At 49.9% G+C, this 70324-nt stretch overlaps 1 protein-coding gene across 6 annotated transcripts; it reads left to right on the top strand.

Annotated features, from left to right (window-relative positions):
- Window positions 1-23373: 23373 nt before the first annotated feature.
- Bcor (BCL6 corepressor) lies at window positions 23374-67905 on the top strand. 6 transcript variants are annotated; one of them, XM_090326876.1, is made up of 15 exons: window positions 23374-24155; window positions 42746-42871; window positions 44204-44282; window positions 45382-48228; window positions 48896-48949; window positions 49438-49624; window positions 55487-55750; window positions 56100-56444; window positions 56924-57249; window positions 57441-57695; window positions 62791-62957; window positions 64238-64383; window positions 65128-65205; window positions 65426-65582; window positions 66819-67905. In XM_090326876.1, exons 2-15 carry the CDS (start codon window positions 42786-42788, stop codon window positions 67108-67110), a joined length of 5283 nt encoding a protein of 1760 aa, XP_090183002.1. In that variant the 5' UTR covers window positions 23374-24155; window positions 42746-42785; the 3' UTR covers window positions 67111-67905. The 6 variants fall into 6 exon arrangements, with proteins under 6 accessions (XP_090183002.1, XP_090183004.1, XP_090183001.1 ...); XM_090326878.1 differs by lacking the exon at window positions 23374-24155 and adding an exon at window positions 24581-24972 and having other exon boundaries at window positions 56202-56444; XM_090326875.1 differs by lacking the exon at window positions 23374-24155 and adding an exon at window positions 24581-24972.
- Window positions 67906-70324: the final 2419 nt, after the last annotated feature.

Here is a 70324-nt window from a genome sequence, read left to right as displayed (position 1 = left end):
CAAGGATGTGCTACCATATCCGACTTAATTGCATGCTTTAAGTAAGTGACATGCTAAACATTGTGCTAGGTACAGCATGAATTTTTTTTTTAAGAAAATGGAGAATGTAGTTAAGAGAGTAACAGGGAGATAAGATGGGGTTTGGTCAGCTAAGTTATTAAGTGTTTGAACAGGCCACAGAAAAGAAAGTAGTGTGTATCTGAGGAGGGAGGCAGTGATCTGAAGAGTGAGACTTTTTCCTTGCTACCCAAGCCACTCCCCTGATTGGATGGGGGAATCGTTGCCTTTGGAGAAGAGACAATTCAAGTTTTCTTATCATCCAGGAAGATTTCTCTGTAAAAGAGGGAGGGGAATGAAAGGAGGAAAGGAGTGGGGAGGGAGGGAGGAAAGAAGGAAGAAAGAAGAGAAAGAAAAGAGAGAGACTAAGACACACACACACACACACACACACACACACACACACACACACACACATTTTCCCAGTTCCCAGGGGCCTGATGGATTGGCAGGGAGCTTTGAGAATTTCACAATGCAGAATAGAGAGAGGGTACAGAGCAATTGTTTAGATATGGTGTCCCTTCGCTCCCTGCAGTATGCATATGCTAGAAGCTTGGTCCTAAGTGTGGCAGTGTTAGGATGGAATCCTAGTTACTCAGGAGACTGAGATCTGACCATCATGATTCAAAATTAGCCCATGCCAGAAAGTCTGTGAGACTCTAATCTCCAGTTAACCACTAAAAGGAAAACAGGAAGTGGAGTTGTGGTTCAAGTGGCAGAGCACAAGCTTTGAGCAAAAAATGCTCAACGACAATGCCCAGGCTCAGTTCAACCACCAGGACTGCCCCCTCTCCCTCCCCCCCAAAAAATAAGAGTGTGGGGAATGGTTCAAGTGAGGCCTTGAGTTCAATCTCCAGTGTTAGCCACACCCCCAAAGAGGCAGGGCCTCATGAGAAGTGACTGTAGTGTCAGTTCTTATGAAGGAATTCATGTAAATCTCACCAGAATCGCTTACTTCTTATAAGATTGGGTTAGTATAAAGCCACTACTGAATTGTCTTGGCCCTTTCTGAATATGGCTGGTTCTCTCTTCACTTCTCTGCCATGTTGTGATGTAGCTAGAGGGCTCTGACCAAGATGCCAGCGTACTCTTGGGTCTTCTTGCCACCATCACAGTTATGACCTAGACAAACCTCTTTAATATTATAAAATGCCCAGTCTCAGCTACTTTGTTATAGCAGTACAAAAACAGAGTTACCAAGAGACTTGCTCAAGATCATACAACATAAGAAACCAAATCTTGCAGGGTACCGGTGGCTCATGCCTTTAATCCTTGCTACTCAGAAGGCTGAGATCTGAGGATCTTGTTTTGAAGCTAGCCGAGTGAAGAAAGTCCACCAGACTGTTATCTCCAATGAACTGCTCAGAAAAAGCCAGAAATGGTGCTGTGACTCAAGTGGTAGAATGCTAGCCTTGAATACAAAGAAGCTCAGGGATAGCTCTCAGGCCCTGAGTTCAAGCCCCAGGATAGGCAAGCAAGCAAGAAAGAAATAAAAGGGAAAAGAAACTGAATCTCTTGTCCCCTCTGGGCTTTTTCCCATTACTATGTTCCAACCTCTCACTTTACAAAGAGGCTAGTGTTGCCACCAAAACAGCTGAATTACCTCATTTCCAAAAGGCGCTATGAATTCGGTTATATTATGTAGCATGGGGCGAAGATGTTGAGAGCAGGCGTAACATTGTAATTCATGTCCCACTTATATATTTATCTTTGCTGGGGTTTGTAAATCTTTGGAAACAGTCTTAAATCATTATTGGAATGAAGTAGGGAGGGAAAAATAATCATAATACTATATAATTACAAGTGAGGAATAGACCTATGATCCTATTAATTGCCTTCCCTGCAATCTTTATTTTTAGTATTTTGAGACTAATTAAAGGATTAGCCCTCCATTGGTGGAGGAGGTGGGTTTGCCTTGAACGCTCAACTAACAGCACCTATTCCAGGAGTGGCCCGGTGTCAGCTGCCATCTGGGATGCTTCGAGAGAGGCACACGAGTGCTCGGTGGTTACTCTCTTCTGACAAGAAACTCTGGCAATGGCTGGAAAATAAACCCCCAGCAAGGAAGAAGTGGAGAGGAGAGGAGAGGCATTAATCATCCTCTGCAGACTTAGAGCAGAGGACAATGGCTGGTTGGAGGAAGACAGAACCTAAATTATCTTGGAGATTGATCTTCTCTCCTCCCCATTCCCTCTGCCAGCAGGCAGGCTAGAAAGGTCCCAGTGCAACAGCCACTAGCATTGAACCCACGAGGGTATCCGCTGGCTGCCAATGTGCTTTGTCAAAGAGCAGGGCAGGGCTTTCTGGTTTTCTTTCCGTGGATCATCTCGGTTGCCCACCCTTGATCGGTTCTGTCTGACAAAGCTATTGGGGGTTCATTTTTTTAAGCCTCTCAGAGCGATCGGCAGGATAAATTTGCTGCAGGACAACGATGGCCTCATGGGGTATCATTTGCATGCCAGGATGCAGCAAGGCTGTTTGCCTTCAGATCCCAATAAAACATCCAATTATGACTGAGCCAGGGGAATTGGCAGAATAATGAAGCTGACCACAGGTGCCTAGGATGTGAGAAATTTAGTTGCCAAGTGTCTCATCATGGCAGTCTTGGGAATCAGGATATGACTGTCCAGGGCATGTGAATTGTCCTAGATGCCTCTGTTTCCACATTTCACATATGTGAAATGGAGATACTACTACTTAATATCTGTAGTGGACTCTTTTTCTATAGGGAAGGAGGTTCTCGATGTCTATAAACTGTTTAGAAAGCCAGACAGGATATCCCAGCACTTGGGAGACTGAAAAAGGCAGATGGAGAATTTGAGAATAGCCTGGGCTTCCTAGGAAGCCTCTGTCTCCAAAAGAAATCAAATAAAGCCAGGTGCCAATGGCTCACGCCTATAATCCCAGTTACTCAGAGGGCTGAGATCTTTGATCAGGATTTGAAGCTAACCCAGGTAGGAAAGTCAGATAAACTTTTTTTTTGGCCAGCCCTGGGCTTGGGCTCAGGGCCTGAGCACTATCCCTGGATTTTCTGTTTTTTTTTTGTTTTGTTTTTTTTTTTTTTTGGTTTTTTTGCCAGTCCTGGGCTTGAGCTCAGGGCCTGAGCACTGTCCTTGGACTTTCTCAAGGCTAGAGCTCTACCACTTGAGCCTCACCACCACTTCCAGCTTTTTTTCTATATATGTGGCACCCAGGAATCGAACCCGGGTCTTCGTGCATGCTAGGCAAGCACTTTAACCACTAGGCCAAACTCCCGGCCCCAAATGTCCCTGAATTTTCTCAAGGCTAGGGCTCTACCACTTGAGCCACAGCACCACTTCTGGCTTTTTTCTATGTATGTGGTACCGAGGAATCGAACCCTGGTCTTCGTGCATGCTAGGCAAGCACTCTACCACTAGGCCAAACTCCCGGCCCCCAGATAAACTTTTATCTTTGATAAACTACCCCAAATCCCAGATGTGGAGCTGTGGCTCAACGTGGTAGACTACTAGACTTGGGCAAAAAGAAGCTTAGGGACAGGACCCAGGCTCTGAGTTCTTCTAAGAGCTAAAGAAAGCTGATGACCCCCTTCACTCCAAATCACTAGTGTCAGAAGAGTTTCATGGAAAAAGGAAGAGAGAATGTCCCAACATCTCTTTCTGTATGCTCACTTTCCTTCCCATGATTTTTTTGGGGGGTGGGGGGGTAGTACCATGGATTGAACTCAAGGCCTCATGCTTACTGGGCTTTCTTGCAGTACTGGTGCTCTACTGCTTGAGCCATGCCTTCAATCCTGGATGTGGGAGCCAGGAGCCAGTGACTCATATGTATAATCCTAGCTACTCTGGAGGCTGAGACTTGAGAATTTTAGTTCAAAGCTCACCTAAATAGCCAAATCTGAGTTTCTTATCCTTAATTAACCACTAGAAAGCCAGAAGTGGAGGTGTGGTTCAAGTGGTAGAACATAAACCTTAAGCAGAGTTGCCAAGTGAGAGTGTAAGGTTCCCCTAAGGTCAAGTCCCAGTACCAGCCCCTCCAAAACAAAACCAAAAACAAATAAAAACCTATAGGTGTGGGAACGTTGCCCAGGTGATTTATAATATCATCGATGCAAGCACTGACCACAATTAAGTACTGCTAGAGGTACAAAGCTTTGTAAGCACAGCTATAGAATCTACTTGTCCAGGAAGCGATTCCTGCCTTGAACTTCTGGGCTCCAGACTTTTTCAAGGCTTACCTGGGAGGAAGGCATCTCTTCATGCAGATGATACATTCTTATGTTCCTGTGGTGAACACAACCCATCAGCCCAGACCTGCCTATCCCACAAAGAAAGAAAATCCTTTCGTGATATTGACTGCAGTTGGCAAGTGGCCAACATGACCCCAGGGGAACATGATTAAAGAAGCTATGGACCTGGCCCCCAAAATACCTCAAACTGGGGCTGGGAGTTTGGCCTAGTGGTAGAGTGCTTGCCTAGCATTCATGAAGACCTGGGTTTGATACCTCGGTACCACATACATAGAAAAAGCTGGAACTGGTGCTGTGGCTTAAGTGGTAGAGCTCTAGCCTTGAGAAAGTCCAAGGACAGTGCTCAGGTCCTGAGCTCAAGCCCAGGACTGGCAAAAAAAAAATCCTCAAAGTTTGAGGAGTAACAGTTCAAATGCATGAGGGTCAAATACTCTGGCAAAATATATAGTTTGGAGTTGGTTATACATTATATATATGGAGGGAGCAATTCTTTTGTGTGTGTGTGTGTGACTGTGTGTGTGTGTAACCACAGCTCCACTTCCACTTTTTGCTGGTTAATTGGAGATAAAAGTCTGAATGGATTTTCCTACCAGGACTGGCTTTGAACTATGATTCTCACATCTGAGCCTCCTGAGCAGCTAGGATTCTAGGCAGGAACTACTGCTGCTTGGCATTTGGGGGAGCTAGTCTAAGAGCTTGTGTTAGTTTAACCATCAAATGCAAATAGTAATGCATAACCTATAGGGTTATTTTGGGGTGTGAGATAACTTGGAAATGTATCTGATAAAGTAACAGACAAGAGCGAAGGTCCTCAATAAATAGTAGCTATTTTTATCCAGTAGAAATAATTCATCCTTAAGACAGACTGGCTTTACTATGAATTGCAGTATGAGGTCCAGCTGCTGTTATGAGGTCCACTGGAATTGGGAGACAGACCTGGAACTATTCCTCCCAAGCTCCCATGAGCCTCCACAGAAGAAAGGCTCCCTTAGCCTCATGCTTTCCGTTTCTAGTTTTTTTTTTTCTGCCTCAATCTGCACCCCATCTACAGAGTCACTGCCTAGCAGACTTGGACCCGATTTCTTCTCTGCCTGTGATATGTTATTAATATATTAAGATTTCATTAATTTATTGCTGATCAAATATACCTTTTTTAAAAAAAAATAACCCTACCCCTCCTCACTGATCCTGGGACTTGAACTCAAGGCCTGGGCACTGTCCCTGAATATTTTTGCTCAAAACTAGTGCTTTTTCACTTGAGTCAGATTTCTGCTTCTGGCATTTTGCTGGTTAACTGGAGATAAAAGTCTCACAGAGTTTCCCTGTGATTCTCAGATCTCAGTCTCCTAAAGAGCTAGGATTACAGGTATGAGCCACTAGTGCCTTGGCCAAATAGATCTTTTAGCATCTCTGTAAACAAGGTACCATGCCAGGCACTGGGACATACATCCAGCTAGCAACACTTCAGACCAGGTTATAAATGTTCATTGCTGAATTGGTGCAAACTTAGTAATGAGTGGTAATGAGTCTTGTTGGGGGGACAAGACTAACCCTGGAGGAAGTCACAGAGTCTGTTCAGATGCTGGCCAGAGCCAGGCATTGGTGGGTCACACCTGTAATCCTAGCTATTCAGGAGGCTGAGATCTGAGGATCTCAGTTGGAGAGCCAACCTGGGTAAGAAAGGCCATGAGACTCTTCAGTTAATCTCCTAAAAACCGGAGCTGTGACTCAAAACGGTAGAGGGCTAGCCTTGAACAAAAAAGCACAGAGACAGTGACTAGGCCCTGAGTTCAAGCCCTATGACCAACAGAAGAAAACAAACAAAAACAACAACAAAAAGACAACCCCCCCCACAAAAAAAGCCCATTTATGGAGCTGACAACAAAACTGTATCTCTGACCCTGTATCTCAGAGGCTAAGCCAGATAGTGGCAGTCAGCTAAGTAGTTAAAGGGGTTTTGTTATTCCCCCTTTTTTGTTTTGAGATTTGAGGTGAAGTTTCCTTATATAGCCTAGGTTGGTCTTTTTTTCCTCCCTTCCTCCCCCCTCTTTCCCTCCTTCCCTCCCCCCCTCCACTTTCTTTCTTGTGTGTAACAGTGCAAATGTATGAGGGTCAAATACTCTGGCAAAGCATATAGTTTAGAGTTGGTGGTCATACATTATATATATGGGGGGAGCAGTTCTTTTGTGTATGTGTGTGTGTGTGTGTGTGTGTGTGTGTGTGTGCCAGTACAGAGATTTGAACTCAGGGCCCAGGTACTTTCCTTTAGCTTTTTCACTCAGGGCTGGCTGGCATTCTACTACTTAAGCCATACTTCCATTTCCCTCGTTTTGGTGGTTAATGGGAGATAAACATCTCAAAGACTTTCCTTTCTCAGATGGCTTTGAACTTTAAGTCTTAGATCTCAGCCTCCTGAGTAGCTAGGATTATAAGCATGAACCACCACTAGTAGCTGGCACATCTTGAATGTCTGAGCCTCCTAACTCACCCTCCTGAGTGCTGGCACTACAGTGTACACTGCTATATCTATCTGTGGCATATTTTTTTTTGTTTCTGTATTTTCATTAGCGTCCATTAGTTGTGCAAGGAGGGGGTTCACTGTGACATTTCCACACATGTATACAACATGTCCCCACCAACCTCATTCCTTATCCTACTAATAAAACAATTTCAACGGGCTTCATTGTTCCATTCTCATACAGGCAAACAAAATACTTCAACTATATTCATCCTCATTCACCTTCTTTGTTAGCCCTCCCGAATATACCCACCCCCCAAGAGAGCCTGTCTTACTCTGTCATTCTTTTTTTTAAAGTGTGTATTAATTGCACCAAGGGGTTTCACTGTAGTATTTCAGATGTGCATATATTATGTTTTGTTCAGGATAATCTGTATTGCTTTCTCTTTCCCCACCCCCTACTTATCAACAGCTTTCATTGAGATTCTTTATGCCATCCTCATACATAGCTGCAATATATTTCAAAATTATTTATCCTTTCTTTTTCCCTTTCTCCCTTCCCCCATCCCCCTAAGTAGTTCCGTAGTTATAATCATGCTGTGTGTGTGTGTGTGTGTGTGTGTGTGAGAGAGAGAGAGAGAGAGAGAGAGAGAGAGAGAGAGAGAGAGAGAGAGAGAGAGAGAGGAGAAGAGGGGGAGAGAGAGGGGGGGGGACTTGAACCTGTAAGCCATGCTGTTGCTTAACTTTCTGAGTCACTTCTCCAGCCTGGCTTTTTTGCTGATTATTTTTGGAGATGGAGTCTCATTGAGTTTTTTTTCCACACATAGACTTCAAATCTATTGTCACACTGCAGGTTTTAGCCTCCTGAGTAGCTAGGATGACAGGCATGAGTCATTGATGGTTAAGTGTGGTTTTGGGGGAGGTTGACAAAGATTTATATTTTTACTATTTCCATAGCATGTTTTGAAGAGAACTTTTTAGCTGCCATGTAGAGGACAGATTGTTGAAGAGTAGGAATGAGGACACAGGGACCAATTGGAATAATAATCCTGGATAATAAAAAAGCCTAGCCTGACCTAATGGCCATGTAGGAGAAAGAAAAGAAGTGCGCTTACTGGATAGAATACTTGGATGTAGACTCAGCTTTGCTAGAGGGCAGTGAGCTAGGAGATGACAGGGTGGTATAGGAGACTAGTTAAGATGCACTCTAGCTGGGTGCTGAGGGCTCACACCTGTAATCCTAGCTACTCAGCAGGCTGAGATCTGAGGCTGGCCATCAGAACAGGAAAGTCCATGAAGGAGACTCTTATCTCAAATTAACCTCTGAAAGGTCAGAAGTGGAGCTGTGTCTTAAGTGGTAGAACTGCCTGCATGTATATTTCCAACACTCAGAAAACTAAGGTAGGTGGATGGCTTGAACCCAGGTGTTTGAGGCCAGCCTGGACAACATGGCTAGACATTGTGTCAAAACCAACAAAACATGGGAGGGGTGGGCATAGAAATGAGGGGATGAAAGGTGAACACATTCAGCAATAGAACTCAGTTGATACTATGTTGAAAATGAGCTATACAAATGGATGGAAATGGGAGGGAAGAAACTGGGAGGGAAGAAACTCGGAGGGAACGAAAGAAGGTGTAACATTGTCCAAAAAGAAATATACTAATTACGGTGACTTATAAATCACCAAAAGGTCAAATGTGAAGCTGTAGCTCAGGTGGTAGAGTGCTATTCTTAAGCCAGAGAAGCTCAGGGACAGAGCCTAGTGCCTGAGTTCAAGCCCCAGGCGTGCGCATGCGCGCACGCACGCACGCACGCACGCACACACACACACAACATTAAATAAAAGCAATCTGTAGGCTAAAGCAGTAAGTTTCATAGATAAACTAGATATAATCATGACTAGTGTAGATATATTATGTTCTGTTACAAAGATGTGCAGGCAGGGGTACTCACCAGAAACGCTGAGGATGTTTACAAGAAAAATGTGTTTCTATTTCTCTTTACTTGGTTTTGTTTTTGCAGAGCTGGGGGGGTCAAACTTCCACGCTTGCTAGGAATCCTACTTTACCTTCTGTGCTACACTCCCCAACCCTCTCCTTTGTTTCTACATAAACTGTAACAACTTCACTTCCATCTGTTTTTCTCCCTTCACCAGAGACCCTGGGGGTCGTTCCATATCAGTACACAGAGCAGACCTTTGCTTTTCTTTCCTTTTTAAAGAGCTACAAAAGTTCCATTGTATGCTTTTGGTGGACATCTTGATTGTTTCTAATCCTATGCTATTATATAAACAAAGCAGTATTTAGCCAATAACTAAAAAAATAACTTCAAAACTAGCTGATATTTGGGAGTGAACCCAGGCTAAGGGAATGGAAATTGCCACATGGATGTGTTTAGCTCTTTCAAGAGCAGCTGTCAGGGAAACAAGATGGGTTAAGAATGGACATTCTAGCTGGATGTCATCGGCTCATGCCTGTAATCCTAACCACTTGGAAGGGTGAGATCTGAGAACCAAAGTTCGAAGCTATCCCAGGCAGACAAATCAGAGAAACTCTTATTTTCAGTTAACCAGCAGGGTACTGGCAGTGGAGGTGTGGCTCAAGTGGCAGAGTACCTCTTGAGCAGAAAATGGTAAGGAAGAGCAAGAGACCCTGAATTCAAGCCCCAGTACCCACAATGGAAAAGTGTTGGCATTTCTAAGGATAAGCGATGCCAGGCCTTGGTGGCTCATGCTTTTAATCATAAGTATTCAGGCACCTGTGATCTGAGGATCAATGTTCAAAGCCAGCACACAAATCTGAGAGACTCCTATCCCCAATTATTCAACAACAACCATAAGAAGGAAGTAGAGACACAGTTCAAGTGGTAGAGTACCAGCCTTGAGCCAGGAAGTTGAGGGAAAGTGTGAGGCTGAGTTCAAGCCTCAGAACCAGCGCACTAATGTGTGTGCGTGTGCACACACACGCACAGTGACAAAGCTGGATGTCTGTGACTCGTGCCTGAGTTCAAAAGGCTGAGATCTGAGAACTGAGGCCCAAAGCCAGCCTGGGTAGACAATCTTGAGAAACTTTCCTCCAATGAGTCACCAAAAAGCTGGAAGTAGAGCCTGTGGCTCAACTCAGAGTGCCCGTGATCTTAAAAGCTAAGAGACAGTGTCCAGGTCCTGAGTTCAGATCTCAGTACCAGCACTAGATAGATAGATAAATACACAAACAGATGAATGCTTCAATGCTTCAAGCAAAGGGATACTACTATGTGCATTCAAGAAAGTCCCTGGAGCTGGGACCCAAGGGAGCCAAGAAGAGCCTGTTTACAGCAGGTGGAGAATGATGACTTAAAACAGTGAGAGGTCGGGTCGGGAGTTTGGCCTAGTGGTTAAAGTGCTTGCTTAACATGCATGAAGACCCAGGTTCCATTCCTCGGTACCACATACATAGAAAAAAGCCGGAAGTGGTGCTGAGGCTCAAGTGGTAGAGCTCTAGCCTTCAGAAAGTCCAAGGACAGTGCTCAGGCCCTGAGCTCAAGCCCAGGACTGGCAAAAAAAAAAGTGAGAGGTCCAGTGCTGGCTGCCGTGGGGACACCAGGGTGATTGCTTGGACACAAGCCTTCCAGAACATTCCACTCCAGCAGGGAAACCAAGCTGTGTTACAGTCAGCCGCAATATTGTTAGAAAGTGGTTGCTTCTGTCATTGAGGTACAGTCCTGAACAGCCTTCCCTCCAGGGAACTTACTGCCAGAGTTTTGTTCACTGTTGCTGAGGTTCCGTGGGTTCCTGAGAACACGTTAACTAGGAGAGTGGAGAATGACACTTTGCTTGAAATTTGCAAAAAATTCCCCCCCCCCATGGTGGATTTAAATGCCATATATGTCCTGGAAGGCTTCATAAAAATTGGAAAGAAATAGAAACCCCAAGAAGAATTTATATTCTTGATGACTTTGCTGGTGGTCTGGTAAACAGTATATTTAATCAAAGACACTCAAAATGCCTTTTTTTTAACTATTGAAGAGCCATTTAAATGTCAACATAAGTGATTCCCTCCCAAATACTGATGTTTATACACTACTTCCTCTAATAGACCATAATGACTCATAAGGAGGCATTCCGTGCTTCTAAATTGTAGGCCTATTGAAATATAAATTAAGATGATAAATAATTTGACCTTACCTGAGAATACTAAGTATTTACATGTGTCAAATACGAAATTACCCTGAATACCAGGGTCCTAAAAAAGGAAGCCTTCCTCTCCTGGTTGAATTCAATAAATAAAACGAGGTTCATAAAAAATTTCCCTTAGAGTGAGCAGGAGAAAAGGGAGAATACACAAAAGATCGGGCTCGGAGCCTCGTCCTTTCCGACCCCTCAGAGTTCCCCGGAGGCTGGGAGGGGTCGCGGAGCCCCTCCCCGAGATCGAAAGGCGGGTGCTGGCAGTCCTCTAGCGCTTCGCGCTCCCCTCTCCCCTCCTTCCGCAACACGGCTGGAGTTTGAAAACATGGAGTTTCCCCAGGAACTTCGCCAGGCCGAGCTCGCAGAACCTCCCGGGTCCCCGCAGCGGGATTCGCCGAATCGGCAGCGACGCGCGGCTTCCCTGCCCCCACCTCCCCAGGGGAGTCGCTGACCAGGCGGCCATGGGCAGCTCCAGAGAAACGCCCAACGGGCTTCACAACCCCAGAAAGCCATGGGGTTCTCCCAATCTCTGAGACACCCCACCCGATCCTCTCCAGACCTGGGTGGGTTGCAGCCCCGGCGCCCTCCTCCGGACCAGACCTGAGCCCGTCCCTTAAGGCAGTATTTGTAGCCGCCAGCGCTGTCTGGGTCAAGACTTGAGTCGCTGAGTCCTCCTGTTCCGAGGAGGAGGGGGCCTCGGTGGCGACAGAGGGGCTCAGGCCTGGTGGGGCTTAGGCTGGGCGGGCGAGGCGCTAGCGCTGGGGTTTTGTTTTGTTTTGAAGCCGGCGTTGGGGGGGGATGGGCAGCACCTTGTCAATGAGAAATTTCCTGTTCGCAAGACTCAGCTTGCAGAGTTTCTGTCCTGCCCTTGAACTGACAAGTGGATCTCGGCTGCGAGAATCCCTGAGAGTCAATCCGGCCGCGCTAGGCGCGTAAGGGGGTGGAAGTGGGGGTGGGGGCATCGGCGCCGAGGGCCCCGGGAGCCTGGCTGATCGGGGCCAACGCCTGCCCTCCCGGTTCTCGGGCGCACCCGTGAGCGCGGAGCCGAGCGGTGACTAATCTGTGGCTCCAGGCCTCTTGGCGCGCAGCCCGGGCTCGCCTCCCGCCCCCTCGCCCCTCCTCCTCCCCGCCGCCTTCACGGCCCCGGAGCGTAGAGCTCCGCGGGTCGCGCGATTGCGTCCCCGGGAGTGTGTGAAGCGGGTCGAGGCAGGAGGCTCCAAAGCCCTCACCAGTCAGCCTCCTTCGACCCGGCCCCGAAGTGCGTGTGTTTCCTTCCCCGTAGGCACTTTGATCAGCATTTCCTCCAAGCCGCTGAGCCAGAGAGAAATGGGGCTTTTTAACCCCTTGTGTGCCGGCCATACCGAAGGCAGAGTGGGAGGTTGCTGCTGGGAAACTGATCAACAAGGGCCCGAGATCAGTTTGAAATCCGTTTGGACCGGTTCGGGTTCCAGGGAGAGCCCAGCCAGATTTAAGAAGCTTGCCCAAGCGCGGTACGCTCTCCTGGGGAGAGCAGGCCGCGAAGCCCGAGGCGGCTCGTTAATGTTGAAGCCCGCCCAGGGGCTGTGTGGTAACCCGACCTGCCCCGCGAGGCGCGGTGCGGGTTTGGAAGGCCCCGCGGGGTGGAGGCATCTGAAGGGACTGGGAGGCCCTGACGGGACCTGCCTTCACGTACCCTTGTGCATCGTTTGCTGACGGGTGGACATCTTCCAACCTGGGGATAGGGGGGTTGTGATCACACTGCGGATTCGGCTGTGGCCGTCGCCCCCTCCATTGGCCCAGCCTCGCTAGGGAGTTAATGATTGATTTACTGGCTCCGCGAGGCCGGCGCCCTCCCAGCTGTTTGTCCAAACTGGGGAGTTGCTGGCGAGCAGCGCTGAGGCCGTGGGGGGGGGGGTGTCGCTTTAGAAGGAAAACTAGGCTATCGACGAGAAGGAGCAGCCACTTGATTAGCTCTCGCTGGGCAGCTCTAAGTAGTGTCCAGGGCAAACCTGCGGGAGGCCGGCCTGGGTGAAGGGAGCATTGGGAAGAGCCACATGTAAATGGATTGGCAGCTGGTGATTAGGCCGCCCGGTTTTATGAGTCATAATGGGCCGCCGCCTGGCCCTCAACCTGCTCCTTGTGGACCCATCGCGTTGGGGCTCAAGTCGTGCACCGTTCCCAGTCACTCAGATGGGGAGGGGCGGGAGGGAGAGGCTGGGAGTAGGGGGGGCTGAAACGTTGCACAGGATTTCCTCTCATTCCTCGTAGAAAGCAACACAAACACCCTAAATCAAACCACTCCGACAACCGAAGGCTCCACACAGACACATCAATAAGGATTTCGCCTCCCGCGTTCGAACGTACTGAAACACTTGTCCTATTTTTATGCAAATGACACCACACAAATAGATCTAGCTGGCCCGAGAGAGGGGCGGGAGAAGGAGGGGCGCTGTAGCCCTCAGCCAAGGCGGGGGTGGGGGGGGACAGCCCGCACTTCGGGGCCCGCGCCGGCTCAGGCACCGTGGTGCTGGCATTGGCCAGGAGGCCCGCCCCGCGTGCTGTGGCTCCTTGCCAGCGCCGCCAAGTCGGCCGCGTCCCCAGGCTGCCTGCAGAGGCGGATTAGGGAAGGAGCGAAGCGAGCCTGTGACTAATCGCGGGGCCTCGGACCGGAGCACCAAGGCCATGTGCGACTGACAGGATCGACACTAGCAGAGGACACGGCGACGCCTCGCTTAATTGCAGGCTTAAAAAATTGCCGCCTGAGCAGCTCCGGTGCGAAGAGCCACAGCGTGCCCATTGGGCTGGGTAGTACGCCAGGGTAGGAGACCCAGATCTTTTCGCCCTAACAGAAGGAGGTTTGGCATCTCCTGAATGGTGAGGTACGTGGCCGTCACGTCCCCCACTGTGCAGGGTCCTCTCATTCGGCAGGCTGAGAGTGGCTGAACCAGTAGAATGCGAAACAGCTTGCTTTCCTGTTACCGTTCACATTTCCCTCTTCGAACCCAAGATTCCTCAAGGAGGGGGTTTGCAGTGGGGGTGAGAGATTACCCCCCCCAAAAAAACCCTTAAAAATAAAAACCACACACACCACTTTCTCTTCCCTCCTCTTCCTTTTCCACCGACTGAACTATAAAACCCCGAGTGACCAAGAGGAAGCACAAGGTTGCAAGGAACAAGGTCACTAAGTGCCAAAAAGTCTGGGTTCACAGACACGCACCGCACCCTAGACTGTTCGTCCACGATCACAGCCCCTGTAGGCCAGACCTTCCTGGCGCGCTTCGGGCCTCTTGGGGTGTGTGGGGGGGGTGGTGGAGCGCCGGCTGGGCAGCTGAGCTTAGTGGGGGTGGGGTTAGGAAGGCGGGGTGATTGGGAACCCAGGAGAGAAGTTTCCACCAAGCTCGGTCTGTTGCTGCCAAAATCCCCGGGCCCCTCCCCGCCCGCTCCGCCTTCCGTTGCCACCACAAGTTTGGTTTAAACGAGAACTCGGGACAAAAGCAAACGCTTTCTATAGACCCCCGAAAACAAAGGGGGAAAAGAGACGCGCGGGGCCGCGGTGAAGCGGCTGCTAGCGTCATGGTGCCAGGCCTAAAGCAGAGCCTAAGAACTGCAAAAGCCGCGCAGGCGGGAGGAAGTGCGAGGCGGGAGGCGGGAGGCGGGAGGGAGCGCGGGGAGGGCGGGCGGGGGAGAGGCGCTGCGCCATGTTTCCGTGTCACCCGCCGAGTCGCCGGCGTTGGGCTCGGCCGCAGGCTCCTGCCTGCCTCTGTAACAGCAGAAAGCTTGCGATTAGCAGCCAGACAGGCGGGGACTCCGGGCCCGCGGGGCCGCCGCACACGCCGCCCGCGGCCCGAGCCCGCGCCCCCTCCCGTCCGCCGGGTAATCATCCTCCTCTCTGCAGCGCTGTGTGCACTCTCATTAGAGCAAGGAGGCTTTTCTCTGCGCACTCGCTCGGCTCCCGCTGGCAAAACAACGCCTTGCCTGGCCGGGCCCTGGGCCAGGAGAGTTGGGGAGGGTTGGGCGTGGGGGTGGGGTGGGGAGGTGAGACAGGGCCAGCCACGCAGGTTAGATCGGCCGCTGGATCTCCTCGGGGCACAGAGAAGATGGAAGATGGATAGGGTCCATCTTTCCTCACCCACACGGAGTGCAAAGTCAGAGATCGTTACCAGACTCTAGGTCCCTATGGGGAAACTAGGAGGCGCTCGCCTTGACCTACTCCCGTTCCCCTGCACGAAGCACGAGTGGGACCTAGGAGCAGATTGAGTGGGACGGTGGACACTGGGAAGGTTCCCAAGACAGGCTTTGCTCTTGTCTTGCGAATGAGATCTTCAGACTAGAAGCTAGACTCCAGGGACTGTGTTCCTCCGAGGGAGATCGGGTCGTCCCCCCCCCCCCCCCCGTAGGCCTCTTGGCTTTGGGCTTGGCCACCCAGAGCGAGCAGAAGACGAGAAAGGCCGAGGTTCGGCTGCTAGGGGTCCTGAGCTTCGGAGCCCGGTTTTTGCTTCCGCGATCTCTACACAGAACAGTAGGCAAGCTCTCCCAGCACCACGCGCCCAGCTGCAGGGCCCGGGAGCAGGTGTTCCTGCCCGGCCGGAGTGGCGGCTCCGCGCCCCTCCCGCCCCAGCTGCAAGGCTGGGGGAGGAAGGAGGGGACGTGTTTATGGTAGTAGCCGAGGGACCTCTCACCGGACCGCGAGGAGGGTCCTCTGGACTTCAATAGGGGGTCTCTAGGGCTCGTGTAGTCTCCTAAAGTCAGGAGACATCAGGGGCTTCTCGCGACCAGCTCTCGTCTGGAACAGCCCCGGGGGCCAGCGGAGGCCGCTCTGGGCGGCGCGAGGGCTTCCGGTCCCCGTGACTGCGGCGGCGGGGCGGTCGGGAAGTTCCCGGGGCGGCCGCGAGGAGCACCCTCCCTTCGCTGCCGCCGCCGCCGCCGCCGCCGCCGTCGCTGTGCAACGCCCGGAGCGGCGCCCCTGAGAGAACTCTGAGCGTCTGGCTACACAGCTCTCGATTTATGCTGGGATCGTGGCTGCGGGGTGGTCCCGGCTCAGCTCTCGAGTGGGGGTAGGGCTGGGGCCTGGAGACCCCCACGGGGAGTGGCCGCGCGCCTCCCAGCCCCCCTCCTTGTCGCCACCGCTGATATGGCGGGTATGAGAAGCGCAGCTCGGCGTCCCGGCGCCAGCCAGGGAGCGGCCTGCCCCGCCGGCTTAGCTTACCCGCGGGTCCAGGAACGCGGAACCGAGCCCAGTCAGGCCCTGCGGAGTCTGGTCCCCCACCCCCTAGCTCGCTGTGGCCCCGCACCCTGAGCCTTGGGGCCACGCCGGGCGGCACTCCCGAGGGGAACTCGGGTTGACTGTTGGGAGGCCTGGCTTTCAGCAGATGCCCACTCGCTAGGCGCTAATACCGCGGCCAGGCTTTTCGGGGAAAGGCTAGAGATGGGGTTTCCCCACTTGGCGGTTTCGGCTCCCCGGGGACGATCCGGCAGCGGCTGGCCCAGGGCTTTGGGTCTGGCAGCCTGGCCCGGAGGAGGAAGACTCGGGGTGTCTGGCTCCTTCGTGCCAACCTCAGGTGGAGGTTGAGGGGGATGAGAGCCGCAAATATCTGAACTGTTGGCGAACAGGCCTGGTGAGCTTGGCTTGGGGTCCCATCTTGCCTGGATGTTTGCGATCTGGGGCCAGTAGCTAGGCGAGGAAGAATTTGCAGGCAACCGCGTGGTCCTAGAGTTTGATACCAAAACCTTCTTTAACAAATACACTCCAGAAATCCCTTAGTGAGATTCCTATGCGAGGTGAGGATTTCTAAACCTCCCGGAGAGCCCAGCTAGTCTAAGAATTCTCCGGTCCTGGGACGTCCAGTATCTTTTTTCTCCATTTACAGAGGCCTGTAAAAATCAGCCGAGTTTCTTATTATTTCGAATTAACAGCCACCTCATGTTGACATTGTTATATGACCCTTCCAGATAAAACTACCTGTTTAGTTTCAACATGAGCTTGATGGTGAAACACAAACATCGACCAGTAACTAAGAAGGAAAACGCCACTGCGATCTTGGGCTGGATGCAAAATAAATCCCCATCACGCATCCGTGGTTTTATTCAGCCTAATTACACAAGTAATCCTGCCCCCCACGAGAAAGCTTGAAATCCTGCAGTAGAGGTGCGACTTTTCCTGGGTAGCCTCGCCAATAGGGAGGGGGTTGCTGGTGGAGGGGAGGTGGGTTTTAAATGTCACTTCCAAATGAAAATGCTTTCCTTCAGCCTTTTTCTTTTTTTTTTTTTTGATGCAGTTTTCGAAAGGAGCATTTTTGCGAGATAAGGAGTGACCGATCAAAATCGCTGAGGGGAGGTTGTAAGCAGCCGCTTTGCCCCAGCTTAGCCTTATCTTATCTTTCACACTTGCATGGCAGAAAAAAAAATTGGCTTATCTTTATCCCCACCCCCTTCTCGCCTTAATTGCTAAAAAACACTGGTGAGTTAAACGGGCAGGAAGGAGGTCTCAGGATTGTCTGAATAGGAAAATTGAAAAAAAAGTGGGTTCCTGAGGGAGGAAGGGTGGAAGGTTTATTTTCCCCAGGTCTTTCCAGTACAGCACAGTGGTCCCAATCTAGGTCATTAGGCCCTTGACCAGCTCTCTCTCTCTCTCTCTCTCTCTCTCTCTCTCTCTCTCTCTCTCTCTCTCTCTCTCTCTCTCTCTCTCTCTCTTTCCTTTCCTTTCCTTTCTTCTTTCTTTCCTTCCTTTTTCCCCCAGGATGGTCTTGATATGGATGGCTTCTCCAGGCCTCCGCTTCTCAGAACTGTGTTTATCAACCTCTCTCCCCTACATCTTTCAAAAACTGGCGGTAGGTCTCTGATTGAGGCCTTCATCCCTCCTCCCCTACACACATTCCCCTTTTGGGGAGGGGGGATGCAAGGCTGGGACGCGTAGCCTGCTGGAAATCATTAAAATATATGCGAGTGTCTGCAAACACACACACTTTTAAATCATGGCGTTTCCCCTCCACGCTGGTATATTTAAACTCCAGAGCGAGCTGGATCTCCTCCCTCTCAGTCGTTTGTCTGTGTCACCGACAGGCCGCTAATGGCCGGGCTTCCAGGCGCTGTGCATTATGCATTAGCCTCCTCCCTCCGCCGCACACAGAAGGTTCTGTCAGGCCTCGAAACGCAAACCACCCTGAAGCCCTCCCCCGCGTCCCGCATTCTCGGCCGGGGGCTGTGAGATTGCTAACGCGATGGCGACGCAGGGATAAGGGAGGGGGGAGATGGAGGGGAATAGAGGCAGAGCAGAGTGAAATGGGGGCGGGTAAAATGTGCCACAGATTAAGCCATTCGGAATTCCCAGCTCAGCACGAACCCTATCTTTGCTCCTAGCTCTGCGACCTTCCCAAGGCAACCACCCCGCATCACTCACCCTTGTTCTAGACTTGGGGCCCGGGAAGGGGGGTGGTATTTAGAGAGATCCAAGCCCTGTTTTATTCTGCTGAGCTCTACCTGCCTCCTTGTTGCAGTGGGTGATGGGCTGGAGAAACCTCTAAACCCCACTCAGGACCCTGGGTTATGCCTTTAGATGAGGGCTTGGTGTGGAAGTGGGAGAGCCGGGAAACTGAATACAAAATGGGGCAGGAGACAGCATGCTTGGTCTCTGGGCGACGAGTTGGCGGTTCAGGATCCCTCTCCCCTCGGTTCCTGCTCACTGCCCCCCAGCTGGGTAAAATATGCGCTGGAGGCGCCTTGCTAAGTAAGCAGTACAGACCGGGATGTGGCGTCCTGGGTTTATCTGCAGGAGCATCCGGCCAGCACAGCCTCTTCAAGGGCTCTTAAACTGGGGGCAGGCCAAGCAGAAGTCGGGCTTCCCAAAAGCCTCTTGTAAATACGATGTTGCCATTCCGTCAACATTCAACCACCCTGTGGCCCTTCAGCATAAATATGCTGGAAACCCCTTAGTTCAGAGTCCTGATGAGAAAGTCCGATAGATTGTTACTAAGAACCAAGTTGCTTCTGCACTTTGGGTCTTCTTCCTCCAAACACCCAATAATCACTGCTCCAAAGGCCGTGCAGAAAAAGCTACTTTCTTTTAACTTGGTGAACCCTAAGTTCAGCAGACTTTTTGCCCTGGAAAACAACCTTTTCGGTGTTCCCTGGTTAGTAAAATCTTTGGAATAAAGATAGGCCTCCAATTGTTCTTTCTTTTGAATTTTGGAGAGGGAATAGAGGGTATATATGTCTTTACTAGGAGGGTAAACTAAAAAGAAAACAATAGTGCCATTAGGAGCTGGGCACTGGTGGTTCAAGCCTATAATCCTAGCTCCACAGGAAGCAGAGGAGATTTGATGATCACTCAGGGTTCGAAGCCAGCCAGGACAGGAAAGTCTTGACACTCTTATCTCCAATTAGCCACCAAAAAGCCAGTTAGAAGTAATAGAGCCCTAGCTAGCCTTGAACAAAAAAAATAGAAAAAAAAAGCTCAGGAACAGTGTCCAGGTCCTGGGTTCAAGCCCTAAGACTGGTACACACAAACACAAAACGTGCTCTTGGGTAAGCCTGGGAGATTTCCCCACAAAGTGACTCAAATACTGTAAGTGTGGGTGTTTGTGTGTTTTTAAGGATAGCATCAACAAGCTACCTCTTGAGTTACCATGTATTTGACTACATTTATCTGTAACCACTCAAGTGCTACTTGTTCCAATAATTACAATAGCAAATGTCATAGGCCAGAAAACAGCCCCAGAGGCGAGCTATCCAGAGACTATAGAGCTTTAGGGTTTCCATCCTACACTGATATGTTTACAAGTAACCCGCCCTCCCAACACACACAATGTTGGGAACCCAGGATCTCCCCTAAACCTTACCACAGGATGTAGGGCCTTTCTTCTAGGCCTGGACATGACTAGAGGTACGGAAGAGGCCCTAGCAAGTCTTATTGTCAGCGTGATTTCTAAGGGCTAGGCTCGTTCAGTTGCAGAACCTGGTTGCAGCAGGAGAACGCCTTGGAGCTCGAGGTCCAGCCATATGTTATAACCACAGAACCCTTTCCCAGACTGGAAAGGGTGGGTAGAGGAGAAGCAGCGTCCCCTCCCCCCTTGCTCTGTTTCATTTCTGAACACCTTTCATTTCTGTGCCTATTTCTTTATTTTTCAGCTGGCTACAGCAGCGTTGTTTCCCTTGTGTTCACTAGCTTGCTTGCTAGCTTGCCCTCTCCACCTCCTCTGCTTTTATTGAAATCCTCCCCTTGCTGAGTGCCCAGTATAGCTGCCTGACCCCCAGGTCAGCTCCCAGGGGGGCTCATGGGAGGGCAGAGGAGGAGGAACCAGGAAGAGCCAGATCTCCTGCTAACACACTACACTGTGTCCCCAGCTCCTGGAGCAGCACCTCCCTGAGTGGGGACACACAAGATGGGATGGTTGCCCTTTCGCACCTTTTTTTTTAACCTCTTTTCCTCAGAACAACTTCAATTCATCAAGCCAATAGGTAGAATCCTGCCTTCCTCTCCATTTTAGGACACCTAGGGGAAAAAAATCCACATTTTAATTCCCAGGGAGGCATGAACTCCTCTGCACTCATGCCTCTCAGGATTCTCTTAATAAGATACATTTTAAATCCCACGGAGTTCGAAAAATGTATCCCTAGGAGATGGAAGAGAAACACTTTAATCCCACCAGCCTGCAGGAGGGTACCTTGGAGGCAAGAGACTCCCCCCCCAGGGGGGAGGGGTAAGTGCTGCAAATGACGTCAAAGGTGAATTTCCTGGCCTGTTTGTCTCCAGCATCAAATTTCTTCTTCAGTCAGCCCTCTCTGCGGCCCCTACTCCTTTACAGCACCCCCCCTATTCATTTTAACGCTAGGACTTAAAGTCAGACAAACAGGCCCTTTTGTCTGCAGCCCCGGGAGGCCAGAGGACTCCAAGAGTCAGCTTGCTCCATGCTCTGCTCAAGAATTTTCCAAAAGTTCTGGACAGTCCTCTCTATACATGACTCGGACTCTGGGGGAGGGGGGAGCAACTTATGTCTGGGAGGAGACTTGGGAAGATGAGAAGAGGGGAGGGGAGTTGGGAAGATGAGAAGAGAGGAGAGAAGGTGGCTGGGCACTGGGCCAGGGCCTCTGCCGTGGGGCCTAACTGAGCCGGAAGAGCCTGGCACAGCTCCGCACTCACCCAGGCCAGCACTCTTGCCCAGCCTACAACCACACAGTGGCCTAAGCCTGGAACCACGTTCAGCGAGTTTCCCCACAAATGTCCCACTCCAGCCTTCCTGGTTTATTTTAGGCTTGTTTTTGAAGAAAGGAGTCGCTTCAAAAAGAAACCTTACAACACACAACCAGCGGCCTTTTCTCCAGCTGTGTCTGTAACTTGCATGCATTCAGTCTAATAATTTTTAACGTCTGGCCTTAAAATGTCTTTATAAAAAATAGCTTTACAGCATAATAGTCCAGGTGTCTTTCTGCTTGTTACCGGAGATTAAAAAAATGTGTAGGTTAGCTTTTAGAGACATTCACCTCCTGAAAGTCCAGGAAGAAAAAGGCACACATTGCATCCTGCAAGTTCGGGTTCTGGAAGCTTCCAGGCCTAAGCATGGCTGGGCACTGTTCTGGAGGGGGGGGCGGGGGCACTTGCCTGCCTGTCTTACATTGGTTGTTACTAGCAGCTCTGGAGCATGAAGATTTAATTCTGCCCGAAGTTTCGGGTTTCAAACGGTAGAAATATTTCACTTCTGCTTTGAGAAGAACTGTTTTTATAACTAAAACAGAATTTTAAAAAATTGCACCTAATATTCACCCCCAGGGTCAGTAGTGAATCTCATTTTTAAATGGCTAGATATCTGCTAGCTAGAACTGGTTTTGGCCTTGACCTTGACTTATTAATCAACTTGAGATGCTTTTGATTATTTTTGGCATAGACCACTACAGGATATTTCAGAAGTTTCTGCGTGGATTTTATAAGCCACCTCCATTTCGGATTTATGTTCTCATTACGCCAGAACCATCTTGTCCTTAGGCAGAAGATACTCCAACCCCTTGCCAGTATATAAAGACCAGACCCTAGCAAGCAGCCCAATGCGATTGCCATTGGCCACGATGTCTGAGCTCCCTGTCTGGGTGCGGTTAGGATTGAGACCCCCACCCCCACCCCGGGCTTCTTTAGGCTCTCAGCTCGCCCTGGAGGCTCTGGGCTCAGGGAGGCCGGAATCTCACTTCTCGGATTCAGCCCTCCTGCCTTGACTGCCCCTGCCCGCCGCCCCCCTCCCCTCCCCCTGAGCCCAGCGCCGCGGCGGGTGCGCGTTGGAGAAGCTCAATACATGTCAATTGAATTGAACTGCTGCGGGCGCTGGCTGTATGCTGCCGCCGAGCAACGATCAGCACGACCTTACCGAGTGGAAATTTATGGGCCGACGGTGTAAGCCAAAAGTTGCTCCCTGCCAAGGAAAATAAAACGCGGGAGATAATCTCCCGAGGCCGAGGTGAGGGACCAGGGCAGACCGACCCTCCAACCACCTGAGGCGGACCATGAAATACTGGAGAACTGGTAGAAAACCAGGCGGATCCTCGCTTCCTTACTGTCCCCCCACCCCCTTGTGCCACCAAGAGTTACCTCCTCCCCCGCCTCCATACAATTCCCACATTATTGCAATGTTCAAGGAAAAAAGGGCACAGACTTGGGGGTGCAACGGCCACTGTCGCCCTGGGTGGTGTGTTCAGGTAGCTTTGGATACCGAAATGGGAAGGAACTCTTCAGTGAAGAAGAGGCGATCCGGGATCGGGGTGGGTGCGGGCGCACATTGCTAGGTTCTGCTGGACTAGGTCTCGGAGAGGACACGAGGCCGAGAGAGCGCAGCGCTGGTGGCGAAAAGCGGCAGAGGCGGCTTCCACTGGTGTTTGACAGCTTTGGCTGAGCGAAGTGCGAGGCGCTTTATGGTAATTGCAGTCCTCCACTGGCCTTCTGGGTAGCCAGGGGAGTCTCGGCGCGCGGCTGGGAAAGCTGCCCCCGCCGTCCCCCCCATCCCTTCGGCTCCGGATCTGCTGGCTGCCCTCGCCGCCGCCGCCGCCGCCCAAGTCGGTCTCCAGGACGTGCGCCCAGCTCGGCGTGGCGTGTGCAGATAACTCAGGCCCCGGAGCTGGGGAGGAAACGGCAGGGAACGAGTGTGGGGAGGAAGCACCCAGGTGGTCTGGGGTTGTTCAGACAGAGGAGAGGCTAAAACGCGTCCGGCTGGGAATAGATGACCGCCATGGAAAGTCAGGCAAACCTTTCATGAGGGAATCACTCCTCCCGAAATCCCACCGCGGAGGCGCCGCAGCGGAGGGTGATCGGAGACTAGGGGAGCTCAAACTTGCGAGAGCTGGAGGCGGCGGCGGGCGGGCGGCTGTCGCCCGAGCGCTGCGCCTGCGGGGGGAGGGGAGACGGCTGCTGGGAGGGGGGGAGGGAGGGAGGGCGGGCGGAGGGAGGGGGAGGAGGAAGAGGAGGGAACGAGGGAGGGGGACGCACTGGGATCGCGGCGTGCGGCGGCAGACGGAGCCTGGGCTCCCAGCAGCAAGGTGAGGCGGAGCTGCGCTCCTCGGTGAAGGCAGGCGGAGCTCGGCGGCTGCGGGGGAGACGGCGATCGAGAGCGGGAGCGAGGCGGACGGCGGAGGGGGAGCCCGCGAGCCGCCGGGCGGAGAGCCCAAGCCGCGCTGTCGCCGCGCAGGGACGACTTGGCCAACACACTCACACACACATTCACACACACGCACACACACACACACACACACACACACACACACACACACACACACACAGAGCCCGAGCGGGCGCTCGCGGCGAACCGTCAACATGGCGCTGGGGCTCTCGCCCGAGCGCGGGCGGCAGCGGCGGCGCGGGAGCTGCTGAGCCTGGCCGAACCCAGTCCAGCTGCGGGAACCCAGAAGATCGCTTGGAGCTGTCGCCACCTGCCCTGAGGCTCGGATCCCGCTCCGCTCCGCTCCGCCCCGCCCCACCCCCACGCGGCCCTGAGCCCACCCCTCCACTGGGCCGACCCCGAGGGCAGCCGGCTGGCTGTAGACGGCGAGGGAGGCGAGCGAGAACGGCGCCTAGAGCGAGCTGCGGGCAGCCGGGGACGGCAAACTTTGCTGCTCGCCGCGCTTCCCGGGTCCAGCTCCTTCTCTCGTTAACTTAGCCACCCCCCTCCCCGCACACCTGGTCCGATCTACCCAGCCACCCCCCCGCTCTTTTTCGCCATCTCGATTCTACTCGGAGGAAAACTTCAAAGCGTCGGATCGCAAAGCACCCAGCCTGCTCCCCGATTGGGGATTTCAGGTCAGTGTCGGGGAGCACCTTTTCCCAGGGAGGCCTCAGGCGGGCTTGGCGCGTCGAGAGCGCCTGCAATCGACCCCCTTTCCCTGTTGGCCCCCACCCGTCGCGGATTTCTTTGACTCTTCCCGTCCCCCGCAATGGATTTGCCTGCCGCTTTAGCTGCCTTGCTCGCTTTCGTTTTTATTTCATAGCTCTAAGTTATTAGGAATGCAGTCAACCTAAGCGGCCCCGCGTGGGCATGGGGGGGAGGGACGCGGCGGGGGCCTGCTGCCTCCAGGGGGGGGGCGGCTGGGAGATCGGGGAGTTCGGCGAGTGGAAGTTTGCAGCCTTGTGTGTCTGCGCGGGAGCGCGGTCGCCGCTGAGCGCTGGGAGTCAGGCGCGGGGTGGGGGGGTGGGGTGGGGGAGAACTGGGCTGGAAACTGGAAAGCTCGGCTCGGCGTTAGCTCGCTAGCAGGAAGGGGAGGGCGGCGGGTTCCCGTCTGCTTTCTTTTTCGACTCGGGAAAGAACTATAAAAAATAAAATAAAATAACCCAGCCGCCGCCGCCGCCGCCTTGTCTCGCCTCTCCGGGGGCCGGTCGTTCTTCCAAGTGGAACGACAGCGTGTGCGTGCGCGAGGGTGTGTGGCGGTCGCCTCGGGCCGAGCCGAGCTCGACCTGCTGCCGCCGCTCAACTGAAAGGGAGTCCCGGGTCCCCCCCCCCCCCCCGGGCTTGCCTCTAAGCTCGAATCACGTGGATTTGAAAAAAAAAATGAAAAAAAAAACTACTCGGAAATCGTGCGGAGCCTGAGGTTCGGACTCGGCGGGTCCGCCCGCTTGCCAGGTCAGAGGCTTTGTTTTGTAAATGTTCTTTTGAGATTGCTGAGAACTACTCTCTTCCTTCCCCGCTTCCTACACCCCTACAGTGTGGGGGTGGGCTTTAACTTCGGAACCCCACTGGGGTGGGTGTAGATTGCTGGCGAGCAAGCGGGAAGGGAGGGGGAGGTGGCAAGACCTGGGCTCTCTTCTGGGCAGCGGGGAGTCTGGTGAGAAGCCTTGATGGGCGTGTGAAAGTCTATGGCTGGAGGAAGTTGGTCCCACTCCCCAGGTCGGTCGGCGGAGAGGGTCGGGGCGAAGAGGAACTTGCGCATCGTGGCGCGATACTAGACAGAAACCGGGAGGGTGAGGCGCCGTTGCGCCGCGGGGCCCGCGCTTCGATCCGAAGGGAGGCTACGCTGCAGAGCCTCCGCTAACTCGGGGGCTCGGGGCGGCGGCGAGCGCCTGCTGTTTACGAAGGGAGCCTTGGGGTGCCGTGTACGGAGTTGGACGACTCGTGGCACATGTGGTTCGGACGGACTTCCCGCAGCCGCCACGCGCCTGGGGGTACGTACCCAGATCACGAAGACTGCCGACGCTGGGCGAGGCTTAATTTTGCTGTTAATGAATCTTTTCCAGAAAGTCCGCGATCTCCAGCTCGAGGCTGAGAGTGCCCGCGCGCGAGGGCGCGCGCGACCGGCGTCTACCGAGTGGGGGTTGGGGGGGTGGAAGAGCGAAGAAGGAAGGAGGAGGGTTATGTGTATTTAAAAACAAACCTTAAAAAGAAACTGACGCGCTTCAAATTGGTATTCGTATAGCTTCGATGCGTCTAGACTAAGACAGCCCGAGGTTTTTGCTGTGTTGTTTCCTACCCTTTCTCTAGAGGAGGCTAGGCGTGGGGTGTTGGTATTTGGTTCTAAGGGTAGCCCCTTGGAGAAAAATTCTCAAGACGGCCGACTAGTAAAAAGGAGGAGGAAACGGCCCACCCCAGAAGGTGGTGGGTGGTGAGCACAGACAGTCGGGTATTTCTAGCCATCTCACACTTCCTGTGGCACTGGAAAGGACACCAGTGGCCGAAATCTTACAAGGTGCTGCATTCGGTTTTTGCCAACAGAATTGCTTATGTGGAAGGTATTTTAATTGTTGGCCTCAAAGTCTCCTGTACGTGGACACTTGGAGAAATATGCTTGCTTCTCTACTCCCTCCCACTCCGCCTCCGACCTGTTTGTTATCTCGTCTCGGGCTTTGCAGTTTGGGTTCTCGTGTTTTATTTTGGGCACGATTTTGCCGCGTAGAGGAAGTGGGGGGAGGGAGGCGATCGTTAATATGCGATCCAGGTTTAATCCGAGGCTGGCCTTCGCCATGCTGATAGACGTACCACGCACGCCAATTGCCTCGGGGTGCTTAGGGAGGTGGCGGGGGGGGGGGGGACGCACGGGGTTTCAGGCGCCAGGCATTCGGCCGGTAGGTCGGAGCTAGGGCTCTGCTGGCCCCAGCGCTGTCCTTTGAGGCGCTGTCACCAGTAGGTGACTGAGAGTTAATTAGGAAGTGTTCTCTGGATCAATGGGCCGCACAGCTCATTAGCGATTCTCTCTAGCCCTTTGCAGGGCCGGCCTGGCCTCCGCCTCCCACACAGGCCGGGGCCCCGCGGTCCCAACTGCGGAGGGCGCCGCTGGGAAATGGGGAGGGGCAGGCAGTGAGGGACCACGGGGAGGCCAGTGTAACTTTGCGGGGCGGCGCGTTAAGTGCGGCGCCGCCAGGCCCGCGCAGCCCGCTCTTTTCTTCCAGCTCGCAGTGGCCTCCTCTGTGTCTTTAACTCGCTCCCGCTCGCGTCGCTGCCTGGCTGCTCCTCCCCGCCTCCCTCGCCTATCTCTTGTTCTCGAAGCACGACGCCTGTGCTCCCCGCCCAGTTTGGGATTAGACAAGATAAAAATAGGACTGCCCAGCGAGCAGAGCTGCGACTGTGCCCCGGCAGCCGGGCTAGTAAAGAGCGCAGAAGACCCGGGCTCTGAAAGGACCCCGCGGGGTGCTTGGGTCCCCCTCCCACCCCCAATCCGCAGGCGCCGTCACTGCTTCCCGGGCTGAGTCCGCTGTGAACCGTGCGGGTCGGGAACCTGGACCGGGTCTCCACGCTCTCTTGGGTGTTGTTGCTGTGCGGGTGATAGATCGGTCTACACAAGCAGGCAGGCTCCCTCCAGGCTGAAAGACGGCGGGGAGGGGGTGTAGTGGAATCGGCCACAGACTCGCGTGAGAAGCGAGTGAGCGAGCTTGCTTGTCCAGCGAGCGAGCTGGGTGGAAGGAAGGCTGCCTAGGGTTTCTCTTAACCCTTTAAGGGGAGATAGTGTGATAGGAAAGTGAGAGGGTGGGTCATGAGTCTAGTCTAATAGGAATGACTGAGGGCACAGTAGCCCTTAGAGCTAGGGGTAGGCAATCCAGGCCTAGGGTTTTCCTTTCTCTTCTGTGTGTGTGTGTGTGTGAACGCGCGCGCGTGTGCGCGCGCTTGTGCACACATACACACACACATACTCACACTCACACACGGGCGTGCGCATGATCACATCCTGGCTTACCAGCCTTGATTTCTTACACAAACCAAAAAGCACTCTACCCAGCCTATCTAGCTAGAGCAAGTAATTCTCAGTGGGGGAGCTATGAACACACACAATGGGCACCCTCATTCATTTAAGCAACTGAGCCTATGAGATGAAGCTGTGTAGACCTCAGTGTTCCCAGGAAGAATTTTTTTTCCTTACTTAAAGAAAGATCTGGGCAGAGCATATTGAAGCTTGTGACCCATACTGCTGCAGACTAAGGACCTGAGCCTAAAATATCAAGCTACTATGTGCAGGTATGCATTGGAGAGAGCACAGCAGTCCTTGTCTATAAATAAACCCTTAGCCCTGAACTTGTGGGGGAGTTAGAATCAGATATGTACAAGGAGACAGACTCCAACTTGGAGTTAGGTCTGGACACTGTTATGAGATCCATCATTTGTATACACATATGGGGCTAATATTGAATTGGTTTGAAAATTTAATACAACTGCAGACGTTAGTCTAGTTCTTTCCAGAGCTTGAAATTGGTGGGTGGGTTCTCCTATACATAAATAACTCATTACTACTAACATTCCAAGTCTCCTCTCACATCCTTTAAACCTTTTTGTGGTCTTAAGGGATCTTCTGTTTACATTTGAACTTCAAACCCTAACTGGTCTGGCCTGAGAATGAGCCACACAGGCAAAGCAAAGATCAGATGCCATTGGGAGGGAGGTGTGTACTTGGTTTGAAAATGTCTCAGATTAAGACATGCCTCTGAATGACATGTGCTGAGACAAATCGAGACACTTGGGCTCCGAAGTCCTAATGGAACAAGAGATACATAAGAGATAAAGAACTGGCCAAGAGAAATGTAAACATGGGCATGCAAATACAGCGACATACATTGATATTGGAAGAAAAAATCCCACTCTTAGTTGGACAAAATTTTGTTAAGTGTGTTTCAGAGGCTACAAACAAAAAAGCTCCTTTCAAGGTATGAATGAGGGTCAGTTGAAAACACAAAAGCACTCATAAGCATATATCTGTACTTAGGTATACGGGCCTGGCTAATCTTCCTCCCCAGTGAGAAGGTGGGTAGCATGTGTGGGCCACACAACCACGTCGACATGCATTCACCAAGAAATGTCTTCGGCTAGACAGAAAGGGCCAGGCATTTGTCCTAAAAGATTGAAGGATCTCTGTTACCTAGGATTGCTTTTGGTCAGTTTCTGCCCTCTGGAAGAGGGCGAGGGTGTATGGTGAGGCAGGAAAAAGTTCTGATGAGATTTGGAGTTCATAACCTTAAATAGCTTAATTGTGAGGGAGGAAAAAAAAGAGGAGCATGGTACTTTAGCTTAGAAGAATGGCTATGTATCACTGATTGGCTAAGGTGAGACAGGGCTTTGGTGATCTGGGAAAGACAACTTCTGAGAGGCATAAAGAGAAGGAAAGCACGCTTTCATTTTGATATGCTTTACTTAAAAAAAAGAAATAAAAACTTTTTTTTTCTTCTGGAGGAGACCATGCTGGGCCTGCCTACGGTGGATGGATTAGCCGGTGCCTCAGTGACCCTAGACACGCACGTAAACTCAGGCTAGGGCTTAGTTTGCCCGAGGCGTCGATTTGCTTCGGTCCCTCTTTGTCTAAGCCCAGCCGGGAATTCCAGCTTTTATTGGGAAGACCGCACTTGGGTGGAGTCCGGATCGGGTGGGGCCGGGCTGGGCTGGGCTGGAGGAAGGAGGGACTGAGAAGACCGCTGGGCCAACTCAACCTCTGGAGCACTCCTGACCACACCACCCTGGTGGTTCCTTTGAGGGTAAAGAGTCTAGTGACCAAGCATCGTACCAGGAGTGGAGGGGGGTTGGAGGAAGGCCTGGATTCACTTCAGCTCTCTCACCCCACTTTTCCCCTTCAGCTCTGGAGCTCAGAAGGCCCTTTGTTGGGCCTCGGGGTCACATTGCTACCCCTGGGGCCACTAAAGGGCAGGGGAATGTTGCTCTCCTGAGAGGCACTTCTTGCCCTGGAATCCCCTATGGCCCCTCTGGAAGGAGCCTGGTGGAGGCCTCTCCCGGACCTTGTCGGGTAGGACTCAGCAGGATACTGCCGGCCCCCTACCTCTTTGCCAGTGTTAATGGCCAACCGGATTCCAGCTTGTTTGCTGAGCCCAGCTGTGTCGCTGAGGCCTGGTGGAGCTAAGCTAGAGTGTGTTGCCTCCTCCGTAGCTGAGTGACCATTTGGCCTAGGAAGGGCATGGATCTCTAACCCTGTCGAATGGCTGCCTTTACATGCTTTCCAACGTTCTACTAAAGATTGGATGTCCGATTTTTTTTGTAAGGTAGGAGTTTATTAATGGACCTCTTCTGTGGCCCTATTTCTGTAGAAGGTGTCTTTTCTTGGCATATGCTCACCTCCACGTGTTCCCAGTTGAATCTCAGGGAGGATTTGGTTATTTATTTATTTTAGAGCTCTGTTGCCCCAGCAAGCACCCATGGTCTAGGTTTTTTATGATTAGACAAGCGGGAGAGTCCGCTCAGGGAAGATCCTGACAGCATAAAATATAATTTGTGATCTAAAAGACAGTTTCCAGTATAATCTCATTATGCACCACAGACTCTCGGTGTTATTTTGTGGAAGGCGGACAATGATCAATTTACATTGACCCGGGGCTGGGCGAGCTTTTAGATGGTAATTGCCATATTGATTTGCATGCAAAAAGGAGACCTGCTAAAATTAAAGACCGGAAGCTAAATTAAACTAAATTTATTGTCTAGGTGCAAACCCGTAGGACTGTTGGGGGAGGGTGGGGGGGTGAGTCAGGTCAGATTGCCTGGGGCAGAGCAGGTAAGAGACTTTGGAGCTTGCTTCCAGTGGTCACAATTTAGGAGCTTTTGATAATTTAAAAATATTGGGGGAGGGGCACATGTGCATGGAAAAGTTATAAAAGTTACTATCGCAATGAAAGCATTGGGGTCTTTCCCAGTAATTGTGAGGAGGTGGGGAGTTTTATAGGGTTAGGGGGTTTCCCCAGCACCATTTCCGGCCACTCTCCACCCCCTCCCCATTTCTATTGTTCTGTTGGGATGTTAATATTCCTGCCTGGGCCATGGAAAACTCATGCGTCCCAAGGGTAAAAGAGGGGGGTGGAACCTGTCCTCCCTCCTTCTCACTTCACTCCCCCCCCCCATCCCGTTCCATAGTGATTTTTGTTCCATTCCCAGCTCTTCCAAGAAAATCTTAATACCGGGACACCGTTGGGGCTGCTACGTCCCAAAGCTGAGGTTGGCTGGACAGCGACGGGCGACGCTGCTCCCAAGTTGCCAGGGAGGCCCAAAATAGAGCCAAGGGGTGGAGAAGGCGTCTTCCGGGGGCCGATCTAGCTGTTGTGGGACGGAGGTGTAGGATAGCAAAGCAGCGGATTGGGAACCCCAGTTAGAGTTGGAGAGGGGGAAGGGTTTGGAAATTCAGCTCGCTCGCAAAAGCTGGAAAGTTTAAAAAAGAAACAAGAAAGCCACTTGCGGAGGGCTGGCCCCGAGCCAGGGACAGCCGGGCCCTGGCTCCCGGACTGCAGGGGCCGTTCCGCTGAGGAGCCGGGGAAAAGCATCCGTGCAGGGCGAGTGGAGCAAGCGACTCTGGTTGGTGGTGCCCGTTGTCTCTGTCAATCTGGCCTCACTGGTCGGAAGATGGAACTTTCGACCTACATCAGGTGTGGAAGTTTATGGAGCATCCCAGAGCCTGGAGCATGCTTAGTAAATTGGAGATGAGGTGAGGAGGGGATTTCAGGCCCAGTATTTCTTGGAGGAAAGGTTAGGGAAATGATGCCATCCTCTAGCTTGCCTTTTTTTTTTGTGCTGACACTGGATTGTCCACTTGGCTTATACTCCCTCTCCCACTTGCCCTCGTTCCTTAGCGGTTCTACCTCTCCCTCTCTCCTTTTTCTTTTTGGGAGCATGTGTTGGGCTCAGAATGGTCTTGGGTGCTCATTTTTTAGCTCCCCCCCTACTTCAGCCACAGCCCCACTTCAGGCTTTTTGGTATTAATTGGAGATAAGAGTCTCTTAGACATTACTATCCTAGCTAGGTTCGAACTTTAACACTCAGATCTCAGCCTATTAACACTCAGATCTCAGCCTACTGAGTGAGTAGCTAGAATTGCATGAGTGAGCCATCATTGCCCAGCTTCCTTAGGGTTATTCATTTAAGTCGAAGGAGAGGTAGGTGTAGGAGTTCCTCATGAAGGGTTCTTGCTCTGTCTACATAATTTGATTTATTGCTTTGTGTGGCAAGCCTAGTCTTACTGTCTCTGGTCAGCACTTTTCCGGGGCCTGTGAGGGCCTGGCCCACCTACTACTTCTGGCTCTGATAGGCTAGCAGAAGGAAGTTTGGCCTTGTGTGGACCATGGCCTCACCCCAGGGTATTTCAATGCAGAGAGATTGTAGGATGGAGGGGGAAATTGTAAAAGGTTTTTGGGACTCCCGGAGGTGGGCTGAATCTGGCTTGGGGTTAACTGTAGACCCAGTTACACAGGTGTTAAGTGCCATCTTCTTTCCCCACAATGCCTAAGATGCTTTCGATACTTCTTTGACAAAGACAGTGTGTGAAAACAGGAACTTCAAATGGCACAATTAGACCAATAATTGGCTCCTCTCCGAAACTCCAGGACTGAGTTTGACCATGGCCCATTTTTAACTAGCTGTATGACCTTGGGCGGGGGGGCAAGTTATTTATGGCCTCTGAGCTATGGTAAGTTACTTCATTTGTAAGACTGGGAATAATTATCCACCTTTAGGATCAAAGACAATACTTGGCACATAGTAGGCCTGGAGGATTAATTGCTTTTAAAGAGTGCTCATGCCCATACTCCTATGAGTTATATGACCAGTTCTTTGCTGCCCCACACCTTCTGAGAGGAGCCCCCCCCAGCTGCTAAGCCTGTATCCCCAGACCAAGGATACAGGTTAAAGGTCCCCTCCCAGGGTGTTTTCCCCAGGGTAGACCTATGTAGGTTTCTCCTTTGTTACAATTCTTTACTTTCTGCCTTTTAAAAGATTCCATATGAAAGGGCTTGGATTGTCCCCCCCCCCCCAAGTAAGATCATTAGATGGTTAGGAATTGATTCCAGAACTGGTATCTAGATGCCCTTTAGCAAATCTTCCCGTCATTATTTCAGAGGAGCAGACAGGACCAGGAGGGGAAAGAGCTGACCCAGTTGGAAGAGGTGAGAGAGGTGGCCCACTGCTGGGGCCAGAGGTTATGTGGTTTGTTTGATAGGGATTAAGTGCGGATGTTATGAGGGCTCAGTGTGGTTTTCAATAAAGTCGGCCAGGGATTGCTTCTTTTATATCGATATGTATTTTTTCTAAATTACTAGCATGAGAAGAAAACCAGACCTGTATGGATCCAGGCCGGTAGTAAGCTACTGTGATCAGGTTTCCTACTCGACTCCCAGAGGGGAAGTCAGCGTTTGATTGAAGCTACACTTGGTTCTTGACTCTCAAGGGATGCCTGCTCTGAAACAGGAGCCCTCCCCACCTTTCCTTTCTCTCCTCTTCTGCCCCCCCTTCCCTTCTTTCCCTAAAAGCCTTTGTGCAGAAAGAGCTTCAGTAGGCACGAATCCCTGTTCTCTCTCGAAAGAATGCCTTACATACAGCCTTTGCTGACATTGGTTTGTGAGCGGTGGGTTTTACCAGGCCAGCAGTTTTTTCCCATTTTAGCTCACTGTTTTAGAGGTAGTGTATGGACAGGATACTCTCAACTGTGATGATTGCCACAATGTATAGACTGGCCCTGCCTGGAATCTTGAAGATGCTTTAACCTTTGCCCTTGGGGCCCACCAAGAGGTGGGGGGGCAAGTGGAGAGCTGAAGGATTGAGGACTGAGGATTGTTCTAGGGACAGGCTGTTTTCTACAGCCAGAGAAGCTGAGGGTGGAGTCAGGCAATCGAGAGTGTGTTCCAGCTTTGCGTCTGATTTAAAACTTGGTTTAATTGGAGAAAGTCCTAGGCATTTCACAGTTCTGTACAAAATGAAACTTGAAATACCTTGAGGCCTACGTCATTTAGGAAGGAATAAATGCAGTATAGAAATGTCCAAACGATGTAAATCCTGGCGTTGTCTGCCTTCCCATAAACACATGACAAGTGCAAAGGCATTTCTAGTCAAAACACCTCTGGACCCAACAGCCTCCATCATTTGTATTTATTATTTTATTAACAGTATTTTACACCGCATTTAACAGGCCCTGAGAGCGTGTTGCATTGTGACTCTTTGCAGAGTGGGGTGGAAGATGGTTGGGGGTGGGGAGCCATGGTCGGTCTCTGTTTAGAAGCACTAGCTGGGCAAATTTCTCTAGACCTGGTGGAGGGGTGGTTGTTGTTGGTGGTGGTAGTTTCAGCTGACCCAAGGGAAGACAAAAGTACTTGGGAGAGCAAGCCCCCTTCCAACCCAGAATGGTAGTTGTGCCCCTGTAAGTTTGTCTACTTTCAGCACCTATCCCTAAAGGCAAAATGGGGTCCGTTTCAAGGTACTCTATTCATTTGGTTATTGCTGATTTTCAAAGCACAAGTATTTGTCTGCTATCGTTATTCTATATCCTGGCGGAAAGTTTATAACGAAAAGTAATGCCTTTCTTAAGTCATAAAATGAGCCTTGTATGATTATTTAATTAAAATCTATTTAAGGACCGATTAGGCGTGTAATTTGCGCTAATAATGACGATTATGGAAATGTTCAACTTAACCAAAAATCATAAAGGAGACATTTTGATCAGTGGGGCGGCCAATAAGTATTCTGTGAGTTGGGCAGTTTCCAAAAGACTTTGTACAGTGGGGCTGTACAAAGTGCAAACCTGCCTGGCCTCTGACAGACTGGAGAGCTACAGGCCACCCTGTTTCAACCCAGGGCAAACCATCCCCACCCCCCAAGTCATTCTGGCTTCTTGGGAGCCCAAACAAACCCCTCTTTCCATCACACATTCCCCAAGCTACCAGAAGATGCAAACTCTAGGACAGGGCTGATAGAGCAGAGAAATCTCTGCGAAATGGCGGTGCTCTCTGGCTTTTACAACCAGCACAGACAAACGCATACTTCCTTGGCTGGCCTTGGCTGGAGCATGGAGGGGTGGTGGTGGGGGAGCCGGGGTCCCTTGTTCCGGAGAAACCTGCCAGCTGCTGGGCTTGGTGCGAAGGCGAAGGCAGACACAATGCTGCTGTTGTTGGTTTGATCTCTAACTGTGGATTGTTAGTCTGGCTTTAACTATGTGGTAAGGGGGGAATGTGAAGGCTGTTTACAGCGAGTGCAAATAATGTGACAGCTGTTGGCGCGCACAAGCAGCGCTGCGCCTCCTCAGCACTTACACAAAGCGCGCACTATGCAGGCCCGGAGAGAAGCTGCAGAGGTGGCCGCCACTTTCCTGGCCAAGCTCTTCCTCAGATTCGAGAGAGCTCCAGGGTATTCCCAGCCCGCCTCCAGCCTAGCATACACCTTTATGAGTTCCCAGGCCATTCAGGATGGTTCGTATGTTGTGGTTGAGGGAACTTGTTAGGCAGAGATGGCAGAAGGCCCAGGGGGTCATGAAGAGTCACTAGCTGGAGGGGTTTGGCCAGGGTCCATGGACCTGGATCCTCAGTTGCTGGTGATAGAGTTTGCAAGATTTGAGAAAATAACTTTGAGCCCTCAGTAAGCTTGTTGGAAAGAATGTGCTATTAACCAAAGGCTTTCAGGGAGAAGGAGTACACACACACACACACACACACCACATAAATACACACAAACATGCACGTGCACACCCTCCCTTCACTTTCTCCTTCCCCTTCCATTGTCTGGAGTACTTTCTGCTTCAGCCCAGAGAGGTGCAAGGGCCACCCACTCGGCACCAGCTAGATGCCCACAGCCACAGATCTACTCTGAGTTAGCAGCTCTCTGCCAGGCCCTACAGGAAGGTGCCAAGGTGGGAGAGAGCGCATTGTCTATTCAACTAGTCCTGGAAATGCATGAGTGGCTAAGAACTTGGGCCTGCTGCCTCTGGGCTGAGCTAGGCTGGCCTTCAAAACTTCACCTCTCTGCCTCGGGAATCCCAAGGTTGAAACCTTCCAAGGCATGCCTACCCCTGGGGTTTGGAGGGATCATTAAGGGCTGACATAATTCTATATCCTGCCCTTCGATATAACTTTGGCCTCTGGATGTACAGCCTATACCAATATTTGCAGATAGCTAGCCGTGCACCCACCCCACCACCCCCTCATCCCTTCCAGATCCATATTCAAGAGTTTTAACGTGGACTTCTGCATGTAGTTGGGTTCCGTTCCGGGGAGCTGGGAGATGTTTCTGGAGTGATACATGAACTTCAGTGCCAGTTCTATAAATTGGTCTCTTTTTATGACGTGTGCCATTTTTCTGTAGGAATGTTGCTTGCAAAACGAGTTTCGCCTTGGAGGAAAAGGCGGAAAGATAAACAAGCCTGCAACGCCAAAACACTGGCAGTCTTTCCTTCCTTCCAGCTCTCTTAAAGCAGCCGGGCTGTATTTCCAGGATTAGTCTCATGCTTGTGAAGAGGGACTTGCGTTGGCTTTTTTTTCCCCCCAAGCAAATGCAAATTAGAGAAAAATAATTTTCTTTCAACGATATGCAATGTATTAGTCACTTGTTATCGTGCTCCGAGGCAGGCCTCATTTGTGCGTCTGCCAGCTCGCTCACATCTGCTCGGCACTGTTCGGGGCATTTTAACCTTGGCGGTGTCGTGTCTAGTCCCACGGATCAAGAAGGAGTAATTAAGCTCTGAACAGCTACAAAAATTCAGCCTCCTCCCCCCCCCCCCATAGCTCAGTTGTACCACGGCTTTGTTTTGGGGTACTTTGAGTTCCAATACTGAGTAGCAGACATGGAATTCCTATTGTTCTTTGTGAAGAAAGTGGGTGTTCCTCCTCCTGACCCCCATCCTCAATCTTCCCAGGACTTCTAGGCTTGGCACAGTCAGCAAGGAACATATATATAGATCACAGGACCCCTATGTTTTAACACATCTTACATGTTAAAAGTTCCTTTGTGCTTCCTGTGTGCGCTAATAGTCGTTATTAGTCTTACGGTAAGTCTTGTTCCTTTCTGTTGGAGGGGGGTGCCATTAAATGTGCTTTACTCTTACAAATCACGGATGGACACAGAATTGCATTGACATGGCCTTTGGAGCTTTAATGTGGAACATTTGTTTAGGATTTGTCCCCAGGTTCTATAGAGTGGTGTAAGCCAATGGAGAAGGGGACATAAACGTTTTTGAGTGTGGAATGAAGATTGCTAGCTTAAGTTTTGAATGCAGGGTGACCTGCTGTCGAGGGATCACTAGTGTGGCACAACCTGAAGGAATGTGAGAGGAACAACAACAACAACAACAAAAGCCAATGTGTGGCCTTCCTGGGAGAAGAAAGGGAGAAGGGGAAGTGGCTGTACCTGTCCCTGAGCTGGAAGGGACAGCAGACCCCCAGTGGTGGGACTCTGTCGCGGGGGAGGAGGGGCACATGGCAGGCTCAAAGAGTGTGTAGCATCATATTCTCTGGGTCTATCTCTGTTAGTGCCTCCCCTTTCTAAATCTGGGGGCCCCACACCCCTTTATAGCTCACATCTTTCTAAGGGAGGTATCCAGAGGAGCAACTGTCTACAGCCTAGAAGGGTTGTCTACAGCTGACTCCCTCATGCTGACTCCCCCATGGAAATGGCAACATTTCCCATGAGGTCTGGGGTCTCCTGTCACCTATCCAAAGTTTTTCTTTTTGTCAGTGATTCGGTGGCAGGGATAGAAGGAAGGTGGTGGGGTGGGATTGGAGGCGCACACCACAGAGGAGGAGGGTAGAAAGAACTAAGAGTTCAGGGCTAGGAAGGTCCTAGTACCTAGGGGAAGATCTAGAGTTCCTGGAAGTCCCCACGGGGTTGCATTGGGTAAGTGTGGGTGTGTGCTGTGGCAGTCTTGCGCTGGGACCTGGGTGGAGGAGGGGCAGAAGGGGCAGGCCAGCCATGAGCAGCTCAGCGTGTACTGTGGGAGAGAAAATCCCTTTGTTGCAGACAGAGCTCCCAGGCACAGAGGGGGGTACCCCTCCCCCCTCTTTCACTGCTGCCACTGAGGGCCAAGTTCACTTCCCCACTTACTGGTGGCTCTCAGCTCTGACTCAGGTGCTTTGCAAGGGAAGAAGGCTCTCCCGTGTTGGAAAGGTCAGGACTGCCTAAGTTTCCTGCCCTCTCTCCTGCTCCCTGCCTCAGTATGTTACTAATGCAACACTTTGAAGTGTGAAGGAGACACTCAGACACTCGTGAGGCTTGGAGTGTGATCAGACTGGGCACCTGGTGTATATGGCCATTCTGGATCTAAACTCCAGGGGTGGGGGGAGGGAGAGAGCCAGAATCCTGTCTCCACCACTCCCGTGGTCTAGGACCTGGGATCAGCTGAGGATTTGGGGGTGTCTCACACTCCCCAGCTATAAAATACCTGGGAAAGCAGCCCTGGAGGCCCTGCCCGACATTGCACATCTGGGAAAGCTTTTTCTTCTGATTTCCCACCCCCAACATCTAAAATAGGAACTTCTTCACCCCTCCCTTCCTTGACACCACGAGCTTGGTGCTGCTGTGACTCAGTCTGGGTTTGGCGCAGGCTGAGGAAGGGCTGGCAGGAGCTTTGGGGCTTCGGTAAAATCCACACGCTTTTACTAAAGGCCAGTCTTCTTTGGCTGACCTCTTGCATCTTACCTCTTCCTCCCCCAAGGGGGAGGCACTGCAGCCATGCCAGGCTTGTGCTTGGTGCTTAGTGGAATCAGATGCTGTGTGATGGGGTTAAATGTGACGAGTACCAACTATTGCCAGGCAAAACTCGAGTCCATAGTACAGTTTAAGCTGCTGAAAAACACAATGCCAAATATTTACAGAGGGGGCCAAGGTTGGAGGGCTTCGGCCACCTGCCCAGAGCCACATTGTGGCTGAAGGTGACAGCTGGGTGGCTGTGGTGACCCTGTTCTAACATGTTCCACATAGAAAACAAATGAGACCCGAAGAGGACCCCAGTACACTGGCTGTGGTTCCTTGATGCCTGTTGGGCTTTCTGAGCCAGATGACCCTACAAAACTGTGCAGTCCTGCTGGCCACTGGCTGCTTAACTGTCTGATGGATGGAGGTCACGGCAGCCTAGTGAGATGAGAGAACTTAGAACGTTGGAAAAGGGGGGAGGTAGGGTTTGCAGCTTCTCCGCCCCCCCCCAGCCAGCCTCTACAGCGAACTGATGCAAAGGAAAGGGGCCAGGAGGGGCCGTGGCTGCCCTGTTCTCTGGTGTCTGCAAAGGTACATCATAGCCTTAAAGGGAGAGCACGTTTTTCAGTCCTTTTCCTCAGTCCACAGGCAGTAATCAGCATAATGGCAGGTGCTGCTTGGACACTTGGTACAGAAGCAGCAGTGGTCTGTCCTGGGAATGTCAAGGTCGGGTGGACAGTCCCTAACATTGGTCCCTCTGATCCCTTTTGGAAGTCAAGCAGGCCATTCTCCCCGTGCTCAGCTACTCTTAACCCTAACCTTTGGCTCTAGAGCAAATGATTGCTTAAAATCTAACCGGTGACCCAAGCACTCTGGTGCTTTCACCGAAGCTCTGTACTCAGAGCTGAAACCTACACCACATGTGCCTGCACTGTGTTAGGCCAAGACTCCTCCTGTGGTGAGGCTCCAGGAGGCAGCTACCACCATTCCAAGGCTGTTCAGACTCCCTTCCTTGCCTGGCCTCTTCTCTGTGACATCTTCACTTGGCACTTACCCATCCCCCACCCTTGTCCCCTTGTGCTCCTATAGCCAAGGTAAAAGCCTAGCTGCTCACCCTGGGAACAGGTTGGTGCTTGTAAGGTTCATTTCATGAGTGATTTCACACATCTTGGCACTTCTAGAAGCAGAGCCTACATGTGTATGCGGTGGGGCTGGGGGGGTGGCTGAAAATTGAGGGCAGATGAGCCTCTCGCATATGTAGCAGCAGAGTGCCTAGAAGTGCTCTGATTGTCACTGGATTGCATCTGTCCCATGGCCAAGGGTCAGCAAAGTGTTTGGAATCATTTTGCCTTAAACAACAAACAAACAAACAAACAAACAAACAAAAAAACCAACCACGGTGGCTTCAGCGATTTCAATGGCAGCTTCTAGAAATGGAGATTGGGCAAGCACCTCTATACCTTTTGCCTCTCCTGTTTCTTAACTCTGTTCCCTTGTTGTGTTGCAAATCCCAGAGGAAGCCTAGGTATGGGTGATGTTAATTCCTGTTCTCCAACAATGGCTGGTGTAAGCAGAACTGCCTCTGATGAGAATGTTCCTGCTGTTGGGGGGGGGGGGTTGAGTCACTCTTGTTTTGTCACCCTGGAGAATGGCCTCCTGTCAGGCAGGGTCACAAGGCTCACTGGCCCTTTCTACTCGGCTCATCTTTGGCCAGGCACCTGAAGAGTTAAAAGTCCTTAGCTGGTTGCAATGAAATTATGGCTGGCAGTGGCGCCGCTGTTTGTTCAACAGACCTCCACTTTTAAACAGTTCACAAAAAGTTCATGGGGCAGCTAAAGATTGTGTGTGTGTGTGTGCGTGTGTGTGTGTGTACACACACACTTCTTAGCAGGATCCAGCAATGTCCACCCTCCTCAATCTTTTATGTTCAGCCAAACCACACACACAGCTCGAAGACATTGAAACATACTCCTGGCCACAGCCTCCTGCCGGATCCCGTGGCTGTGAGAACGCTTCATCCTGATGGCTGCTGCCTTTTATCTATGTGGAATTAATATTGAAAACTCTGAAGGACAAGCTCTGGAAAGGGTGCGGTAGGGAACATAGCTTTAAGTACCCAGTGGTCCCAGGCACTTACTGGACTACTCCTTTTCCAGAGAAGCAGCCACTGGCCTTTTGGGTGAAGAAGGATCAAACATTCAGTGGTGTTCCTCGAGTGCTCAGAGATCCTCCTTATTTCCAAGTGGCAACTCTGGGGTATGTGGAGGGAGGCCCCTAGTTTCAAGGAAGGCCATCTTTTAAGAACTGGGACATCCAGAAAATAAACTTTCCTATGCTCCACCCCCACCCCAGTTTGATCAGTTGGGAATTTCTGGGTTTATTTAATTTGTGTGCACAGTGAAAACATGGCGCGGTGCAGTCAGTCCCACTGCCAAAGCCTGAGGTCACACGGATGAGTGCTCGTGTGTGCACACGCACGTACACACACACACACACACACACACACACACACACATCCTGACTGAGGTCCAGGCCACAGGAACATGCTCAAACGTGCGTACACATACATACACACACACTACCCTGGCACTAAGGAATGGTTATTCCACTTTCTCTGTTAGGCCACCCAGAGTGCCTTCCTTTTGTTAGAATAAGCAGCAAGAGTCTGGGAAGGAGATACTCCATGGAATTTGTCTTGGGATCTACCCAAGCAAAGATTGTGTTGCCTTTCCCACTTGTTTAGTATATTTGAAAATGGGGGAGAAAAAGAAAAGGCCCATGAGACCATCCCCCAACCTTCCCTAACACCCCAATCAGGTTTTTGTTGTTGTTGTTTGAGGTGTTGTAGAAATGGCCCTTAAACAAGAAAGATACTCTACCCAGGGAAGTTCAGCCTGCCCATCACATCGCCTCTGCAGATTTCTGCCTCTTCTTCCAGGCCTCTCGTTCCTTTCCAGCTTCATTGTTGAGCTCTGACTATGCGTGATGTGTTGGTGCGTATGGATTTTGATTAACAGACATTCTGTGGATGGGGCTGGTGGGGGTTGCTGATGGACAAAAGACCTAGTTAGGACAAAGAAAGGAAGACAGCCTAGCTTTTGGATTCAATCCTCCCTGGGCCCTACCCCCATCCTCACCCTCACCCCCACCTCCAGTCACTGTAGACTCCCTGGACTGGATTCCCCTCACTCCACCCCCCACTCCCCCACCCAAACGACCTGGCAGTCTGCTCCTGCTTGTGTGCTAAAGTGTAAAAGCAAGCATTTGCATATTTTCTCCTGCTAACAAAGGGAACATTTGGGCTTTAGGAAACTGTGTGGGTGTGTGTGTGTGCGCGCGCGCGAGCGGGAGGAGAAAGAAAAGTTCCCCTGATATCTGCACACCAATTATTTCACACTCAGGTTTAGGTCTTCTAGAAAAATGCTGTGGCCTGTCCTGGACAAGGAAAACTAAGATGTGTGTTTGTGAGCAGGGAATTGCCGAGGGCCATCGGTCCCAGGCATTAAAGGCTCCCCTACTTATTAACCCAGCATTTAACAGCAGGATATGGGCTGAAGCGCAGTCAAAAGAAACGGCTCAACCTCCAAAGAGCAATTAAAATCCTGCACGAGGATAAATCACGCGCCGTGATAATCCTGTTAATAAAATGCAGCTTGTCCTGACCCTTCACTCATGCAGCAAACTAGAATGTGGTGTGGGTGGGGGCAGTGGGCAGAGAAGGTAAGCGGGGGCGGGGGTGGGGGTGGGGTGGGGGGTCTGGGCTCCTCTGCATCACCAGCCATTGCTGCACCCCTCCCCTCCATCACTCCCCCTCATTCCAGAGGTGGGGAATGGGGTGGCTTTTGCCCATGTTCTCTATGTGCCAGCAGCTCGGAGCCCATCAGCCTGGGCTGCAAAGACTTGTGCGCTCACTAATGATTTCTTGTCCCCAGCGAGCAGGCGTCATTGAATTACTCAGCTGCCTCCCTTTGCAGCTCCCCCGGCAAAACCACCCAGGCAAAACCACCCGGGTTAGGTGCTTAATCTAATCTAGGACTTGGGGTGGGGCCTGCTCACCAACCCACCGACTCTTTTCCACCCTTCATTTGTGAGTTACACACACAAGAGCTATAGAAATTCAGTCCTCGAAATAGAACTGTGTTTTGAGCCGTAGACCCACCACCATGGGGTCAGTTTTTGTCAACTGCTGTGGCCTTGGTCCCTAGTGGTCCCTGTACCTACTGACATAGTCGCCTCTCCTTGAATGAAAGCTTCATTTTTGTAGTGAGAAAGAATGATTCTTTTCTGACGACTTTCAAAGACCAGGAAGGGTGGGGTGGGCATATAATGTGCACTTTGCCTGGGCAAGGGGCTGCACACTAGTTTTAAACTGCTCCACTTCCCACAGCCTTGGGTCAGGTGGGTCCTTGGCTTGTGGACATCTGTAGACCATCAAGCACAGTCTGCATCCTGTATGAATTGCCTCAAAAGAGGCCTTCTCCGTTCCCCGTTTGGCTCTCCTTTACTGAAGCTCCGGGGATTTTTTTTTCTTTCTTTTTTTAAACAGACTAGACGCTTGAAGCAAAGCTGCCATCCAAGAAGACGACATGCTTTCAGCAACCCCCCTGTATGGGAACGTTCACAGCTGGATGAACAGCGAAAGGGTTCGCATGTGTGGGACGAGCGAAGACAGGTGAATATGCCTGCCTGGGCCAAGCCTGGGGAGGGAGTGCTCATCTCCCCCACGCCACTCCAAGCAGATCTCATGCACAAGGTCTCTCCCCCCCCCCTTCCTCTCCCTCCTTTGCCTGCTCACAGTCAGAGGGGGCCTGAAAAGGCTGGGGGAGAGAGCTCCCCAATAGCCTAGCTTGGCGGCCCTTGATTTACAGTTTTAACAGGCAACCTGGCTCAGCGAAGCATTGCCGCCCTTTAAAAGATTAGCCCCTAAAGCGGCCTTTCAGTGCACTTTCGTCCTTAATTTATTATTTCATATTTATGAAGGAGAATTAATCCCAGCCTATATGCTGCTTTAACTCTAAATGTCAGGAGTGTGGGCCCAGGTGGATCCGCATTCCATGTGCTTTTAAAACAAATAGTTTGCTTAGTAATAAGCGAGGACATGGCCACCCTCTCCCTCTTGTGGAGCCTGGGCTTTTGGGTTGTCCTGTGCTGCTGATCCCATAAGGCCATCTCTCCCCCCGTCCTCCGTTTCCCCACCCCCACTCCGTGGCCCCTTTGTTTTAGCTGCCCATCAGCTGTGATAGGCTTTCTCATCAGTAATTTTAGAGAGGGGTAGAGACAGCTAAACAGTAGATGATTGAAGCGACTCTGTGGGGGTAACTACGAAACTTTTTCTCTGCTGCTTGTCAGCGGCATTATCCTGGGGATTTGGAAGTTGGCACCGAGTGCTTTCTTTATCGATGCTCTCTGATAACAAGTCCCAGGGCAGCCACAGCAGCCTGGCACAGATGTGCAGCTTCCTCTTCAGCCTGGAGCAGCTGACATTTGTATGATACTAGTGTGTATCTCCCCCTCTCTCCCATCATTTTGATAAAGGCAGTCAAATATGACTTCATTATCACCATGGAAACCATTTTCCTAGGACTCAGCCCCTAACTTTGTTTTGGGGGAAAGTTTTGAAAGCCTGGCCCTAAATGGTTAACACCCAAGTGATAAACTTGGGATTTCCAGCCTCTGTAGTCTGAGCCATTTTATTTAATGCCTCCCCTGCAGAATAGCTTAGAAGGATTGGCTAGGACAACACTTGGCCAGTCTAGAGAAAAAAAAGACCCTGCTGGAGAAGTGATCATACTTAATTTTTGGCTTGCCCACTTGGGGACATGCTTATAATTCTTGAAAGGTTTGCCTTTGTTTTTCCAGGACAAGTTGAAATGCCATTTGGGTCATGACAAGGAGGCTAAGGACATTTTTTAATGGGGTTAGAAATGCACCCCATTAGAGAGATCTGTGAAAAATGGCTTCAGTGAGGAACATTTTCATGAAGTTGATGTGTCCTTTTAAATAGGAAAATTCCCGTAAATGATGGTGACACTTCAAAAACCAGACTGGAACTGAGGGAAGAGAATCCCTTGAATCACAACGTGGTAAGAGATTAATGATGCCTGTTGATATGATATCTGAATATCAGCAATCTGTAGTCAATCATGCACTAATTTGCATACCATTGGCAGGATGTTTCAAGGCTGAGTAGAGAAAGCCTCTGTACAGGACAAGGTCTTCACCTAAGTTCTTGGCAATGTGTTCCTTTGACACAGGTCCCCATCCCTGGGGATACTGGCAGGATTTGTGATGCCTTGTCTTCCATAAGCTATGTGCTACATTAATGCCCTGACCTGGATACATTTCTTACCTCTGAGTAGTAGTAGCCCAAATATTTGAGTTTACTTTTCAGTAATATCGGAAACAGGACTGCCCCTTTGGGTACCGTGGAGGAGAAGTCAAAAGACAAAAACCAACATTGGGTGCTGGTGGCTCATGCCTGTAATCCCAGCTGCTCAGGAGGCTGAGATCATGAGGAACATGGTTTAAGGCCAATCCAGGCAAGAAAGTCTGCAAGGCTCTTCTTTCTAGTTAACCACTAGAAAAACCAGAAGCATCGAGGTGGCTCAAAGTGGTAGAGCGCTAGCCTTGAGTAAACATACCTCAGAGACAGCACCCCAGGCTAAGGGGGTGGCGCACAAAACCAAGTTTAACCCTTGGTTTCTTTATTGATTGGGATAGCCATAAAGTCCTCTATTCCTGTTCTGTTGTTTCACTGAGTCTTGTCCTGTTAAATAACGTCTACCTGTCTATATGCAAGAAAAAAATGGCCCCTCCCTCCCACTTACCAGGCCCTGGAGCATTAGTATGATCGTTTCTTAACCCCATGAGGGCGGTAAGTAGAATATCTGTACTTGGTATGTTATCTACTGCAGCAGAGAATTTTTGCTGAAAAGCTGAATTTTTCAGAGTTCATAGATGAGTGAAATAATGTAAGGGAGTTTGAATCCAAAAGGGTCAATGATTGATTTACAGGGTCCTAGTTGAACTGAGGTGAGACAGATAGAAAACAGGAGGAAGGAACAGTGGAGCCTGGGATATTAAGGCTGAAAGTCATGTGAATTAGCTGGCCACTTCTCTTCAGGATGGGTGCCTTGCCTTGTTGCATGTCCCAGAGTAACACTTGGTTATTTTTCTGCAAAGGTGGACACCAGTACCGCCCATCGGATTGATGGCCTGGCAGCACTGAGCATGGACCGCACTGGGCTCATCCGGGAAGGCCTCCGGGTCCCTGGAAACATCGTCTATTCCAGTTTGTGTGGACTGGGCTCGGAGAAGGGTCGAGAGGCTGCTACAAGCACTCTCAGTGGCCTTGGGTTTTCTTCTGAAAGAAATCCAGAGATTCAATTCAAACCGAATACATCTGAGACCGTGGAAGCTTCTGCCGTCTCTGGAAAGCCCCCAAATGGCTTCAGTGCTATATACAAAACACCGCCTGGAATACAAAAAAGTGCTGTAGCCACGGCAGAAACCCTGGGCTTGGACAGGCCTACCAGTGACAAACAGAGCCCACTCAACATCAATGGTGCTAGTTACCTGCGGCTGCCCTGGGTCAATCCTTACATGGAGGGGGCCACGCCAGCCATCTACCCTTTCCTTGATTCGCCAAATAAGTATTCACTGAACATGTACAAGGCCTTGCTACCTCAACAGTCTTACAGCTTGGCCCAGCCACTGTATTCTCCGGTCTGCACCAACGGGGAGCGCTTTCTCTACCTGCCCCCTCCTCACTACGTCAGTCCCCACATCCCCTCCTCCTTGGCTTCTCCCATGCGGCTCTCCACGCCCTCGGCCTCCCCCGCCATCCCACCTCTAGTCCACTGTGCAGACAAGAGCCTCCCGTGGAAGATGGGTGTCAGCCCCGGGAACCCTGTCGATTCCCACGCCTACCCTCATATCCAGAACAGTAAACAGCCAAGGGTGCCCTCGGCCAAGGCGGTCTCTAGTGGCCTGCCAGGGGATGCAGCTCTCCTGTTGCCCCCCTCGCCTCGGCCCACACCCCGGGTTCACCTGCCCACCCAGCCCACTGCAGATACCTACTCTGAGTTCCATAAGCCCTACGCCAGGATCTCCACCTCTCCTTCGGTCACCTTGTCGAAGCCATACATGACAGTCAGCAGTGAGTTCCCCACGGCCAGGCTCTCAAACAGCAAGTACCCCAAGGCTTCAGATGGGAGTGAGAGTGCTCAGCCAGTGTCTGGGCACCTGCGGAAGGCAACGGTTCAAGACCGAAAAGATGGGGGCTCCCCTCCTCTATTGGAAAAGCAGACGGTTACCAAAGACGTTACAGACAAGCCGCTAGACTTGTCTTCAAAAGTGGTGGATGTTGACGCTTCCAAAGCTGACCACATGAAAAAGATGGCTCCCACAGTCCTGGTTCACAGCCGGGCTGCCAGTGGCTTAGTGCTCTCCGGAAGTGAGATTCCAAAAGAAACTTTATCTCCTCCAGGAAACGGCTGTGCTATCTATAGATCTGAAATTATTAGCACTGCTCCCTCATCCTGGGTGGTGCCCGGGCCAAGTCCTAACGAAGAGAACAATGGCAAAAGCTTGTCTCTGAAAAACAAGACACTGGACTGGGCGATACCGCAGCAGCGGAGTTCCTCATGTCCTCGCATGGGTGGCACAGACGCTGTGATCACCAATGTTTCTGGGTCAGTGTCGAGCGCAGGCCGTCCAGCCTCTGCATCGCCAGCCCCCAACGCCAATGCAGATGGCACCAAGACCAGCAGGAGCACCATGGACACCACACCATCCGTCATTCAGCATGTGGGCCAACCCCCAACCATGCCTGCCAAGCACAGTGGCAGTACCAGCAGCAAGGGCGCCAAAGCTAGCAACCCAGAACCAAGTTTTAAAGCAAACGAGAACGGTCTTCCGCCAAGTTCATTGTTTCTGTCTCCAAATGAAGCATTCAGGTCCCCACCGATTCCCTACCCCCGAAGTTACCTCCCTTACCCAGCACCTGAGGGCATCGCTATAAGCCCCCTCTCTTTACATGGCAAAGGACCTGTGTATCCTCACCCAGTCTTATTACCCAATGGCAGTCTGTTTCCTGGGCACCTTGCCCCAAAGCCTGGCCTTCCTTATGGGCTGCCCACAGGCCGGCCGGAATTCGTGACCTACCAAGATGCCCTGGGGTTGGGCATGGTGCATCCCATGTTGATCCCACACACCCCCATCGAGATCACTAAAGAAGAGAAACCCGAGAGGCGATCTCGATCCCACGAGAGAGGCCGCTATGAGGAGGCGAGCCTCCGCAGTCGCTTTTCTGAGATGCTAGAGGCCAGCAGCACCAAGCTGCACCCCGAAGTCCCCGCTGACAAGAATCTGAAGTCGACACCTAGCTGGAGCCAAGGGAAGACTGTCATCAAAAGTGATAAGCTTGTCTACGTGGACCTTCTTCGAGAAGAATCCGATGCCAAGACCGAAGCAAATGCATCCAAATCCGGCTTCACAGCCGAGAGTGTTGGCCAGAGCACCGAGCCCACCAAGCCCCCAGCCGATCTAGCCCTGCAGCAACACCGGGATTTCATCTCTCTGCGAGAGGAGCTGGGGCGCATCGGTGACTTCCACGAGGCTTACCCTTTCAAGCAGGCTACAGGGCAGCCAGTCTTCAGCTTAGGCAAGGACAATGTTCCACCACCAACCAACAAAGAGAATCTCGGGGTGCCAGTCGCAACTCCATTCTTGGAGCCAACTCTGGGGAGCGAGAGCCCTGCTGTAACTTTTGGGAAAACCCAAGAAGATCCCAAACCATTTTGTGTGGGCGGTGGTGCCCCTGCAAGTGTGGACGTCACTCCCACCTATACCAAAGATGGAGCTGAGGAGGCAGAATCCAACGATGGCAAAGTGCTGAAACCGAAGCCATCAAAGCTGGCCAAGAGAATTGCCAACTCGGCGGGTTACGTGGGTGACCGATTCAAGTGTGTCACTACCGAACTGTATGCAGATTCCAGTCAGCTCAGCCGGGAGCAGAGGGCATTGCAGGTGAGCTGCCCCCCACCCCCGAATTTCACTCCCTTTGATCAGTTGTCAGTTTGCAAATGTGTAAAGAGGATTTGGGGGAATGTGCTAAGACAGTAAGACAGGCAGGGCACCAGGCAGATATGGTTAATGACGCTTGTGGTAATTTGAATGTATGAAATGTGTTCAGTAAGGGGACGTGAGGACGTCAGGATACGTACTTGAAGAAGTTACTTACTCTGTAGCTTATAAGAGAACTCTACTGGAATGCTGATAGCAAGCTTTAATGATTATGAGGGCTGTCTAAAGACTGCATGAGTTTACCTATCAATTTGCTTTGATTTCTCTGCCTGTTAAAACAATGTATCTAGAAAACACTGCTTAGAATGCCTTACTTGATACTTGGTGGAGATGCCTAACAGCCGCATGTCTGGGAATAGTGCAATTTTTTTCTCACCAAAAAGACAGGAAAAAGAGAAAAAGCTCGCTTTAAAGGGATAGAGTATGTATTTAATTTGCTAGTGAATTATGATAGATGTTATATAGGAATTTCCTTAAAATATTTTACTTTTAATTAAAAGATGAATAAAGCCAAATTGTTTTGCAATGTTAAGAAAAAAATTGGTTTATGCTGATAAAAATGGATGAAGTTATCTAAATGATCCATTGAGTGCCCATTTTAATTACATAGATGGAAGGATTACAAGAGGACAGTATTTTATGTCTACCCGCTGCTTACTGTGAGGTCAGTTCTTCAAATTTTTATTACTAGAATCTTCCATAAACCTTTTGAGTTTAAATTTCATTTCCAAATATACAAAGGGAAGTTTGTGGGCCATGGTCGTCTTTATTCATTGTGCATTTTATTTCTTTTCTGTTGTGTTTTTCTTTTGTTGTTTTCTTTTGCGTTGTTTTTGTTTTGTTTTATTTACCTTCCAAAGAGAATGTCTGTCTCTCTGCAATAGTGTGTGTATGGCTACACATACACACTGCATCTGTATCTTTATGCACATGACTTTATGGATAAAGAAATGTGTGACTACTTACATATCCATACTCTTAAATTTTATCTATTAAACTTTAAAATATCTGAGTTATATCTCATAAGTTGTGGTTGGTTTTTGGGCAAACTTTCCTTTGAAAAATAATTTCCTTTAGTGTTTGGCACATGAAATAGCTTTTATGGTAAGGTTGTTGTGTTTTCTTTTTTTTCCGTCTCCGTTCTGTTTCTAGCGTGCAATGATGCGCTTCTCAGAGTTGGAGATGAAAGAGAGAGAAGGTGGCCACCCAGCAACCAAAGACTCAGAGGTCTGCAAATTCAGCCCAGCCGACTGGGAAAGGTTGAAAGGAAATCAGGACAAAAAGCCAAAGTCGGTCGCCCTGGAGGAGGCCATTGCTGACCAGAACGACAGTGAGAGATGTGAGTAGACTCAAGCAGATTTCGCTTGGCATTGTCAGTGAGAATGGGGACACATTGCTCTCAGGACCCAGGGAGGTGAGAGGAAGTGACTCACCTTTGATGGCCTCGGGTCCACTTGGGGAACTAATCACTTGGAGAAACTCTGTAGAGTTGCTTTCTGAATGTGCACTAGCCAGGAACTCCACACCTGTGACAGATACTTTCCTAGAATTCTCTCTTCTTTTCAAAGAAACACTGGGCCCCGTAGTCCACAATATAAGGTGGTGGTAGGAATCTCTTGGTTCTGTTCTGTAATTATGGAATGCCACTGCCCCACCCCCACATTGACAATGGCACAATGGCAAGGGCTTTTTTTTCCCTCCTCTCCCTCCAGATCATAATTTTGTTGAGTTAGATAAGACACCCTAAAGATGAGAGCAAGTATGTGTTAAGTCCATATTGTTTGTCATCTCTGAGAGTTGTTGGCAGCAGAATTGAGAGTGTGGCCTATGACAAGGGGGCCCTGCTCACCAGACAGTGTGGCTTATGTCTTGGAGAGGAAAAAGTACGTTCCTCAGGACACTCTATGTTCCCAACAATCAGCCACTCCCACCCCCACAGACTAAGCCTGAGTTCTGGAGTTGCTTACTGGATTCCCCAGGAGATAGGATGTGCCACCCAGACATTGGAGGAAGTATTTCTCTTTAATGTGCTTCAAACTCGAGTATGGCTCTGACCCTCAGAAGCTTCATTGGTGATGGTGAATTTTAGGGTGTGTAGGTGAACATGGGGTACACAGAAAGGCATCGAGGGGCACTGCTCCTATGGGTTTATCATTGTGAAGCATGGTTCCTGCATGTCTGGTGCAGTTGAGGGGAGAATTTGTGCTCAGAGAGTGCATGCTCTGACCATGTAGAACACACCCTCCAGCTCTTCCTTGGGGTCTAGGATCTAAGTTAACAGGGCTGGTTTATTGTGGGATGGTGCTGAAGAAGGTATCTAGCTGCTACTAAAGTGTGGCCTTATCCACTTGGCTAAGGTTTTTGGTGTACCTGAAATTTCCTTACACTTGACCTCATACATGGCATGGACAAGGCCAGTCGAGGGTCCACGCTGCTCTTAGGTGAAGTGTAAAAAAGAAAGCCTTCTGTCTCTGATACTCGTGGTTAATAAGGCTACCTATCTCTCCTTACTTGCCCTAAAAATGTTTCACCAACTCTAGAGGAAGGCTGTCAGATGATCAAGGAGTGGAGAAGGTGTTTCTTATCTTTCAACCCTTTTCTGGTTTTTCACTATAGCCAAGTGCCCTTAAGTTCACGGATCTGTCTTTACCCATATGTGTTCTTCAAGGAGCTCTCTCCATCCCTCACCCCACCCTGTGGAACCTAAGAGTGAGAACTGGATGAGGAGGCATGCCTCAAGTGGTAGAGTACAGCGGTGGGCAAAAAAGCCAAGTAAGAGCATGAAGCCAAGAGTTCAAACTCTGGTAGAAAGGGGAGCAGGGAGAAAAGGAAGGAAGGAAAGAAGGGGAAGGAGGGAAATCAGAGTGCTGAAGGGAGTGGGACCCAAGGACAGGGAGGTACACAAAGGCCCCATCCCTCCAGTGAACTAGAAGTTCCAGGAGTGGCCACCCTGTGCTCTGCCTGCTCAGAGAAAAGCAGGAGGGGTGGGGAAGGCCAGAGGTTCTTTTTGAGGAAGTGGATGGGTCACCATCTTTAGTTCCTTCGGGGGATTTGGGAGTTTAACCAGGAGGAATACCCTAAAGGAGCATTTGCCCTTGCTTGCTGGCACCACTACCTCTTTGAGGAGAGGAAATAGCAATGCCTGGATCCAATCAGGTGCAAGTTAACCGGGTCCTGCTTTGCATGGGTCTCTTCATTTCATCCTGGGCAAGAGTCAGCCTGGGCAACAGTATGGCAGCTGGGGTGGGTGGGGTTCACCAATGAATGCATGATGTCCCCTCTAATCCCTTCCCTTTTCCTAGGCAGCTTTCCACTAATAAAGTACCAGTGGTTTGTGATGTAATTGGGTATCTTGTTGGGGAGGGGCTTATGTAAAGAAGTACATTAATTTTATTCTGTGGTGGCAGAATTGGCTTTTTTTGTTTGCTTTTTAAAAAAAAATAGTTATGGGGTTTTCTAGACAGGTGCCCTATGAACTTGGTTTTTGGCCCAGGTCAGCCTCAGGCCTCTGTCCTCCTACTTACCCCTCCCAAGTAGCTGGGGTTATAGGTATGTACCACCACATCTACTTTGTTGAGATGGGGATTCAGTAACTTTTTGATGAATTACTGATTAACCTGATCTCTGTCACCCAAGTAGCTGAGGTTACAGGTATGAGCCCCTGCACCTGGCTCCTGAGTTAGATTTTTTTTGTTGTTGTTATTGGTCATAGGACTTGAACTCTGGGCCTGGGCACTGTCCCAGAGCTCTTCAGGTCAAGGCTACTGCCCTACCCCTCCAGCCATAGCACCACTTCCTGTTTTCTGGTGACTAGTTGGAGATAAGAGTCTCAGACTCTAGTGCCTGGGCTGGCTTTGAACTGTGATCCTCAGATCTCAGTCTCCTGAGTAGCTAGGATTACAGGTGTGAGTCACTGTGTCCAGCCTGAGTTAGATTTTTATTTTAGAAAATGAGCGAATGAGGAAGGAGTCTCCTCAACTTGAAAGTTCATTGTTAGGAGCCATGCATTTTGAAGCTGTGGAGAGACAAGGAAGCACTGACCTTTTGTTTCCCCTCCACTGAAAACAAGTGGCCATCTCTGTCCTTTGCCAGCCATTTGGTAGCCATTGGCAGTGTCTAAGCAGGAGTTGTGAGGAAGGGCTGGGAATGACTTCTTGACTTAGGAAATTTCTCACAAGCCTTATGAGACACTTTCAGTTTGGAACAGAGAGGTACCAATGTCTTGGCCCACCCATGGAGAAGACAGAGCTACCTGCAGAGGGGACTTGAATACCTCGCTGACTCTCCAAAGTCTCAAACTTCACCATGGTATTTAGAACTCACTGGACATGGCGGTGACAGTGGCCAACAGTGGCAAAGTTGCTTTTGTTGCTATGGTGACATGTAAATGTTGCCATGGTGACACCTCTTTGAGTTACACTGGCTTAACCATGGGAAATTATGGGATGCATGTGCTACAAGGCAGATGACCATGCTACAGGGAGCAAGTGTTCCATCCTGAATAACATGAAGAAGAGTGGGTAGCAGCAGTGGCTTGAAAGTCCCATGCTTTCCAGGGAATCATTAGTAACTAGTGATTGGACTGACCTCATTTAAGGAAGTCTAAGTAAGCCTGCAGGAATGTAGCTAGAGCAAGAAGGATGGGTGTTCTTCAGGAGCTTTGATGGCTCATGGCTACCTTCATGTAAGGCCTTGGGGACCTTAGCTAAAGAGAATTGGATGGAATCTTTGCCTTGAGAGATTTGCGGGTGGAGAAAAGAGTGAACCCACTTTCGGAATGGAAGAAAGCAGTAGGTGTGGGGCATATGAGAGTTCCTCAGTGGAACCACAAGCATTCATCTCTGGGGGTGGTCTCTCAGCATGAGGCAGAAAGGGATTGAGTGTGTACAGTGACCCACAGTCTCCCAGTTACAGTCAAATGCCAAATGGTGTGCATGTTCTCTAGCTTTGCCTGCCAACCTCATTGTGAGAGCCCTTCCCACCCCAACATGGCAGCCTTTCCCAGACGTGCAGCCCCAGAAGAGACATAGGTAGTAAGATCAGGGGCCTTCTTGAGCATGGAAAAATGAAATAAGTGCTTCCTCTTCCAAGTGCTTTTCTTGTGGGCCATACAAATCCTACCCCCCACCCCAATGCCTTAGAAAAATACATGTGTCCCAGGGTTCAAGTATAAGATGAAGTGAACGCGAAAGAACACTCAGGGTTGAGAATCTTGCTAACGGAAAGAGTGTGGGGGGAGGGGAGAGGGTGACATTTCAAAGTTTAAAAACTACAGAAATGAATTCACATTTGAGGGATCTTTCTTAGCCTTCTGTGGCTCCTTCTTTTGCTTGAGTGGGGCAGCTGGCTGGACTATTCTGGTCTTAAAAGCTGAAGGAAAGTTGGGCACTTGTGGCTCATGCCTGCAATCCTAGCTACTCAGGAGGCTGAGATCTGAGGATCAAGGTTCAAAGCCAGCTGGGGCACAAAAGGACCTGAGACTCTTATCTCCAATTAACCTCTAGAAAACGGGAAGTAAGACTTGGCTCAAGGATTAGGCGGTAGCTAGCAGAAGAACTCAGGGACAGTGCCCAGGCCCAGAGGTAGGGTGGTAGCCTTGAGCTGAAATGCTCAGGGATAGCACCCAGGCCCAGAGTTGAACCCACCAAAAAAAAAAAATAGGCTGAAAGGAGCTGAGTTTGTAAAGTGGTGTTGTTACTTTCTGTAGTAACAAAACAATTCACTATCCCCATCAAGCTGAGTGCAGTGACCCAGCCTTCTACATTAGTGTGAGTAGAGGTGTTTGCAGCCTGCATATCTTTTGGTTGGTTGGTGTAAGCTGTAGGCTTTATATAGGAGACTCTGCTGATAGGGAGCCTGCCTTGGCCAATGTCCTTGGGTCAGGTGTACCCACAGCTCTCTGTGGTGGCATCTTCAGGAGGGCCTGGCTTCGGAGCTCTTCTCTCTCATGATGTACCATCATGAGAAGGGGGAGGGGCAGTTGACGTTCCTTAGTGAGAAAGATTCAGTCTTGTGTTACAAGGCGACACTTGTCACTGACCACTTCTAAATGCTGGGAGATGACCCCTGGAGAGGAGGACATGCATGAGCTAGTCCAGTGTTCCTGTGGCACTGGAAGGAGGCATGTGCTTAAGCTCATCTAGAAGCCTCCTTTGGCAGATCACTTCAATGCTACTAAGACAAGCACTTCTACCTTGGGGGTGATCGGTGCTGCCAAGGCTCATTTTAGCAGGTCAAGGATGAATACTGAACCTTGCAGTTGGTTGTTGCAGAGTTGTCATTTATATTTTGTCGTGTATTGGGGAAAAATGTGATTAGCAAAGAAGTTGTGTAGCTATTTGTTGGATTTGGATGATTGAAAGAACAGGTGCTGGCAGCTGCTGTGCCGCCCCCCCCACCTTGCCCTGCAAATACAGGGAACAGAAGCAACCCACAGTGGGGTGGCTGCAACCAGCAGTTTTGCAAAGCTCTAGCCTGGCTACAAAAGGCACCGATGGCCATGAAGGGGGTGGGGTCTTGTCTGTGAGTGCTTGCATGTGAGGAATCAGGCCCACCCTGGTGGGATGACCAACCAGAGCCCCTCATGTAGGGCCCCCTGTTTTAGACAGGATATAGGAACCGTCCCTTGATTCAGGGATAGATATTTCAGTGTGCAGCATGAGAGTAAACCCTTTGAAGTTGTCTGTGAACTTGAATGTGAACTAGGAACCCCTGTCTCTGCTGTGTCAGGCCCTCCCCCTCCCTCGTTCTTTCAATACCACTGCACCCCTCTTTCTTCATTATCTCCCCAGTAGACACGCAAGTGGTATCCTGGTGCAGATGCCATTTTAGAGATATTTGGTCCCTTCCTGTATCATTCTCCCGTGTATTTCAAAATAATGACTTCAGCAAATGTTTCCATAGAGATTTTTAGGTCAGCCAGTCCAGCATGGTTGGACATTGCTACGGAGAGAGGTCTAGAGTGCTTTAAAGAGTTCCAGGTGCCTCGGCTCCCCTCATGCCCCAGCTACAAAAAGGTGGGAGCATGGCCTGCGCCTGGCTTCCTGCTGTACTTGCTGAATGGCTTCAGCCTGGCCCTTGCTTTAGAAAATTTCATTTCTGGGGGCTGTGAAGGAGCCCCATGTGCACACCGGTCTCCGTCACTCCCGGATCACCTTGGGCGTTCCTTCACTATTGTATTCTTGTCTTCCCCTCCCCTCAGGCGAGTACAGTTCTGGAAACAAACATGATTCCTTTGAAGCCCCAGAGGACAAAGATCTCCCTGTGGAGAAGTACTTTGTAGAGAGGACATCATCGGGGAATGAGCTGCCCACTGACCAGGTGGCTGCGGACATGCCGCACAGTCCCGCTCTCAGGCTGGACAGGAAGCGCAAAGTCTCAGGTGACAGCAGCCACACTGAGACTGCTGTGGAAGAGCTGCCAGAAGACCCGCTGCTGAAAGCCAAGCGAAGACGGGTCACGAAAGGTGAGCTCAGCTGGCTTGGGCATGCGCTTTAGCTGCCTGCTCGGGAGGCCTGTGCATGTGGCCAGTGCGGGTGGGCGGATGGACAGGAGGTGTGGACGTGTGGGCACGCTGCCCCTGTAAGCAGTGGGGAGGGGAGCCAAGGGGGCACGGCCATTCCCACTCTGCTCCTATCTCCCCTCCCTTTCAAGCCCCTGGGGGCGGGGTGACCCAAGACAAATAGGCCACCTGCTTGCCCAGTGAATGTGGCCACGCTCCTCCCCTTCCTCCCCCCCCCCATTAGTGATGTATTAAGACAGTTTGTTCCCCCCCAGGGGGCTTTTTGATTAATTTGTAGTTATTTCTCCATTAGATGACTGGCCTGAGAGGGAAATGACAAACAGTTCCTCTAACCACTTAGAAGACCCACATTATAGTGAGCTGACCAACCTGAAGGTGTGCATTGAATTAACAGGGCTCCATCCTAAAAAGCAACGCCACCTGCTACACCTTAGAGAACGGTGGGAGCAGCAGGTGTCAGCCGCAGAGAGCAAACCTGGCCGCCAAAGCAGGAAGGAAGTGACCCAGGCAGTTCAGCCTGAGGTCACAGCCCAGGGGAATAACCTCACTGAAGAGAAACCTGGCAGGAAAAGGGCAGAGGCCAAAGGCAACAGAGGCTGGTCGGAAGAGTCCCTCAAACCCAGTGACAATGACCCAGGTATGCAGAGGCCATCCTAGGTATGCTGGGAGGGTAGGAAGGGCCTTTAGTGTGGGGATTTGGGCCTTGGAAGTTGACTGACTAGGATGTGACAGGCAGGGAGTCCTTGTGCTCCGGCCACCAAGTCCTCCCCACTTCCTTCCTGGCCTCCCAATCCTCAGGCTGTCTCCAGGTCCTGATCACCACCAGGCCCAGTGGGTGGGAGAGCAGGAAGAGCTGGCTTCTGTCCTTATGTCCTGGCTCTTTGAAGAAACTTGCCATTTGGCATTTTGTGGGTTAACCTGTTTGCCATTTGAATAGGGGATAATTAAAATATTAATGCTTTGAAAACATAATTGGTATATCTTTAAAAACTGAAGCTCCAGTGATCAGTGCTAACAATGGGGCTTTTCTTCCTGCACTGGCTACAACTGTGTAACGCCTGCTTCTTCTCCCCTCCCCCTCTCCCCATCCGCCGCCATCCCCCCCCCCCCACTTAGGCTTGCCTGTGTTCTCCGGCTCTCCGCCCATAAAGAACCTTTCATCCACCAATGCAAGCGGCAAAAAGCAGACTCAGCCAAGCTGCACGCCAGCCTCGAGGCCGCCTGCCAAACAGCAGAAAATTAAAGAAAGCCAGAAGACAGATGTGCTGTGCACAGACGAAGAAGAGGATTGCCAGGCTGCCTCCCTGCTGCAGAAATACACGGACAACAGTGAGAAGCCATCCGGGAAGAGACTGTGCAAAACCAAGCACTTGGTACCTCAAGAATCCAGGCGGGGCTTGCCAATCACTGGGGAATACTACGTGGAAAACACTGACGGCAAGGTACCTCCCGGACCATCCTCTTCCTCTCTGGCCTGTTCTTGGGGATGCAGAACTCTCCTTTTCTGGGACTCCTCTCCAACAAAAGATGGGGAGGGGGTGTCTTTTTTTCTGCAGACTTTTGTCACTCAGGGAAGAGGGCAAAAGGGATAGGAAGGGACCCCAACTTTACACACCGTTTGGTCTTATGACAGGTGACTGTCCGGAGATTCAGAAAAAGGCCGGAGCCCAGTGCAGATTACGATTTGTCACCAGCCAAGCAGGAGCCCAAGCCTTTCGATCGCTTGCAACAGTTGCTACCAGCCTCCCAGGCCACACAGCTGCCACGCTCTAATTCCCCTCAAGAGGCCACCCAGTCTCGCCCCATGCCACCAGAGGCGCGGAGGCTAATTGTGAACAAGAATGCCGGTGAGACCCTCCTGCAGCGGGCAGCCCGGCTGGGCTATGAGGTGCGTGTGCCAGGCTTGGGCAGCCAGTAGCTGCTTCTCCAAGTCTGGGGTGGAGGTGGGGAGTGTGAGGACTGGCTGATTCCGGGCAAGGAAGGGCGGAGGGAGCAGAGCCCACTCTGCACATGGGGGCATGCTGCTTGGTGAGCCCCACTCTGATGGTGTCTCTGGTGTTGAGTTCCTATTGAGGCAGGTAAGCTGCTATGGCTTATCTCTGATCGAAAGGCTGACATAACCCAGGCCTTGGCATCTGGAGGAATTTTAATGAGCCTGTTTTGAGTTCTGATTAGCTCTATATGGTATTACTTGTCTCGCGACCCAGGAGAACTAATCTCTCACTTCACTCTAACCGATACAAGTAACTAGTATTAACCGAATTACCAGATGAGGAAACTGTAAGCGCGCGCGCTCTCTCTCTCTCTCTCTCTCTCTCTCTCTCTCTCTCTCTCTCTCTCTCTCTCTCTCTCTTTTTTGCTCCAGGCAGGATCTCAAACTCTAGAGCTAGTAGATGCCTCCTACTCCAGCAGCTTTCCACATAGACACACTTGTCCGTTGAAATAGTGATGTAATAGCCCACAGGGCAAAGACATTTTTTTCTGCTGGCATCAGCCTTCTAGAAGTTGGCTGGTGAAAACCTCAAGCTGAGTGTGGAGGTATGGAGCTGAGGATTGCTGTGGTAGAGGATCCAGGCTGGCCTGTGCCCAAGATTGAGCTGCTAGGGTTTGTCAGGAGCCCCGACCCTTGCCCCTTCACTGCGGTTTGCCCATTGTGTTTCTTCCTGGTGGGATCACCAGGCTTTTCTCCCCTTGACTCAGAGTTCAGCCCTGAGGCATGGCTGTGAGGTAGGAATTTGAAGTCAGTTCTTACCTCTGAGACTAAGTAATGTGTTTTGGGTTCTATGTGCTCTTGTTTGTTTGAGCCAATATGTCTTTTTTTGTGATCCCTGGATTATTTTACAGAGAACTCACTGGAAGCATTTGGTAATTAGCTTGGTTATTTGTGGATTAACTCCAAGTGGCAGCCAGTAGTTTCCGAACTAGCTAAGAACAGCAACTACTACCTGTGGTGGATATAGTTATTTCCCTACCCAACCGGCAGGCCTGCCTAACATTGATGCCACAGCAAGCTCTGGAGTTCTGAGGAGAGGGGAAGGCAAGCTAGAGGGTGGGCAAGCTCCATGGTCAAATGGAGAACTGAGAACTTCAGCCTGGCCTTTGATCTTGGTATGTCTCCACCCATCTCATCCCTTTACGACCTGAGAAGGTGAGAATTTAGGAGACTTCCTACATTCATCCATACCCCCAGATCTTATGAGGCCTCTTAAGAAACCCAGATGGTGGATCTGAAGCCTGAACCAAGGGACACTTGATCCCATTCTTTGTTTATTTGTAAGCCAGTCCTGGGGCTTGAATTCAGGGCCTGGGTACCATACCGGAGCTTCTTTTGCTCAAGGCTAGTACTCTACCACATGAGCCACAGTGCCACTTCTAGCTCTTTCTGTTTATATGGTACTGACAAATCAAACCTAGGGTTTTGTGCATGCTAGACAAGCACTTTACCCTAAGCCACATTCCCAGCCCCAATCCCACTTTACATCTTTGATGATGGCTGAAGTGCCTAATGACTCAAGCCTATATGAGCTTAGCTACTCAGAAGGCTGAGATGTAAGGATCTCCAGCTAATGACTAAAAAGCTGAAAGTGGAGCTGTGGCTCAAGTAGTAGAGCTTTATCCTTGAGCAACAACGCAGAGCAATAGCAACAACAACAATAATAATAATAATCCACAAAAAACAGTTCAGGGACAGTGCCCCAGGCTGAGTTCAAGGCCCTGACCACCACTTAGGAAAGAAAAGGAAAAAAAATGAATGACTTTACCCCACCCTACCCCCCAGCCCTTTCAAATGTAAATTCCATAGGTCAGCAGTCCCTGTCTACCCCTTCCCCAAGAATGTTTTAACTACTTGATAAAGGTTTTCACTGGGAATCTGACTTCCTGAGATTTCTTTAAGCAGAATTTGAAATGTTGGTATGGGGGGGGTGGGCATTCAGTGTGGCAATTCAAACCTTTTAAAGTAAAGGACAATTTGCCTTCCTGTTTGCCTGTGCTGTTTGAATGCATAGCTTTCGAAAGAGTTTTCTAGAAGTTAGTCTTTGCCATTGTTTCCTGTTTGGCTAAAGATACCTGGGCAATAAAAAAGCCATCCCTGTCTGAGCTTTGTTTCCTGTTACTCCTGAAAGCTTAAAACATCTCTCTTCTGATGTGCCTTAACCGGACACCTTTACCTTCCCCTCCTGTTAAGGAGGCTTCTGTGTCTGAGGCTAAATTGCCAGTGTACAACCACATGCTTGCGCATTTAGTGGTGATGGTTAAATTTTCTATGAATTGAATAAATCATGTTTTTAAAAAAGTTAATGAGGCATTTAATTAATTAACAATGTCGGGTTTATGGCCTTTATGGTTACATTTTGCAGTTAATGGCATTGGGCTTATAGCTGCTTAACAGAGAATTGTCCAACAAAAACAGTTTGATTTTTGTTTGGTAATGGTTGGGTTGCCCTTCAAACGCTCCCATTTTCTGGCATAGGAAATAAACCAGGAGATCTGAGAGGTAGGTGGCACATCTTCACCAGTGTCTTTGCTGGTGGCAGCAAAGGAGAGTGTGTTCAGCCCATTTGATCCCCAAAAGAAGGGCCTTTTGAATCTTCCCAGCAGAATACGCACCGAACTACATGGGGATGGTGGGACTTAACCCATTTGGACCTCAATTTCCCCAACGGTTACATACCAGACCACCCACTGTTTTTTTGCATGCTGTCTCCTAGGCCACTGGGAGATCAATTGAGACATTGCCTGGGGTTGGGGGTGTGGATTGCAATGAATGAGTCAAGTATTAGCAATGCAGTGGAGTTAGGACCGAACATGGCAGAGCATCTCGCCTGGTCGTGGGGTTACTCCAGCCTCTTATGCCATTCCTCCAGGAAAAGAGAGAGTTGACTGACTCTCGGTGTATTTTGACATCCTTTCATTTCTAGGTTCCCTCACATCAGCCCTAGCAGCAATGAAGGTTTCCAGGTGAGGGCCATAATTGTCAGAACAAATAAACCCTGGGTTGAGAGGACACCAGGCAGGCCGTGGGGATCCAAGTAAATTGATCCATGCACAGCAGTCTGGTGGTGCTTTCGAGCTGATCCCAGAGTCACGTGACAGGATTTCTCCCTGGCTGGGGCACACAACTCATTAGCTTGAAGCCGTCCACTCGAGTCTGGCTAGTGAGGGCCTGTGAAAAGAGCAGCGGCTTCATGCGGTATCCTGGATACCAGTGCTCAGGGCAGGTGGCCTGGGGGTGTGCAGGACTGTGAGCTTCCTTGCAGGTTAGGACCTGAAGGAAGAAGCACTGTGGGCATGCCTTCGCTCTTCCTTCTCTTGTTTTGGAAGGCAAGTGCCTCAGAGATCTGAAACTATGGGGCAAGGACAGCCAGGTTTTGCCAGCATGCAGCTTTAGGGTTCATGGGGTGAGGGGTGTAGAACATTCTGGAACATTCTAGTTAGAAACTCAGATGAGTGCTCACCTTTGAAGCTTCCTTGAAAAGGAAAGGTTTCTCAGAAGCACTGTGTGTCCTGGGGTGGGGAGGGGACTATTTTAGATCTAACCGTTGTTTTTATGAAGGATGGCCACTGGGCACCCCTCCCCCCTATTCCCCTTTGAGCCACCCACACCGTGCTCAATCCTCTGTCTGGGAAGTCAGTAGCTCTCTGCTGGGCATGACTCAAGAGGCAAATAGTGTTGCTTGTTTTCTAGTGGCAGATACAGTGCTGTGTTTGAAAACTTTCTTAATCAAGGTAATAAAACATTGAATAAATTACTGCTCTGCTTACTGGGAGCAGTTCATATTAATATTTTAGCACACCGAAGAAGTAGGATTCATAACATTGGTTCTGCGCAGTGTTGACACAACACGTTCTACAAAGGGAACAGGGTAGGCTTGTTTCATGTTGTTCTTAAGATGTGTAGGTCAAAAGATGTGTAGTCTATCGGATTTCTGTCATTATGATGAGGATATGCTATTGATTTGGCCCCAATATGAGTTCTATCATCTTTTCATACTGGGGATGGAACCCAGATAGCTTTGTACACCAAGGGCTCTACCCCTGAGCTACACTCCTAGCCCTTTTTTGTGTTGTGTTTGGTGATGTTACTTGGTATATAAAAACAGTTCTTGGAACTGGGAGTTTGGCCTAGTGGTAGAGTGCTTGCCTAGCATGCACGAAGACCCAGGTTCAATTCCTCAGTACCACATACATAGAAATAAGCCGGAAGTGGTGCTGAGGCTCAAGTGGTAGAGCTCTAGCCTTGAGAAAGTCCAAGGACAGTGCTCAGGCCCTGAGCTCAAGCCCAGGACTGGCAAAAAAAAAAGAGTTCTTGATGGGCTGGAAATGTGGCCTAGTGGTAGAGTACTTCCCTAACATGCATGAAGCCCTGGGTTCGAATCATCAGTACCACATAAAAAGAAAAGGCTGGAAGTGGCACTGTGGCTCAAGTGGTAGCCTTGAGCATAGGGAGGCTCTGGGACAGTGTCCAGCTCCTGGACTTTCCAAGGGTTCACCTACTCGTAGTTGAGGATAGTTTATTGGATCATTCAGTCCCTCATCTGCCATTGGTTGTCCCTCCCTTGATCTCAACTTGTATCATCATTCAATACTACCTATTGAATGACCTCACGCAGTGAAGAATGCTCTGGGTCTTTGAAATAGCTATAGCTGAATTCCTCTTCCCAGTCTGTGCCAAGCACGAGCTCTCAATTTGTATCCTCTCAACACGTTTGTGGGGGCTTGGGGATTTTCCTAGAGCAGAGAGAAGAAGGTTGGGAGAAGTTGAAGCCTAACTTAGGGCCAGTTGTCAGCTGGGGCAACATGCCAGCTTTCAAGCCACAGTCACTGGCCTGCAGAACCCTGTCCTCATCCCCAAGCCTTTTACCTTCTGTGTTCATCCCTATGGCTGCTGGGGCCTCAAGACTATGCTTAAAACCATGTGAAAAAGTCTCGCTTGTGATGTCACAGTGTGGGCATCTGATGGTTTCCTGTCCTCCTCCTTGCAGGAAGTGGTCTTGTACTGCCTGGAGAACAAGATCTGTGATGTGAATCATCGTGACAATGCAGGTTACTGTGCTCTGCATGAAGCTTGTGCTAGGGGATGGCTCAACATTGTTCGACACCTCCTGGAATATGGCGCTGATGTCAACTGCAGTGCTCAGGATGGAACGAGGTCAGTGGTGTCTGGCTTTTAGCCTGGCCCTGCTGGAGCTGGCCAGGAGTTCTCCAGGATGTGGGAACCTTAGGAAGAAGGACAGAGTGAACTGATTCCGTTCTAGAATGTTCCAACGTCGATCTTGCTGGCAGATTCCCATGTAAAGTTCCCACGCACTCAATCTGAGTTAGTCCTGCAGTGTTCCTCTGAAGGATAATTGCCTTTTTAGGACCCTGGATGATCATGTAGAGCCACTGTTGTATTTTAAACAGTGAACTGAAAGTCCTAGGAATTCAGAGGGCCCAACTGGTCCTCATCCCATACTTGACCTCACTTTACTGTCCAAGACCCCATGCAAATCATCACACACATTCACCTGGTGTGTGAGAGGATGCTAGCCTGGCGGCGACCTAACAGTTAGGAGAAGGTTAGGAAAATCCTGATGGTTGTGAGGATAGCCAAATGTAAATATTTTGGATCTTTCATGCTTTGTTAACAGTATTACCTTAGGATGGAGCTGTCGAAAAGGGTGGGGGGTGTTATACTCTTTGCAGAGGTTTCTAGGCAGAAAGTTATAGGTTTGTGTGGGGTTCTGGCATCAGGCTCAGGAAAATCCTATACCATTCAAATCCTTCATACCTGGTTTCTTGTCTTCAAAGAAATCAGAGGTGCCAAGTGCCAGTGGCTTACACCTGTAATCTTAGTTACTCAGGAGGCTGAGAGCCGAGAATCACAGTTCCAAGCCAGCCAGGCAGAACGGTCCATGAAATTCTTATAGTGCTACCCTTGAGTAGAAAATCTCAGGGGCAGTTCCCAGACCTTGTTCAAACTCCACAACCGACAACAACAACAAAAACCAAATCGGACAGATGTTGCTTGCTTCCCCTACTCCCCACCCCACAGCTTGTTCCACTGACTTTCATAAGTATGAAACTTCTACTCCCTGTAAGTTCCCTTCTCATGAGCTGTTAATGCCTACTTGAATTAATTGAAAATACTTTCATTTTATAGTTAAGTTCCTTCTTTAGGGCCAGGAATAAAATGATTGCGGCTTTGGAACTTAGGCTTGAAAACTCCTTTCACCTGTCCTGTAGAGTTAGGTGTGCAGATTGCTGAGTACTTGGATGCTTGACCTTAGACCTGTCACTGCCCTATTGTCCATAAAAGGACATCTTCTGAGTGAAATGGTACCCCCAGAAGCTTGGCATACGAGGTACCCATGTGCTCCATTTGTACCTGTTACTGCACCAGGCTACTTAAGCTGAGGCTTATTTATGTCATTGTGTATCTCTTGGCAGGCCTCTGCACGATGCTGTGGAGAATGATCATCTGGAGATTGTCCGATTGCTTCTTTCCTATGGTGCTGATCCTACTTTGGCCACTTACTCAGGTAGAACCATCATGAAAATGACCCACAGCGAACTTATGGAAAAGTTTTTAACAGGTAAGACAAGATCCAAGGAATGTTCTTGCCCACACTTAGATTGGGGATTGGGGTATGTGTAGCTCAGTGGCAGAGTTCTTATCCATGTTGTGATGAATACCAACAGACAGGCCTCTGGCAGCCTACAAGAAGAAAACATGTCTGTCTCTTCTAGTACGCAATGATTTTGTAGCCTCATTCAGCCTGATTATTTCCCCGCTACTGCTTTAAGACAGTGGCCAGGAGTTTGATCTTTTGTGTGGAGAAGCCCTATTCGAGTTGATCTCTTCATGATGATGTTTTAAGAGATTTCATATGGGTATTTGTATTTTTAATCAATGCCGTTTTCACCTATACCACATGTCTGCCTGAGGCAATCTGAGCTTCCCACTCTCAAACTTGCTTGGCAGTTCTGTGGTGTTTGGTCATAAGATATCCTGTCTTTTAAGCTCCTGGCTTTACCAGATTCTTCAAGCAGGAGCTCACATCTTTACTGTTTCTGTAGTTAAATTCCTTCTATGGGATAGTACTGGCAAAGAATGCCCCCAATGCACTTTCTATTCACACTCATTTACCTTCACTTATACTTAAGAAGAGCAGCTTAGGGTATCAGAGAAGAGATACATAAAGTACAGTGCCACTTTAGTTTTGCAGGTGAGCAGTGAAAAGATGTTGATGGACCAATCATGATCGTGAATTTGTAGGGAGAAAAGGCCAATGGCATCTTGGGTAGACTTCATCTTGTTTCCCCCTCTTTCTCTGTAGATTATTTAAATGATCTACAGGGTCAAACTGAAGATGACTCCAGTGGCGCTTGGGAGTTTTATGGCAGCTCTGTGTGTGGTAAGTGAGGAGCAGGGTTGCGGCAGTGGGGAGTGAGCAGGTTGGAACAAACTGTTCTGTCTGCTGGGTGAGGCAGGTGGGTGGTGGGTACTAGAAACAAGTGTCAGTTGGGAAAAGATCTTAGAGTCCCCCTTTATTTGTTGTTGGATATATGAATTGACGTTGAATTGAAGTCCTGCCATAGCTTACCTATTCTTCTCTCTTATCTGTTCTACATTAGAACCAGATGATGAAAGTGGATATGATGTTTTAGCAAACCCCCCAGGACCAGAGGACCCCGATGATGATGATGATTCCTACAGTGACATGTTTGAATTTGAGTTTTCAGAGAGCCCCCTCTTGCCATGTTATAACATCCAAGTGTCCGTCGCTCAGGGGTAAGAATGGCTGCTCTCTTGGGGTGGCAAGAGTTAGAAACACCCTTTAAGCATATGAGGGTGGGAGATTGAACCCTTCCTTCCTCCCTCCTTTCCTTTCCTTTCCTTTCCTTTCCTTTCCTTTCCTTTCCTTTCTCCCCTCCTTCCCTCCTTCCCTCCTTCCCTCCCTGCCTCCCTGCCTCCCTGCCTCCCTCCTTCCCTCCCTCCCTCCCTCCCTCCCTCCCTCCCTCCCTCCCTCCCTTCCTTCCTTCCTTCCTTCCTTCCTTCCTTCCTGTCCTTCCTTCTCTCCTTTGTCTTTTTTCTCTCTCTCCCTCTCTCCTCTCTTCCTCTTCACTGTTAAGTAGATGTATAAAGGGGGTACTATTCCATAAATTAGGTCTGAGTATAATGCTTCTTGATTGATATCACCCCTTCCATCATTGTTTGCCCCCATTTTTCACAAATGGCACAAAATATGGTAGACCTTCACTAGAAAGAAAAAAGCAAGCAAGCTAGCTAGCTAGCTTGATTGTATCCACCAGAGTTGTGGATGAAGCACGGTGTGGTATAAACTGCCCTCTCCAAAGAGTTAGACTCAGTTCGCCTCTCGGGCATTGAAGTCAGTAGCTAGTTTCACAGAAAGAAGACTCGTTGTCTTGAACACGTATGCCTTGCCAGTGACAAAAATCAGAGAGTGGCAGCTTGTACAGAAAGAATGTAACACTTTCCTTCTCCGTATCATTACCCCCAAAAGAATTGACTGGGCCTGAAATGCAAGAAAGGAAAGGAGAAATGGGATTTTGTGTTTATGCTCTCTTAATGAGGGTCCAAAAATCGGTCAGAGAGGTTGGGATTCATTGTGAATCTTCCCTCACTGATTACAGAGGGCAACTGGGGAGACATGAACTGAGTTGTGGCCAAATCTGGAAGAGCAAGATACTCCTTATTCATTTCTATCAACAATCAGAGAGAGCAATGGGTCTTGTACCAATAGCTCTCCCTAGTATGTGTTCTCTCTGTAAAACCAGATACGTCTGCAAAACCAGAGTTTTGCAGCTGTAAGTACTCTGCCTCCCCTTTAAAGAGGACAGCAGTGTGAGAGGAAGTATGATGAGAACTGCAGTGGGTAGGAGCAGAAAGGGAACCAGATCAAAATTTAAACTGCTGGCAACAACTAGTCAGGTTATGATAGTTAGTAATTGGTAGCACTTTTTACTTTTGCCAGGAACCTAAGCCACTCCCCTTTCAATTTTGTAGGCCACGAAACTGGCTACTGCTTTCAGATGTGCTGAAAAAGTTGAAAATGTCCTCTCGCATATTCCGCTGCAATTTTCCCAGTATGGAAATTGTCACCATCGCAGAGGCGGAGTTTTACCGTCAGGTTTCTACAAGTCTCTTATTCTCTTGCTCCAAAGACCTGGAAGCCTTCAACCCTGAAAGCAAGGAGCTGTTAGATCTTGTGGAATTCACAAATGAGCTCCAGACACTGCTGGGCTCCACCATGGAGTGGCTCCACCCCAATGGCTCAACCTCAGAAGACTACTGGTGAGCGCACCAGCCCCGCCCCGCCCCGCCCCACTGTGTACAGTGTGTTATAGTGTTAATCCTTGTGCATATGTGTCATAATACGACTATTTCTGTAAAGAAAGGACACTATTACATATGAAAATATCTCTTCTTTATATAAGAGAAATTACTCCAGTCAGAAGAACCTAGAAGCCCATTGTTTTCTTTTTAAAATTTTAAGTCAGTTTTTACGAAATTATAATGTTCTTTTACTTTTCAATGCACACGTGCTTTGAGATGTGTATGTTTGTTTTTACTTGGAACATTTGTTTTCTTTTCTTAAGGAGAAAAATGGAGCTCCACACTTTGACGTAATTTCATACAATGCTCTGGTGACAGAGGCCCTAAACTGTAATGTGTGGTCAGAACCGTGTGGTTGTTTGTGGGAGCGAATTCGGTGAAGGCACTTGTGGTGGTGTACTTTTATGTTTTGTTTACAGAGTACCTGCTTGGGCCAGGTAAATGCTATTGGATGTAATCCAGTAGTGTGTAATATAAATCAAACCATGTCCACACACAACAACTAATTGTATGAAACTTTTATATCCTAATTTAAAAGCTGTGAAATTACTTTTCACGCATCAAACCGGATTGTTTATATGTTTAAACATTTTATGCTCTTATTTAAAGAAGACTTTGAGCTATTTTTTTCTGTACCCTGTAAAATATTGAAAACTAACATAATATGTTGAGGTTGCTTGAAAAATGTACATAAAACTAAAATTTTCTGAATTGTGTGTTTATGTTTGAAATCTGTGTTTTAACTTTGTAAGTAAATTCTCTGCCTTTGTATTTATATTTTACAAAAATTTTCTTAAAAGGCAATAAACCTGTTGAGGAAAGAGAAAATTGAAGTACTTGGTGTCCTATGTATTCCCAAAGTATTGATGTTGACACTGGTCTCTTTACATTGATGAATTCCTTATAGATAACTTACAAGTTACTCAAACCAAATCAAACTAGAGGATTCCAGAGGAATTATGGTCAGCAAAAGATTTGAAATCTTATTCTGTGGAACCAGTTCTTATACATACATACATCTGTTTTCTTGTCCTAGGTTCTGGGTGTTACCCAGGACCACATGTTTTAGGCAAGTGTTCTTAACAGTGGGCCACAACCCCTTCCCCCCCAACCCCTGTCGGTCATGGGGCTGGAGCTCTGGACCTGGGCATTGTCACTGAGCTCTTCAGCTCAAGGCTGTCACTCTACCACTTGAGCCACAACACCACTTCCAGTTCCCTGGTGGTTAACTGGAAATAAGAGCCTCGAAGACTTTCATGCTCGGGTTGATTTTTGAATTGAGATCCTCAGTTCTCAGCCTCCTGAGTAGCTAGGATTACAGGTGACAACCACCAGCGCCCAGCTCTCTCCCTCTTTTTGAAATAGGATGGTTGTCCATCTGGGCTCTAACACAACTTTACACCCCACTAGTTGGGATTACAGGCTGTACCACGATGCCTGTCTAACTCTTCAGTCCTCTGTCCGTTAAAAAAGCACTGCATTTGTTGTCACTTAACTTCCTCTAGGCCTCTTTTTGTTCTACCTTTAGCCTGTTACCAAGTTCTAACTCCCTACTGCTTTTACTTTTTCCAAGAAGAGTCTGTTTTGAGTACTGTCGATTGCTTCCATCCTGCATCCTTTTCACATTTGCCCTTCACTTCAGGCTAAGCTGAAAACTATTTGACTCCCTTGCAGCTAGCTTTTAATCTCCAGTACTGAAAGAATGGAGAGGGGGAGGGACACTGCTAGCTAGTACCGAACCAGCATTTCAGCAGCTTTGTAGGTGATGAGATATATTAGCAGTTATGGCAGCAGGCAATTTCTAATCCTTAGCAGAGATTGTTCTTCAAACTCAAGGTCCCAAAGTTTTTCTTCAGTTGTTCCTCTAACTTCTGAAGTCTTTTTCCAAAGACCTCAAACTATGCCAACAGCCATTTGTGTTTAGCATGCACACAGAACACAGGGTGGAGAGGGACAGCCAGATCAAGGGAGACTATGTGTGAGGGAGAGACCTGCAAATTCTGAAGCCTGGTAGGAAAGAAAAGGAAGACATGGTTAGGAATGAGGAAATCCAGCATGCTCATGAGAACTGATTGAAATTCAGGTGTATATTTGGAAAACAAAGGCAGAAAGTAAGGTTTTTTTTTCCCTTTGACCTATTTAATTTCTCAGTTCAAACAAAACAAAAATGCCAGGTGCTGGTGGCTCATGCCCATAATCGTATCTCCTCAATGGGGTGGGATCTAAGGATCATAGTTCAAAACCAGCTTAGGCAGGAAAATCCATGAGACTTATCTCTAGCCACCAAAAAGCAGAAATGGAGCTGTGGCTGAAGTGGTAGAGCACCAATCTTTAATTTATTTTTATTTTATTATTATTTTTTTTTTGTGGGTCATGGGACTTAAACTCTGCCTGGGCGCTGTCCCTGAGCTCTTAAGCTGGAAGCTACTACCCTACCCCTGAGCCAAGCCCCACTTTCCTTTTTCTAGAGGTTAATTGGACATAAGAGTCTCAGGTCATTTTGTGTCTGGGCTGGCTTTGAACTTTGATCCTCAGATCTCAGTCTCCTGAGTAGGATTACAGGTATGAGCCACCATGCTGGCTGAGCACCAGTCTTGAATGAAAAAGCTAAAGGAAAACTCCATGTCCTTAGTTCAATGCCCAGTACCAGTACACACACACACACACACACACACACACACACACACACACACACACACATTCTTTAAGAAAAGAACAAAAGCCAGGCACTAGTGGCTCATGCCTGTAATCCCTGCTGATCTGAGGTTCTGGTCCAAAGCCAGCCCCAGCAGGAAAGTACATGAGACTCTCCAATAAACCACTCTGAAAAAGCCAGAAGTGGTGCTATAGCTCAAGTGGTAAAGCACTAGCCTTGAGCACATAAGAGGCTCTGGAACAGTACCAAGCCTTGAGTTCAAACCTTGAGTTCATCATCAACAAAAAAAGTCCAGAAACCCAGAAGTTCTTGTCAGGCAGAACTAGCACCCCTCCCCCACCTGACCACAACCACAGGTAATGACTGACAGGGTGGTGGGAAACAGCTCTCTGTGAGGAAGAGCTGAGGGGTAGAGATGCCATCACCACGGTCAGGCCCAGTGAAACTCCCCAGGTAAGCAGGTATCACAGGTAACATCTTGGTGGGGGTAGTGTTCATTTCCATGAGTAGAGAATTGGGT

This window comes from Megascapheus bottae, chromosome X (genome assembly GCF_031878675.1).
Source record: "Megascapheus bottae isolate mThoBot1 chromosome X, mThoBot2.hap1, whole genome shotgun sequence".
NCBI classification, from domain to species: Eukaryota; Metazoa; Chordata; class Mammalia; order Rodentia; family Geomyidae; genus Megascapheus; species Megascapheus bottae.
Note: the sequence above shows the minus strand (reverse complement) of the source record. Positions and strands in the feature narration are given on the sequence as shown.

Coding starts and splice junctions, on each gene's coding strand:
- Bcor (XM_090326876.1), top strand. CDS start 42,786: ATGCTTTCAGCAACCCCCCTGTATGGGAACGTTCACAGCTGGATGAAC. Junction 48,950..49,437: donor TACCCGCTGCTTACTGTGAG/GTCAGTTCTTCA, acceptor TTCTGTTTCTAG/CGTGCAATGATGCGCTTCTC. Junction 64,384..65,127: donor TATGGAAAAGTTTTTAACAG/GTAAGACAAGAT, acceptor CTTTCTCTGTAG/ATTATTTAAATGATCTACAG.